Raw genomic sequence first — 72,089 nt, 5'->3', positions numbered from 1 at the left:
GGTCTCTGGACGCAAAACGAAGATTGATTGATTGATATATTTTCATGCAACTTAAACAACACATACAACAGAGCAGTTCCGGGAGAGTGATGTCTTCTATAACCTGACAAATTGTTTTCATCTAAGTGTTTCATAAGCTCCTTAGAAACCATTCTCTCGATTAATTTTGACAAGATCGACAGATTTAAAACCAGTCTATAATTATTAAGATTAAAGTTGTCTAATTTTTCTTTTTTCAAAAGAGGAGAAATTGTAGCATGCTTTAACGTAGACGAAAATTCACTAGTACGTAAACATAAATTTATCAAGTCCGTCAAATATTTTGAAAACACTCCTACATATTTTTTGAAAAACTGTGAAGGAACACATCCAATGGACATGTTTTAGATGGAGTTTTAACGATTTCGCTTTTGTCATAAACAAGAAAAATTGAAAACAAGTTGCTGCAGCAGACACCAGATGAATGATTAAACTTCTCATCAAACACCATCGATTCTCGTACCTGTCATAAAAATGTAGCAAAATCGTTCGCTTCAAAATTGGTAAATGAATTTGAAGTTCTTTCCTTGCACAATAGTTTATTTAATACAGTCCAGATTTTTTTAGAATTTGTATTATTTTCAAAAATGATTTTTTTTCAAAACAAATTTTTTTTATGGGCGAATTTTTCCACATCTCCCTATCATGGCGGTTATCGTCTTTCTGTACTTCCTTTCCATTTTTCTGCTGTATGCCTTAGACTTTGAACAACCCCTTTCAAACCACGGCGTCAACAAATCATCTCTACTTTCAATTACGTGTTTTGGAGCTATTATGTCTGCAATTTTTTCAGTTCATTCACAAAAATCTTTACTGTGTTTTTACCATTCACAAAAACCGAGAAGTGACGATCAAGTCTAAAACACCACCTAACTAATGCGTTAGTTCGTTAATTCTGTTAACCAACTGACAAAATTAAAAACATCATTTAATGAGGCTGTGTTTGGATCATCTCTCCTCTCCATATGAACATTAAAATCTCCCGCCGCCACAATTTTATCACTTAACAGCGATGAAACTTCTAAAACGTTCATTAGTTCTAAAGAGAACGACGGTGAAGGTAGAACCGATCCAGGTCTATAAATTGATAACAAAATAAAATCAGAATTGTTTATTGTCAATTTAATCGCAACGGCTTTAAAAGTTATCACGACAAGTAATTCAACAGTTTCATAAATGAATTCTTTCTTTAAATAAATTATGATTCCGCCATGATATGGATCGTGAGATTTAGCGTAATCTACAATGTTAAAACCAGGGAATATTGCACATCGAACAGCAAATTCATTTGACGACCCATGCAATGTTTCAATTAATGACATTATAGATATTATGTTGAGGAGTCCCTGGACAATTTTTAAATCATTGTAATTTTCATTGGTCAATTTTTAAGCAGTAACGTTCTCATCAGTTAATTTCTAAACTTCACAATATGCCATCTTCCCACTAGACATCAAACTATCCAATACTATAAATATTGGACACGTGGATGATTCGTTTTTCTTTCCAAGTCTTTTAACATGTTTTATATAGAAATCTTTTATATCATCAGACAATTTCAATAAAATGTTTTAACACGAATTTTATCACCATCACCTTCTTGTAAATTGAAAATTATTATATCTTTTTTCTTGTCTTTTATATCAATTGACTCGGTTAATTTTTAACTTCTAGATTGACACACTCGGTGTTTTTCTTAACCTCTTGTCCAACAACAGGGCAAAGGAAGATTTCAAATCACTTTTGAATGTGTTGATCACGGCAGGCAACCTGCTATCAAGCCTATCTAATTTTGCGCTGTTCAACATCTCTCATCAATTTCAGTTCATTTTTCAGCAAACCGTTCATTTCATTAACTTTGTCGACTTTTAAATTGATCTCATCGTTGTTGTCGCTAATTATTTAAGAGAGAGTTTTAACATTGCTTAACTACTTCAAAAAAAATATCACAGAACCATTTAAAGCTATCGAAACTAAGTGTCTCTTCAAAAGCCTCATCACTTAAACCAACGCATTTTATGTGAAAACTTATCTTCACACTGAAAACATTGATGCATTGCAAATTTTGTTTACCTGATTTAACAAATTTTGTTTTCGCACATTTTAAAGCCATAACAATTTAATATTAATTTAAAGACATAACAATTTAATATTCTTGTACGTCGTCCAGGTGAGCTTGAAACATAAAACAACTATCACAACCAGAAATAACTTTAATAACACAGATTATATGTGCAAGCATATTACGTAACAACGCAACTTTTCAACAAATTTTCAAATAAACTATAAATAACGAAAATTAAGAAATATTTGAAACTTAAATTATATTAAACGTAATCCCGAAAATAAACTAAAACAATTTATCAACTCTCGAAACAAAAAAAATAACATAAAACAACAACTAAATTAAACTTTCAATCTCTTGTTCAAATTAAGATATTTTAACAGATATTATGGCAAAAATAAATTTTCCGCTAATAAGGTCTAATAACCGAATTGTGCAATTTCCATTAAAACCATTATAAAACCATCACTTTTTTGGGTTCTAGAACAATACATTTTAAATATTATTAGCGGAAAATTTATTTTTGCCATAATATCTGTTAAAATAGCCAAATTTGAACAAAGAATTGAATAATCCCGATAAAAAATAGTTAGTTAGATAGATATAAATCGCTTACTGTTTTTTTAATAGCTTGTTAATCATTATAGAAAATTAATATTTTTTTAATTTTGGTTTTTAGTATTCGGCCTTCAGCTGAATAGTAGATCAACTGTTCAGTGTATAGCCAAATTCACTATACGGTGTATCTAGTAAAAATGTTTCTTTTTTCGTCAACTATGAAACTGGCATTTTTGCACAGCTGCAACTCATAGGCAATCATTTTGAGGGGTCAGTCAGATATTAGACTCCGGAAAGTGTTAAGAAATTGAAAATTTTTTATTCTCAAATTTTTTTAAGATCGTGTTTTTTAGAAGATATATTAGAATAGCGATATTAAACATCTTTAATAATAATTATGTTTTAAAACATAAATATAAAGTAATTTTACTAAGAAAAATAATTATATTGACTGATTTCAAGTGTTTTTTTTATTTTAAAATCATGAAGCAAAGGTTGAAAATTTTTTAGGAGTTATCAGACTCGAACACCCTGAAAAAACAACGCTCTTTTTAGCCTAGTTGTAAAGTTATAAAAAATTTAAACTTCATAAAAGTTCAATAAATTCAAAACAAAACAAAGTTCAAAAGGCGACTACTTTAAGTGTTATACTAGTCAAATTGTAAACTTATTGTTATTAATGCAACCCCCGATCTCGGGGAAAATGTCGTCTAAACGTGTGTTGTTGTTGTTGTATTAATGCAAGTCAGTAATCAATTGTTTAATATGAAGCCTATTTAATTTTATTAGAGCTGGACTAGTGATGAGCGTTAAATAACATATCGTCTAGTCCAGCATGCTGCCGACACTGCTGCTGCGTGTAGTAACTTTTTTAGTTTGAACTCATTGGCAATCATTGCTTGCATTTTTGCAGTTATCAAAACATGAACTTTATGATCTGTAAGGCCTCAAAAATAAAGTTCAAGACGATAATAAAGTTCACATCCACGAACAATTAGCAGTGCACAATAATGCAGACAATTTTTATAACCATCTTACAACAATTTTCATAACTATCTTTCAGCATATGTTAAAACATGGGCTTTATTCAGAAAAACAGTAACATCGACTGATTTAAATTTTTTTTTATCTTTCATTCAATATTGGTAAATAATTAGCGTTATAACGCAAAAGTTAAAGATTTTTTTCTGGAAGTCGGAGCGTGGAGTCGGAAATTTGTACCCGGAGTAGAAAATCTTTTTTCCGACTCCGACACCCTGATAAATCCACCGCTAATATGCACTAGAGAAAGTTAAGGTTTGTTTAATCACCTTGGCAATCTAAAAAAAGTACAAACAAGGTATAAGGTATGAATACCAAGGCTTGCATAAACAACAATTTTAAATGTGTTGGAGTCTGTTGAAAATTTTTTGAAAAATATGATCTTAAACAATTTTCAAAAGAAAAAAAATGTTTTTTTTTTTTTTTTGTAAATTCATAACATTTTTCGGAATCAGATAAAAAATATTCGACTCCACTAAAATTCTGACTGGGGCACTTTTGGTAAAAATTATAAATATGGAGATAGAAACACACGTAGGAAAACTAATGGTAAATTGTACAGCATGCTTTTGTATTGACACTTTACAAACTTAGAATTATAATTGTAGCAGGCCGTGCCATCTAATGAACAAACAATTAAAATAGAGAATGCTTTAATAAATATGGCATTTGTAAAAATATAAGATATGCAAGGTTGTAAATTAAATTTCTCCCAAAACACTTACTGAATAACACTTCTATTATAGGTTCACATCGATCTGATCTGATGTTGTTCCGCACTAAACAAGTTGGATTAGTCATTCGTCTTTTAGGCACTGACAGCTGGAAGGCAACCTCCCTGTCGTAAAGTAAATCATAACTGCTATAACAATAAGTATCAATTCTGACTACTTAATTTAAAATTTTTCTACTCAAACTTCGAGTAAAAATTTTCTGATTCAACTTTCAACTCTGGTTTCAGATTTTCTTATATATATGACTTCATATTTCAAAAAAGTTCAGATGTTTAACAGATTTTGTATTGACAATCACCTGCTGTAACATTTCTGCAGCACCCATGCCTTAAATTTGAGCTAATTAAAAATTGATAGGAGTGATCGCTGTATCTGTAATCTTGTAAATGCAGAAACACTATAGTTACTGTGCTTATGAAAAATGTATACAGAATCTCTCTTGGCAAAGACTGAATGGAAAGAATGATTTTCGTTTTAAAAACCAAATCCTATTTCTTATAATGAATCATTAATTTTTAATGATTATTCAAACAAAGATAATGCAACTGCTTTGTTGTGTTTGAAGATAATGAAACATTACATAAAAAAAATCATAATTTTTTTTAAATGTCATAAAAAAATCAATAACAAATATAATGTTAATGTTTTACATGAAAAACAAAATTTATTTTTTCATAAAAACGGATTTATTAATTTTTAACGTTTTTTCAAAGGCTCTTCATGCTGGGGTGCACTGGCTATGAGGGCGTCCCCAGTTGGTAGATAGGGGAAAGTCCTGGACAGGGATACCTTCTAGAATTGCATCGAATAATACGGAATAAGATGCCGCGAACCAACTGTACCAGAAGAAAGAAGGAAGAAAGAAGACAACGGGGAAAGACAACGGCTCCAACAGCGAATGATCTTTGATTCTAAATCCACTGCCTTGTGGAACAAGGACCTTTGACCCAAAGGCTTACAACAGTGCTCTCTTGGACACGAGATAAACTGCAACCGCGCTGCCTTGTGTGCTTCCAGCAAAAAGGCTAGGCCCACTACTTTTAACTGGTGGTTGTCGTTAGGAATTGGGCAATTCCAGATATAAAAATTTTTTGACCCAAACATCTTCCATGTCATCACAAAAAAAGAAAAGATCCCCTATTCCCCTGGAAGACCTTGAATGGTCAAGGGGTGGCAATATCCAGGAAGTACGCAACAGTGGAGGGATGTTGCGGAAAATCGGGCGTTCCCTCCTGGAATATCAGACTTGGCACTTTAAATACTGGATCGCTTACTGGACACTCCATGGAGATCGTCGACATGCTGGAAAGGCGAAGGGTTGATATCTGTTCTCTGCAGGAAACAAGATGAAAATCAAATGGTGTCTCATTGGGAGTTACAAGTTGTTCTGGAATGGCCAAAAGACAGCCCAAAATGGAGTGGGAATCTTTATACGGGAATCACTGGCAAAAAATGTACTGGAGGTAGTTCGAATCAGCTCACGCCTAATGCTGATTAAACTCAGAATGAGAAAACATGTTCTGACTGTTTTCTCTGCATATGCACCACAGACCGGTGAATCTGAAGATGCCAAAAATGACTTCTGGAACACACTCTCAGATGCCGTCAATAAAACACCATCATCAGATACCATTGATATGTGGCGACCTCAACAGCCATGTTGGAGATAAAACAAATTGGTTCCACGATGTCCATGGAGGCTTTGGCTACGGGTTTCAAAACGAAGACGGTATACGGATTTTGAAATTTGCTGAAAGCCATGAACTCTCCCTGTTGAACACTTATTTCAAAAAGAGAGCAGAACATTTGATCACATATAAAAGCGGGATGTCATGCACACAAATCGACTTTATTGTCGTCAGACAACAACACTGAAGACTATTCAGGAATACAAAAGTTATTTCAGGCGAAGCATCCATCCCTCAACATCGATTGCTGGTAGCCGATATGGTCATGGAACGTTCACGCCCTGTGACTAATCGAATGCCTACTAGAATAAAGACATGAAAACTGAAGAACCCCATGTTCAGGAAGAAATTTGAGGAGTTGGTATTGGCACAGCTGGATTGTTTGGAGAAGGTAGATATAACCTGGAAATCTTTTCAGGACACCCTAGTGAATGATGCAACAGCTGTATGAGGAAAATCTGGACCAAAACGCCAGCACAACCGCAAAACTTGGTGGTGGAACGAGACAGTGCAAAATTCTATTGCCATTAAGAAAGCAGCTTTCAAACAATGGCAGAAGACGAAGTCTGATGAAGATCGGGGGACATACCGATCAAAGAACACAGAAGCGAAAAGTCAGGTTGCGATAGCTCGTGCAATTCAATGCAAGGTATGGCTGTCTGGAAGTAAATTCGGTCACTCTACCGAATAGAAAATCAGATCAAAAGAATGAAAAAAGATATAGTTGGTGCCACATGCATAAAGAATAATAAAGGCACCATAATAACCTTGCAGAATGAAGTGAAGGATTCGATCAGTTATTGAATGAAACAAACCCCATTGGGGTAGACTTTGATGCACTTCAGGTGGAAAGACCGATTCAGGTTTTCCCACACTTATGGGAAATCACACCTCTTATGTTGTAAATGGCCTACGAATTGGTATGCTTCTATTTATCTTGTCTGTAGCCATGAGCGAAGAAATTGTGGCTTCTCATTTTTGTCACCCTCCCAAGAGGTCGCTCAAAAAAATCCTGAACGCAGACAATACAGGAGGACTTGAAGGCACTTACTCTCAAGGAGACAGACGCAATGGATAGATCGGCTTGGAGACAGAAACTGATGAATGGAATAAAAAAGTCCGACCAATAACGGATGAAGACTATAAACGAAGATTGATTGATTGATTTTCAAAGGCTCATAGAAACTGCCTTGTTGGTGCACAACGATGACACGTTTACATAAATAATATTGTTTTTTTCACCCTTGTCTGACTAATTATTTATCAAAAATAAAAATGATGAAGAAAACTGTTTTCTTTTATTTGAAAAACTAAAACCAAATGCTTTTTTCAATAAAACAGGTTCATTAATTTTGGCAAAAGTATACATTTCTGACTATGTGTGTAATTAACTTTGTGAGAAGCATGGAAGAAAGGGTATAAATGAAGTGAAATGAGAAATTAAATTAATAGGGAAAATATGCACTTTGAAAGTTTCAGATTAATAAAACTTGAAATATGCCAGGGTGAGGGTTAAGGTTAGAATTAAAGTTGGTAAAAGAAAAATACCTTTAACATTTAAATTGTTGGTCTGTTTGTTTAATTGTTCACCTTGCCTAGTTTCGCATTGCTAATCAACAGTAACGGCACACTAAATTGACATTTGTTATATTTAGTTATAAACTATAATAACCCAAACCCTGATTGTTATGCAAAAAAGCATAATTTTATGCCTAACAATGTTAAAATAGCTCATCAAAGTATATTACCATGTCACCAATTTAATTGAAGATACATAACAGTGACTTTCAAGCCTACCAACATAATGCATTTAAAGTATATTTTCCTGTCGACCATGCATATGATTACAGCAGTTACAGCATTGAAAATATGAATTTGTCTTTTAAAACAAATTTTCATTATAATTAACTAAATATAAATATACTATTCTATATCAATTTATTTCATTTTAAATGTCATAAATTAAGTGTTTATTATTCCTGGTATATGAGATTAACATTTTAATTTTTATTGTTATTATCATCAAAGTTTTAAGACAGTCTATACTCTCACTTCCAGGCTTATCTCAAAAAATTAATTGCATGGAAAGTATACTTTTGCTCTAATTTTTAACATTTTTTTTTAAAGTCAAACAAAGGTTTGGTTAATTAACATCTGACCGGTTTTGCATGTTAATTGATGCGTTGATTTTTAATGTGGTTGAATGTCTGTCTGATCACTTTCTATCAGTAGAATAAAAAACACATAAAATTTAAATTAATTAGAATAAACAACAGGTACTTTTGTAATAAATAACTCACCTTATTGATTGGACATTTTTAAAAAATGGATTGTACGAAAGTTTAACTGACTTCACGGAGCTAAAATTTATTAATTTGGCGGCGGCTGCCAACAATCTTCCATTAAAAATAGAATCCAACAAAGCCGCTCTTTGGGATGCGGTGATAGACATTTTGTCCGGCACAACAAAAATCCAAACACGATATAAACAAGCCAGTGATAAGTTACGACGAATCTTGTGATTTCAACACCAGGAAAAGTTTGACATAGATATTAACATATTGTTAGAGATAGTGATAAAAAGTGAGAAAGTTGAGACGTTAAAAAAATGCAATTTTGAAAATAACTGAGGATAATAATATAAAACGCAAACTCTATATTCTATATAGTTTTAGGGTTTTAATCATGGATATATATATAATGAATATGGCAAGTCTTATATGTATATATATATATATATTTATATATCGGTTAAAATGAAATTTTTGCAAAAAATTTTGATCCATAGAACTAAAAACGTCAATGAAAAATTAATTTTAAAAAACATTTACCTTTTTTTTCTATGTTTAGAATATCGTCTAGTTTTTGATTATCGTCATAGCTTCCATAGTTGAAATATTACCAAATAATAATTTCGCTTCAAAAGACTAGCAACATAAGTTGGTAATGTTTGATTGCTAACGTTGCTGGTGTTTCAGTTGCGTTGGGCTTTTTCGATACTAATTTCCAAAATTACAAGTTGCACTGTTATCACTCATTCTGCTCTGCAATGTATATTCTGATAATCAATCACAATCATTCATTCATTCATATTAATTTGTCTTTACGTTTTATTTTATTATTGTTATAAACGTGATATGTAAATTCATGAGAATGTATACCAAATGTATGACTGCTCATAATTACTGTAATAACAATAGCTGACAATCATACATTTGAGTACCTTTTTTTGAATATATAATCGTCTGAAGCTGAACCAAATTTCATAAACTTTCATGTTGTCTCTTGAATTTGCATTGTATATATAAAAAATGTGAAAATGTCTGCTTTCAATTTTAATAATTTCTAGTTATTGATAAAAGCTAGAGTAAATTAATGACTCATCTGTTTATATATTGTATGTCATGGATATGAAATGGACTGTTTTTAGCAAACTGTGTTAATTTTACATTTAATCAGTGATAAATTAAGTAATATTTAAATAAATTTTTTTTAATGTATTTTAAATACTTTACTTTTAGCAATTAAAATAAGGATAGTTTTATATTCAAGTGCAAATTATCTACGTAAGTCAATGGCAACTAATTTGACAACAAAGATACAAATGTTTAAAAATAATTTATTAAAAATTCTAAATGAAATGAAATAACTTTTTTCCATAGAAACTTCCAATTGATATAACATTATCTAAAGTTTATCGCAAAAAAGTTATATTTTGTATGAAAAAATGAATTAGATAAAAAAATGAATTATTAAAACTGACAAATAATGTAAGGAAAGGGTTAAAACTGATAAGTTAACATTCTGGAATGAAAAAAGTTGATATTATGATGACTTGAAACTAGTTAATAAATTGCTGCAGTAAAATTATGATGTAGATTAGGGATCAGATATTTACAAATGCAGATAAAAATGCAATAATAAACTTTTGCAGAAAAAATACTGAATATTATAAAAAGATTTAAAAAAATGCATGTTTAAATTGGAATCAAAAATTTGATAACATTAAATGATTGGATATAAAGGCATACATGTTAGGAAAAAAAGGTCTTAAAAATTATTTTGTTAGTTGATGAATATATAAAAAGGTATAATGAACATTTTTCAATAATGGGGTTTGATTTATATTTACAATATTAAAAATTTTTTGTCGTCAGCATAATTTCAAAAACTAATTATGAAAGGAATAAAAAATTGAAGGCCAATTGTTTAATGTTTTGAATGAAAAAACAAATTCCAAAACAATGAAGAATTGAAATAATTGTTGATGCATTATTGTAACAATTGTATGAATCAAATGTGAAAACTCAATTAGAAATGAAATATGAATGAAGTATGTTAAACTATGTTAAAATATGTTGAAAATAATTATTTCATAGATAAAAAAAATAAATGAAATATAAAATAATGAAGATGTTAGAGTGACAGGTTTTATGAAAACATAATGACCAAATAAAAAATACAGATTTTACCAACAGATAGCAAAAGAATGTTTAATATATATTTGAAACAAATATAATTACTAAGTAAATCAAACAATTCAAAATTTACAAATGGTTGATAAATCTTTTCATTGATAAATGACTTTATTGTCCCTTGAAATGTATTAACTTATGAAATTTAAAACAGATTTTTATTTGATTTGTGGTTTTTGCGAATTGAAATGAACGTACATTTATATATGTTTTCGCAATAAGTCTAAGTAAACAAAAATAATGATTATTTAATTCATTAAATGTATCTGTTATATATTTTTTGAGATTTAATAAATCTTCATTGGCCAACCTTTTAAAACAATTTGAAACTACTGATTCAGTATTCATTTTATGTTGCTCGGTTTCCATTTTTAATTGCCTCTCTGTTACATGACAAATCTGTTTAATAAATTTTAGGAATAGTTTATTGGTAGCTGTCTGTTATTGGCAATACTGTTAATGATTGTTAATGCATTGTTCCTATTGTTATTCAATTGTAATATATGTTTTCTTGTATACTGTTTTATGATAATGATATAAAAAAAGCATAAAGCAAAAATTTTTATAAATCAATTATTTTAATAACCTTGACACAACGGGAAGGAAAAACCAAACCACCGTCGTCGTTGGAAAAGCATCTTTTTGAAGAAAAATTTTCAAACCAATTTTATGAAAACTTCCTGGTGTAAAATGTTTGCTACAAATTAAAATCTTTTTTTTCATCGTAATTGTCAATGTATTTTTTAATGAGGTTTTCCCATTGCATTCTCTTAATATCATTTTTTGGCAGACTGAATTTAAATTTAACTTAATTAATATCAGCACAAATTATTTATACAACTTTGAGTTAACATTATATTATATTATTATATATAATTGTTTGCTGATTATTATAATTATATTAGTGTTATACTTTACAGCTATATTATAGTGTATAGTATAATCTAAATTAATTTAACCTGTGTAAATGTATAGTAACATTTTCATCTAAATAAGATGAGTGTCATTTTGTAATGAAACACACAAGCATTTTGATTTGGTTGAGAATCTGTGCCTGTCAAATCAAATACTAAGCAAATATTTTCTAATTAAAAATGTATTATTGTTTTTAATATTATTTTGACAAGTTAAGAATTAAGATTCTCTAATAGTTTAATCTTAATGTCATGTCATGCGTACTTAACTACTTATTTATGTGTCTATATATGTAATTGTAATGCATGTAGGAATGTAAAATGTATAAAACAAAATGTATAAATGCAGAAAATTATACTAAAACCTTTTCTTTTTCAAATGTACTAAATATAGTATATAATATATAAAATGAAATACGAAATCGAATTAAAACAGCAAATGAGACAAAAACTTCGCAAGCGATAATTTCAGATCAGACGATTAATTAAAGACGCTGACGAAAACAACGACGATGCTTGATCCATAGAACAAAAAATTAATTTTTGTGATAAATTAATTTTTATGCCATATCCATATCCATGGTTTTAATGTTCAGATTCGAAATTGTTTAATAACTAAATTTTTTATAGTGCAGCTGAAAAGGGTTTAGTAATCAATTATATATATATATATATATATATATATATATACATTCATATATATATATATATAATTATTACGAAAATTTATATACAGCGCAGCGCTGTATATAAATATTTCAACAAATATTTGTTGCTGCTGTAATATTTGTAAGCGCTGTATATAAATATTTCAATAAATAAAAAGCGCTGTCAGCGCTTTTTATTTGTTGAAACTCAGAAGCGCTACCGATTCATAGACAAATAAGACGAACGTTCATTGTGCAATCAAATAAGCTTCAAGCTGACTTCGAAATTATAAATATGGTAGGTTAAGATCACGTAAGTAAGGAGGCAAACCATTCCAAACACCCAGGCCAAAAACCGCAAAGTTGAGGGAACCCGTCGCTAACTTTTTAGTCGGATAAAAAATAAATTGCGCTCGGTTGATTAGAAGAAATACTTTGAAAAATGAGATTTGCATGATTCCAATTTATCAACGAGATAGGAAGATGTTGCATTATTGACACATTTAAACATCAAAACTGATGACTTGAAAAAATCACGTTTCTCAACCCTCAACCAGTGCAACCTATTCAAAATAGGCGTAACATGATCAAACCTCGAACCACCCAAAACCAGCTTGGCCGCACGATTCTGTATATATCAAATCAAATCAAATTTTATTCAATCAATCCAAATTAATAATAATTAGGGAACCAAAGCTAAAAGAAAACAAAATTCTTGTGTCGCAGGCCACCGTTCACAAATGATTCATTCTGGCACGATTTTTAAGTAAATTTATAATTCATGACAAAATTAACATAATGCACAATTTACATAATGCACAATTTATTTATATATATATATATATATTTATTTATTAAATATATATATATATATATTTTGGAAGGAAACAATTGATGCAATATTTGATAAAATCTACCGAATTTTTAGCTTTTGAAAGTTTACGATAGCTAAAAATTAGTAGATTTCATCGAATATTCATCAATTATGGTCTCCTTACAAACACACACACCACACACACACTCACAAATATATATATATATATATATATATATATATATATATATAGCCCTTGCTGATATTTTCTCTAGTTTTGATCTAGTCAATAGAATTAATCAGTCTACCCATGTGCCAGGTGGTACCCTGAATTTGATTGTCACATCGGTTGGTTTTTTGTTAGAAGATATACTGTTGTACTCATCTGGTATCTATTCAGATCATGGTTTAGTAACTGGTCAATTTTTAATCAATCCGACTCCAGTCATTTTCAAGAAATCGTGGATCAGATTCTGGAAACGAGTAGATGAAAAACGTCTGACTGAGCTTTTGAAGTGCTCACCTATCTCAAACATTATGGTCAAGATGATGATGTCGAATTGGGTTTTAAAATATTCAATGAAGAGCTTTTAAAAATTGCTGACGATGCTGCTCCACTTCATGAAGTTCGATGGAAACATGTCCCGACTGCCCCATGGTTTGACAGTGACTGCAAAAAGGCTAAGCAAATGTGTCGAAAAAAAGAAAGAAGGTTCAGAACTACTGGTTGTTATAATGATAAAGTTGATTGGGTACTGGCAATGAAATAAAAGAATGTTTGTTACTCAGTGAAACGAAGGAGTTTTTGGTTCGCGAAAACATGTCACTTTAAAAATAATTTCAAATACTTATTGCAAACGATTAATAAATTATTAGGAAAAGAAACAAGTGTTGAAAATGAAGTTGGTTCAATGCAAAGCGCCGATGATTTTAAAAAATTTTTTGCTGACAAGTTGAAAGTGACCGAAAAGTCAACCGAATGTTTTAATTTTCCAGTTATTTCTACTAATACTAATATTATGTTTCCACTCGAATCGTTTCCAGTGTTGACTGAAGAACAGATATCTAAAGTTGTTAATTCGTCACCTACGAAGTCATGCTCACTCGACCCATTACCGACGCATGTATTCAAAGAATATGCTGACTGTTTTATTGTTTACTTAACTGACTTAATCAACATGTGCTTAACGAAGGGTGTAATGTCACAGGTTTGCAAGCATGCAATTGTCACGCCAATTTTAAAAAAGACAGGATTAGATAAATCAGATCTGATAAACTATAGGCCGGTGTCAAATTTGTCTTTCGTTTCTAAAATTATAGAACGTTCCGTTGAGTTAGTTTTAAATAATCATATAAATAAAAATGGTATTTGGCCTTTGCATCAATCTGGATACAGAAGGTTTTATTCGACCGAAACAGCTCTATCGGATATATTCTCTCATGTTTGTTCAGCAGTTAATGTACAAAAAGTAACTTTGTTGACATTCCTAGACATAAGTTCGGCGTTCGATACTGTGAATCATAAAATCCTGCTGGACAGACTGAAATATTGTTATGGTTTAAATAAGATTGCGTTAACGTGGTTCGAATCATTTCTTACTGGTCGGACTCAGCAGATTTCTTACTCAGGTGGTTTCTCGGAACCAATGAAACTTACGTCAGGGGTGCCTCAAGGATCTGTTCTTGGACCGATTCTTTTTAATTTGTACGTTGCAGAGATAATGGATTTACTGAATAAAAATGGTTATTATTGCCATGGGTACGCAAATGACATGCAGATTTGTGTTTCATGTTTCCCAGATGAGATGCCTACCGTATTAGAAAAACTGACAAAAACTATATTCGATGTCGGCTCGTGGCTGAGTCAAGGTAGGCTAAATTTGAATCAGACTAAGACTTAGTTCATGTTGGCTGGTACATGACAAAAAACGTTGCCACAGTTTACAAACATCTTTGGGTAAATCTAATTTATTTAACGATTTACTTTCTAATATATTTTTATGTCCACCGATATAACCAATGGTTTTGATTATTTTTTCATTTTTGCTGTTTCTCTCACCATGCGGTAAACGACTAACTAAAGTACCATTTTGTAGCCCTGCATGTTTTATCAACGAGTGTGGTTTTATTGTTGTCATAGTTTAGAGAGTAAAAGTTCAAAGTTGAAACCCCGCTGCCGATGCCTCCGCCGTACTTATCAATAACAGCCAAACGTGTACCGCCGTCTAAAATTGCCATTCCGTAAGGCGTTATGTTGTCAACAGTTTCTTGCAAACATTCGCCAGAAAAAATTGCTAACCTTCTGGATATTTCATCGGATAAAATGAAAAAACATTCATCGAAAGAATTTTTAGAGATTTTAAAAGTAGGTGTCTGATAGTTGGACAGATCACTGTTTATTGTGAAATAGGAGGCAGTTTTTATTTTTGGCTTTAACTTTACTGCAGTTTCTTTTTCAAATAGCTGTCCAAATAAACGATTAGACATTGTAAGTTCTGTTAGCTTTGAAGTTTTTGAATCCATTCTTTAAATACAAAAACTAAGTTTTGTCGTAAAATTTATATTTTAATAAATGTAAATTTAATATTTCACAACATCATAAACAAACAAAACAAACATACTTGTTTTTACTGCTATCTTGACTAATTGTAATGACGCATAACATAAGCTTACTGTTTATTATACTGCATTGTTAGGCTTTTTCTACTCAAATTCATGGGCAGTAGCATGAAAATGAACGAAATAAAAGCAGATATTATGAAACAGTCAATATAAAAAATCTATAGGTTGTCTTGGAATATCTTAGCAAGTTGTATTTTTGTTGTTATTAAGAGGTCTTGCAATTTCTGTTTAAATTATTTTTTTTATTTTTTTAGATTTCGAATAATATTTTCTATCATTATAGATCTGTGAGAAAATATTTTTTTAAGTCAAAAACTAACTCATTATTTTACATCTAACCAGAAATTTCTATTTTTAATTTAAAGGTTTTTAAGGCTTGACGATATTTGTTTTAAGCGAGTTTTTAGTGATAATTTTATAAAAGTACAATCAGCACTTGTTTCAATTTAATTGTTTTAATTGTTTCAATAATATTTTATCTCGCAAATGCTGTCATTTATATTACTAAGAATCTTGCTAGGGTTGTTGTTATTCATTTTTTCAAAACAAAATTTATTGCAAAAAATGAAATAAAGACTGATGATGTTGTAGATTGTGATGCCGTGTACGATGAGGTAATTAATTTTAGGAAGAGCAATTTTGCATTGCATTCATAACATTAGTTCCGAAATTGTTGATGATGCATGCTGATAAAGATGGCGTCGGTAGCATAAAAAAGTCTTTCTTCAATATTAATGACAGTTATAACGAAGGAAAACTGTAGTGACGATAAAATTTTGTGTTTGTAAGAAGAATGCACTATTTTTACGGTGCTGAATGTTTTACGAAAAATTATAAATTAGTTTTATTCTGAAATTTTGCGCTAGTTGGGCAATTCAGGCAACAAATTTGATGTTTGATTTATATGGACTGCCTTTTGTAACTCATCAGTCAAGTGGGCACATCCAACATGTCAGCAGTAACAATACTCCTGCCAAAAATTTTTATATATATATATATATATATATTGTGTAAAATAATATATATATGTATATATATATATAAATAAATACGTATATATATACAAACACCCTATCTAAACTGCAACAAGTGCTGAAGATTATTGAAAAATCGAAATAGGTCTTATACACTCGAGAATGAATTGGAAAACTGTACATTATTCTAACGTTAATAAAATAAATACCTAATGACAACAAAAATTTGGTTATAAATATTGAGAAATGTAATAAAATCTATCCAACGCTATATATATATATATATATATATATATTATTGAGAAAAATTTATTAAATGCCAATTAAACAATTTCATAAGCGTTCTCTCAAAAACAAAACAAAATGTTATATGTGACTGTTCATGAAACGATAATCAAGGTAACAATTTCACAGAAAATAAAGTCTTTAGTTCTTTTTTAAATAAATCCAGTGAAATTCCCAATCTTCTTAACATAGGTGGAAGGTTATTCCAAACAGAGGGACCAGCCACTGCAATGTCCCTAGAACCAATTTGCAAACGCGTGACAGGCACTCTAAGCAGATTCAAATCATCCGACCTGAGATGGGAAGATGATGCTGTTTGTTTTTTAGTAAATTTATTTTTCATGTATTCAGGTGACATGTCGTTTATAGACTTGAACATGAGAACTGCAATTTTAAAGACTATCCTTTTGTTTATTGTCAACCAGTTTAGTTCTTTCAAAATCGGTGTCACGTGATCATACTTCAAACCACCAGTAACGAGTTTTGCAGCTCTGTTCTGCACCGACTGAAGGACGGCAACTGATGATTCCGGCAATTTGTAGAACAAACTGTTGCAGTAGTCCAAATGAGATGTGATGAAGGCGTGGACCAACGTTTCCAAAGTAGGTCTATTCAACAAATGTTTAATTTTATACATGCTTCTAAGGTGGATAAGACAAATCTTTTTAATGTGATCTTTCATTGATAACTTGTTGTCAAGCAAAACACCCAGGTTGGAAGCAGTATCAGCTAATGATATATCAACATCTCCTATTTTAACAGAACTAAAATCAATTTTCAGCAATTGCTGCCGCGTTCCAACCGGAAGTAATTGAGTTTTGCATTCATTTAGTTTTAACGAGTTTGATGACATCTAACGGCCTACCTCTGATAAACATCCGATAAATCCCTCAAATTCAGTTTTGAATGAACAAACAAGGAAAACTAGTAACCAGCATCTGAATATCATCCGCAAATGCATGGCAGAGATATCCGTAGGAACTGATTATTTTGGTAATTTCCGACGTGTACAGAAAAAAAAGAACGGGTCCCAAAACTGAGCCTTGACGTTATGATGGAAACCTCTGATACTAAGTCATTAAATGAAACCTGTTGTGTCTGATTTGATAAGTATGATTCAAATCATTTATATACATTATTCATTACCCCGTAATTTTAACGCAGCTTTGCCAAAAGAACATCATGGTTGACACATTCAAACGCTGCCGACATATCCAAAAACGATAGTAACGATACTCTCTGAGCTCTGCAGCGGCGAATAAACTTGATAAGACATTCAATAAGGCAGTTTCAGTTGAATGAAACTTCCTATATCCTGAATGATTGAGAGACATTAAATTGTTTTCTGTTAGATAATTTAGCATATACTTGAGAACAACGTGTTCCATGATCTTTGAGATAAACAGAAAGTTTGATATCGGTCTGTAGCTAGCAACATCGTTAACATCCCAATTGGCTTTTTTTTTAAATCGGGACAACTGTAGCATGTTTGAACCCAGCAGGAAATTCACCCGACTTCAGGCAGAGATTGAAAAAACTTGTAAAAAAGCAGATAAACCAGTGTATATATTTCTTAAAAATATGCGTCGAAATAATATCTAGTGAACTTGTTTTTGAAGGAGAATTTGTTTTTGAAGGAGAAAAAGTAAAAGGATAAAAAAAATTCATTAAGATGCCTTTAAGTTCGGTTTCTGTTATTTCTGAAAAATCTGACAATGAAACAAGATTTGTAACATGACTGTGATGTGCTGACGGAACCAAAACGTTGGTAGACATTAAAATCTTGTTGATCTTGTCTGTGAAGAATTGCGTGAATTGAGCTTTGAGGTTGATATTATCATCAGATTTATTACTTTTGTTGTTTCTACACAAAACTCTGTTCAGGATCTGCCAGTGATTTTCAGAGTTGTTGTTAGCTTTAACCAAATTTTTCCAGTAACTTGAACGTTTTTTAGAATAAAGTTTATTTTTTTCTGACAACGAAACCAACCAGTCGTTTCGATGATCAGTCGTCGAGTGATTTCTGTGTGACCTTTCCATCCGCCTGCAAGTTAGTTTAGCCCGTCGACAATCATCATCAAACCAAGGTGACATACCCTCTCCTCTGTCATAAATCAAACGCCAAGGCACAAGTTTGTCGACAATATTTTTTAACTCATCGTTAAACTTTTTTAGTTCAATCTCGACATCGTTACTTTGGCAGGGCCTAGAGACTGGAGAATCCAAAACATCCCTAGCCAGTTGATTTCTGTCCAAACTTTTCTATGACCTGACATGTCTCACAGTTATTTTCCGAAATGTCTGAATCAATGTTTCAACTGTTATTAAACTGTGATCAAACATCACACCGCTTGGAAATATTTTTATGTTGGTAACAGGAAAGTCACAAGAACTGATTACCAAATCGCACTACCACCTAACGCATGTGTTGGTTCGTTAATGTGGTTGACTAACTAGAAGGTTTCAAGTACCTCACCCTATCGGATAAAATATGGATCATTAGTTCTTTTGTGATGTACATTAAAATCTCTCATGAGCAGAACGTTAGAACTCAGGACTGTAATCTGCTCTAAAACCAAAACCAGTTCTTGATAAAATGAAACAGACAATTGTGCTGAGCCAGGTTGATATATAGCAATCAAAATGAATGTGCTTCCGTTGACCCAAAATCTGACAGCAACTGCTTCAAGTGTAGTAAGTTGTGGAAGAATTACTTTTTTGTACTTGAATTCTTTACGAAAGTAAACTATCAAACCACCGTGACCTGGATCATGCTGCCTAACAAAATCAACAAATTGATATCCAGCAGGCATGGCTAGATTGATAGAAATATTCCCAGCCAACCCGTGCCATGTTTCCGTTAAAACCAGTATATCTAATCCATCACAAAGTAACCCATGAACATCATCTACTCTCTTTGAAACTGACCTGACATTTAACAGTCTAATCGTAACATTGTATTTAGCATTAGATCCTTTATTTGCTAGGTGATGAAATTTATTTTTAACTAATCCAAACAAATCATAGCACGAACCCACTCTACCGTTTATTAATTTGTCTCTTTTTTGCCAAAAATTTCACTATTTTCCACCTTCCTACCTCCCCTCGCACTCTGTATAAAAAACCCTTTTCACAGTTGGTTTCTCTCGCCTTTGCATCATCCAAAATTTTTTTCAGCTCCTTGCGCTGATCAACAGTCAAATCATGACTCAATTTGACGTGTGCAAAATCGTCGTTCAAAGATCTGAGTTTGTAGAAATTGGTAAAAAAATATTCCTTGCTTTTTACACCATCAAACTTGATGAGGATTGGCCTGACAACTCCTTCATCTCTCTTTTCCAACCTAAAAACTTTCAGTATATTTTTTTCGTTGGCAGTGTCATCAGTCAATTTTGAAATCATTTTTATGACCCTATCGTTGTCATCAAGGCCTTCTCCCAGCCTGAACAGCATCGCATTAGCTTCTCTTTCTTTTGCATCGGCAACATCATTTAGTGTTTTTTGGACATTTTTAAGATCTTAATTAATGATCTTAGCACTCTGTTTCACTTCAGTGCTCTCATCATGATCTCATCATTTCAGACTTGAGGCCGCTGATCTTTTGATTTAACTTTTTTCCCGATGTGCATTCAATAGAGTCCAACTGCGATCTTATAGCAACGTGGTTAGCCCTGATAGCATTAACTTTTTCATCAAGTGATTTACCGATTTCATCAATCGATTTCTTCAACAGCTCCAAATCAGTTTCTTCCAATTTGGTCTTAATTGAAGTATTAACATCGTTGAGTTTGTCCAACCTTTCACTAAACGTAAACTTTATGTCATCAATAGATTTAGACAACAGTTTCATGTCACAAACGTTTTTTACACATTTATCACAGAACCATTTAATGTTACCGTTTAAACGTACAACTGAATAAACCTCGCCAGACGTTGAATCAACATTAGCCGTGCACTCACATTGAAAACATTGAAGCTGTTTCAACGTAAGTACAACGTCTTACTTGGATTTTGACGTGTATTCATAATAAACAAATAAACAGGTGGAACAAAACTGTATTTTCAAATCAATGTACCTGCAATTATCACGTGACTAAATAAACTTTATGAAATTTTGATTCAAATGCCAAAAAACGCAAATTTATGTATTGAATTAAATTGAAACAGTATCTAGAATTTAATTGCAATAATATATCCAATTTTCAGAAACAAAATCAACACTAAAACTTTGAAAATCGAGAATCTTTAGCAAAGCGAAAACAATACAATACAATAGCCACGCAACCATATGATATATATATATATATATATGTATATATATATATATATATAAATATATACATACATGTGATAAATTTCATCGATTTATTAGTGTTTATCAACTTATACTCGAATTTTTCAATTTGTCTTAGTAAATTTTTATCAACAAAATTTTCGTTGTTAAAAATTTTCATTGGAATATCATGTTTCTTTTTTGAATTTATTTGTATATATTTTTAATAATATTAAATTATAATAATACTAATTATTATTATTAATAAATAATGCACTGACGATAACAGTTTAACGTCGAAATAGATCTATCTGCAATAATTTTGATGAAATGTTTGTTAATAAAAATAAAGCTTCAATTTTAAACAGACTCAATTTGTTGATAAAAATTTACTAAGACAAATTGAAAAGTTTGAACATAAGTTGATAAACACTAATAAATCGGTGAAATTTATTATATATTGTCAAGAATTCGGTCTTCTAGCATATGTACACGCACACACACACACACACACACACACACACACACACACACACACACACACACACACACACGCACACACACACACGCACGCACATACACACACACAAACACACACACACGCATATATATATATATATATATATATATATATATATATATAATATTTACTTCAATAACCCACCAAATCAAATTATATATATATATATATATATATATATATATATATATATATATATATTTACTTCAATAACCCACCAAATCAAATTCTTGACGGCAGCACATGAATAATTAATCAAAGTGCTAACACAACACTATACAAATTAAAAATTGCAGAAGCTCTTCTAATAGACATCAACAATAAACCACAAATAAACATCCAACAATGAATGATTACATCTTTAACAACTCGACGCCTTATTACTTACTCCAATAATAATGGGAAAGAAGAGAGTGACCGTGTAGGGATCAAACATTCATTTATTAACTATCTTATGTATTAATTATTATTAAAGATTATTGCAATTTTCAATTTTACCTAATCTATGTTAATTTTTATGTCTTTGCTTCTTTCTCGACTTCTTCCCTTTTTTTCCTGAGAGCTTGTAAACGAAACGGTTCGAGATTCACCTGAGAATAAAGATAATATTTTATTACGCCTGAATTGTGTTTGTTTTATTTATTTTAACTCACAACAAGGTGTCTTGTTAGTAGCATAAGTTCGTACTAACAAACAGGGGCGGATCCAGGTCATCTAGTAAGGGGGAGGGCGATTTTTATCCATCATGACAACCCACAACTGCCTGCAAGGCGGGCAAGCCCACAAATAAAAAAAACGTTTAAATTATTTTTCAATTTGCCCTTTAAATAACAATCTATGTGACTAAGACATTACGGCATATACGTCGCGATCGTATCAGTATCGGTACAAGTGTGCACGCACGCGGTAGCACGCACCCCCGTATCATGTCAGTAAACTTAAATCTACTCTGTTCTATTAAAAAGAGTGATGTAGTAATCATATTATTTACTACGGATCCCATTATTGTAGTGTTAAGTAATCCTTTAAAATATGCACTTTTTAATTTTTTAATTTTATATCACTATTCACTTTTAAACAGTCTAACTTTCGTTTTCAAGCGCCATGATTGTGTATTGTGTTGTGTTACTTAAAAACGACAAAGTAGTAAATACAAGTTACTTTTAAATCAAAACATTCATTAATTATAAATTTTATAATCATATCATATTTAAAATTATAATCATATATTTTATAATATTATAAAATATTAGGAACAATTACAACAAACCATTATCATCTGAAGAAAATGAAGAGATTTTTTATTTTTTTACAAATTTTTTACAACCACAGAGTACTTTGGATTCATTTTTTGTGACGTTGAAGAGAAAAAAGTCTGTTGAAGCATCTACAACTAATTCTACTGTCACTACTGAAGTTGGTGGAACAACTGAACTTCCACTTCCAACCACATCAGCAGAAGCTTCAACAAGTAATAGTATTTCTACTGAACATGTTGAACATGAGATAACAGAAACAAGTAATAATATGGACAGCAACAGCCGGAATATGAATGTCAATTCAGTAGTCATAGCTCATGATAGTCTTTTTTCTGAAAATGAACAGATTTCAACTGAGACTGGAACAGCTGAAATTGCTAAGGCATTTTCTAGTAAGATTTTAAATGCTGGGTTTATCAATGATATTGGAAAATTTGTTGGAACATTTATGGATGATTTGACAAAAAAAAGTCTGTTAGAATCGCCATGGAAGCCACCAGCTGACTACAAATGCCACATTCATTTTACAAAAACAAAAATAAACAAGAAAAGCGATATCTTAATCATTCTCATCTGGAAAAATATGAATGGCTAGTTTATTCAGATAATAAAAAAGGACTGTACTGCAAATATTGCTCATTATTTTCATACCACCTGACTGCAGGATCCCTCTCACAAACAAATGGAACTTCAGAAGCTTATTAAACAACCATTACAAATGTTTGCTAAACTGTTTGGCAAAGATGGAGGTTTAACAATGCATGACAAAGCAACATACCACAAGAAAGCTGTTGAAGCAGGGAGGTGTTTTTTAAAAAACTATAATGAACCAGCAATAAATATTGTAAACAGAGTAAATGCTCAACGGCTTCAGCAGGTTTTAGAGAATCGTCAGAGATTGATACCTATTGTGGAAACAATTATATTTTTAGGAAGGCAGAATATTCCATTCAGAGGACACAGAGATGATGGCAGTATATTAGACAAAGATGATGAAGATTCTGATGTGATTAAAAATGAAGGTAATTTCCGAGAATTGCTAAAATTTAGAGTAAGCGGTGGAGATTCAAATTTAGAAAATCATTTAAAAACGGCAAGAGCATCAGCAACCTATATTAGCAAAACCACACAAAATGCGTTAATTAAATGCTGTGGGGAGGAAATATGTGAACAAATTTTGAGTCGCGTTAGAGAATCAAAAGTATCATGCTATTATGATTGACGAAACAACCGATGCATCACATAAGTCGCAAATGACCATAATATTACGTTACTTGCTGCCTGATGTATCAGTTCGAGAAGATTTTGCAGGATTTGTTGATCTACATGACAACAATTATCAATCTGATATTACTGCGTCAATTGACACTGAACCTATTCTTGACGGCAAAATTATTGGTCAATCGGTTATAAACATGTTTGCAAACAAGTTCCACCTTTCTCTAGAAAACTGTGTTGGTGTGGGAACAGATGGTTGAAGTGTTATGTCTTTGTTACAAAAAGGAGCAGTAGATGAAATTCAAAAGGTTGCAGTGAATGCAGTCTGGTGTCCTTGTTATAACCATGCTTTAAATTTATCAAAAAGTTCGAATGTACAAGCAATAAGAAATTGTTTGGGTGTTATTAGTGAAGTAGTTGCTTTTTTCAATGCTTCTGCAAAACGAAATTTTATAATAAAGAACATGATAAATTCACAACTGGTTTCACTCTGCGAAACACGATGGGTTGAGAGACATGATGCATTGCTGATGTTTAGTATTGAACTTCCACAAATAATTGATGCGCTAAAGAATATATCTAAATGGAATGACAGAACAACTTCATCAAAAGCAACAACTTTATTAACAGCAATTAGAGAAAGTGATTTTATTGTATGTATTCTCTCTAACAAAGGGCCTCAGTGAATTGTTTCAAAAAAAAAAGATTAAATTTACATGATGCAGAAAATTGCATTAAAGACCTGTTAAATGTTTTACAAAAAAGAGAGAAAACTGCGAAGAAATGTTTTTGGAAATTTTTAGGGCAACAAAGGGCCTCAGTGAATTGTTTCAAAAAAAAAAGATTAAATTTACATGATGCAGAAAATTGCATTAAAGACCTGTTAAATGTTTTACAAAAAAGAGAGAAAACTGCGAAGAAATGTTTTTGGAAATTTTTAGGGCAACAAAGGGCCTCAGTGAATTGTTTCAAAAAAAAAGATTAAATTTACATGATGCAGATAATTGCATTAAAGACCTGTTAAATGTTTTACAAAAAAGAGAGAAAACTGCGAAGAAATGTTTTTGGAAATTTTTAGGGCAACAAAGGGCCTCAGTGAATTGTTTCAAAAAAAAAAGATTAAATTTACATGATGCAGAAAATTGCATTAAAGACCTGTTAAATGTTTTACAAAAAAGAGAGAAAACTGCGAAGAAATGTTTTTGAAAATTTTTAGAGCAGCAGAAAAAAATAATTAAAAAAGATGGCGCTTTTACCTACAAAAGATTTGTGCATCGACAAACATGCCGTGAAAATGTACCTTCTGATTCATTGGAAGAATATTACAAGCGATCAGTTTACATCCTTCTTCTTGATGCACTGATATTGGATATGAATACTCGTTTTTCTAAAAAAAATTTGCAGTGTCTCCAAATCTATTCTTTGATGCCAGAAAATATTATTAAACTAAATCATAAAGCTGTTGTCGAATCTATTTCAGCAATCAGTAATTTCTATGGAACCATTTTTGGACTTAGTACCCAACTTGAATTTATATCGGAAGTTGAATTGTGGCAGAGCAAATGCTTTAGAATGAACAAGGACGGAGGAGGAGTCAAATCACTCGCTAGTCTAATAAAATAAATAAACCCATTTTTTAAAACACTTATATGATTAAAAAAAGGAAAATAATTTTTTTATATTTATGTATGTACTCATATGTATATATTGACTATGTTTGATCCAAATCATTACATTTATTATTTTATGACATTAAAAGTTGAAAGTTTTTGATGACATTGCATGCTTTCTTATAAACAGTAATAAAGAGTTGACAAAAATAAACTAGAAATTTTTCTTTTTTTTCAGTAGGGGGGGTGATCGCCCCCATCGCCCCTTTATGGATCCGCCACTGCTAACAAATTGGTGACCCCGACGTGATCTGAACGCAAATCCGACGTGATTTGAACGAAAATCCCACGTGATTTTGAACAAAAATCCGACGTAAAAAGAAATACAAAGATTCACGTGGTTAGATCAAAACGAAAACAAAATGTTCCAACCAAATGATCATCCAATCGCCATATTACCTCTTTTCAAGAAAACAGCGTCAACAGATTGGTTCGAGAATTCCGAAATGCAATTTCAATTGCAAAACGTGATATGTAAAACAACAAGATTTTATTACGTAATAATTTCCCAGCCGTTGGATATAGTCTCAAGTTTGTCGTTAAAAGTGCAAAGAGGAACAGATTACGACGCTCTAAAAGCAGAGTTATTATCAACGTTTAAACAAACCAAACCAGAGCAATTCCAAGAAAAAGAACCTTTTAAAATAAATTTGAATCTGATGAATGTAAACAAAATTGAAGAGAGGCAGCCACCAGAAGAGTCCAATGAAATAAAAGTTGTCCTGAGCAAGAACAAAGATAATTCGACATTCGGCTTCAGTAATTATTAGGCTGGATAATTCAGAAAAACAAATATTGATTATTATTAGCGGAAAATTTATTTTGGTCATCATAATTCATAGCTGCTAAAACATCTGTATTTGAACAAAAAATTGAATTTTATTTCGTTAAAATATTAGTAAAACGCCTACAGTTTTTTCATCAGCTTGTTTTTTATTCGAAAATATATGTTTTTGATTGGGCGTTTTTTGGTATTCGACTTTCGGCTGCGGCCGAATAGTGGATCTACTATTCGGCCTTCGTCCAAATTCACTATTTGGTGCATGATTAATGGTACATGATGATTAAAGATGATTAATTTTCAAAATGTCATAACAGAATTTAACAGATGATTGTGAAAATATTCGAATCACAACAACTCTGTGACAGTAATAAAAGTATCTCTAGCAACAAAGGATTTATTAAAAGTAATAATAAGAATAAATTTCTGTTCCTATGCGTACACATTAATATCAAACAAACAAATAAACATTTTTTAATTCGTTTAGAAAAAAGTATGCAGTTATAGCTATATTTATCCATGATTTCTATAAATTCATTCGTTCATTCCCTCCTTTCATTCTTCAATCGTTCATTCATTCATTCATCAAATCAGTGAATCATATTTGAACTGTAACATCATTTTAGCCACATATTCTTCGAAAGATCATACAATTTTCTATTGAATGCCTAGACTTTACAACATTTTATTTTATTTTTGAGCGATAAAAATGTTTTTTTAAATAACTTTTTTGGCAATTTTAAGAGTTTTTTTCCCAAAAAATCATTTTCACAGATTTGATCAAAACACGAAACACCATCTTCTTTCTATACGGTGTGACATCGGTCAATAATTTGAGCTGCGAGAGAATTAGTTGTTATCTTCGTCATCGTTATCATAATCTAGCGCAAGAATAGCAAACTTTTTTCCAAGATGATTGACGGCATAACTTTGAGGTGTGCATTATTTAGATTTCTCAACAACACAGATCATCTGCTCCCAGCGGACCCAAAACGTACATCTTCACCTTCTGTCGTCCTTTAAAAACTAAATTTAAAAAAAAAACTGAAATTATTATAAAATATTGTTTAACGGCAAAAACAACAATTTGTTAAACAGACAACAAAAGAAAATGAGCTGCTGAAATTGAATACGATGAAATTTTAAAACACGAAGGCACGGAGTCACAATCGGAAATCTGATATATTGAATGAAGGGATGTGAACGTGTTTGAAGGTTCATTTATATGAAGAATTTTTTTGTTCAAAAATAAACATGCTGTTGATGTATTATCTAATTTTTTCACATAAAGTAAATAAATGTTAGTAGTTTGTTTTGCCACTTTAAAGGTGGTGAATGGAACAAGAATCTAAAAATATGTTTTCGATATATCGCTATAATGAGAACAGATTAAAAAAAATAGCAAACAATATTTTGTTAATGAGGTGTTGAATATAATTCGAACCAGGACGTCATCGATGTTGATCAGGAAGTTGAAATTCTTGGTACCTATCTAGGTCATGCGGATTAAAAGAGCTATTGATATCTGAGAATTCCCGTTACGAAGCACGTCGGGACATCTACAACATCACTCTCAATGTTTTAATCATAATTTATTTCCATTTAATAATGCAGTTTAACTATTTTCGGAACAGGTAAGCTAATTGTTTTATGAAGAAGTGTTGTATTTATTAGTAATTATTACTATTAAAGTACTATTTAAATACTGTTTCTTACTTTAAAATACTTATGTGGTTATTACAAACATTTTTGGTAGGTAGATGGGAAGTCAACGGGCCTTGCTGTCCCGGGTGACTGCCATATTCGGTAGGCAACAGGAATTCAGTGACGCGTTAAACAACTTCACTAGAATATTAGGACTATGGAAAAACACATTTGTGAAAATTTCGACAATTTTGTAAAAATATTTTTTGGTTGTAAAAAAATTAATTTAATTAGTGTAATATGAAAAATAAAATTAAAATATTAAATATTTTTCAACAATTAAATTGTTCTTTTTTATTTTCTTAGTGAAAGATACAAAAAATTATTTTATATTGCGCTAATAAAACGCACTAATATAAAGACGTATTAAAAACCGCTAACTATAGCGTCAATATATATATATATATATATATATATATATATATATATATATATAATTATATATATATATATAAAATATATACTCAATAATATTCAAATAGATAAAAATATAATGTTGCGACAAATTTGGTATTCGGCTGCTCAAAATAACGGGTCCTAGATAGTTGTCTCAGTTTGTCTTATTGGTTAATCCGACCCTTGTCGTGTTTTAATTAAATAGCTAAAAAGTAGCCAAACGTTCCCTCAATTAACAAACAAAATAAATTATTTTTTTCTAAACAAACTCATAAAACAACTGAAGTTAGTAATTTGGCTTGAATAGAAATTTTGAAATCAATTTGTCGACTAAATTTATAATTCTCTGAGTTAACTTTGCAGTACTTTCAAAACAAACAAGCATGTAATGTCAAATTGTGATTAAGTGGTTTCGATGCGTTGATATATTATATACAACACATGCATACAGAAAGACAACAGGGTTCTACATAGAGCTGTCAGACGGGTGAGATTATGAGGATCGGCAGATTGTTAGCTGAACAGAAAATTAATGAGTGATCGACACAATTAAAGGCAGTGCAAGCAACGAACCATTCTGAACATCTGTGGAGGAATACAAATTAGAATAAACATCCAATAAAGTCGTCTCAATTGAAGAGAACTAAATTGGTAAATTGAAAAAAGATTATTAGTGTTTATGTGTGTTTCTAAAAAATTGCGATCAACAACTTTAGGCAAAAATGCAACATTTGACACTGGCCGATAACTTAAAAGTTCATATTTGTTCAATGTACTTTTTTTCAGAATAAGTTTTACCACAGCGTTTTGAAAGCTAATGAATAAGAGTCGGAAAGAAGGCACAGGTTGATAAAAAAGGTGAAAAATGGCAAAAACTTCTTAATAATCTGTGTAGGTGAACAATCAAGGGAGCATGATTTAGTAAGTGCGTCAAGTATAAATTTTTAATATAATCACTAAAACAAGTTGAAAAGCTAGAAAATGATAAAATTTTATGTAAATTGCAAGGGGTAAGAAATGGTCCAAAAGGGCTGCATGTCGCATTACGAACCGATGCAATTTTTTTGTTGAAAAATCGAGAAAAGTCTGAAGCTTTAAAGTGATTTGTTAATATTAGATCAAAGAAGTCTATGTCAATTATTGCATGAAGCAACGAGATTTTTCCAATAATCATTTTTTACATAGCGAAAAAGTACTCTTTTCATTAAGAGCATGCCGCCAGGGTCGGCTTTATACAGCCTTTCGTCAGTGCTATAACTTGAAATACAGTTAAAAATATTGTGACTATAGAAACAAAAAAAACTAAAAAAACACTTTGTTTAACTAAAATTTGACAGACTATTTTAATTTTATTAGTTTATGTTTAAATATTTCATTAATTTATTTTAATTTTAATATGTTATTTTTAAATTAATAGCAATAACGTGAATATTGTAAAACATTTTGTTAATTTAATTAATAAACTAAATAATAAATTACAATATATCATTAGAGAAGTAGAGAAATTATAATTTAAATTAATAAATAACATTATAGCGATAGAACTTAATGAAAATTGTATACGTAATGGCCTTATACACATATGTATATATATATATATGTATATGTACTGTACATATATATATATATATAGCAGTGGTCGGTTGCTGCAGCGAAGATGTGCGTTATAAGCGTGAAGTAGCCTAGCATCCGTCTGAAGAATTTCAAATGATCTTATTTTAACGGGACACTAATTTTTTTGTTTTTGCTTCTCATATTTCATAACCTATAAAAGTTAATTTTACGATTTTATAATGTACGTTGAAGATAATTAAAAAAATAATTTCTTTATATTTAACATCTAAAATCACGTATAATACGAAAAATTCCTAATTCAATATTCAAGTTTTATTTTTGAAACTTCGTGTTGTTTGAAAATATTTAATGTTATTACATTTTTATGTTTTTAAAGAATATTATTCTATTAGTTTATTATTGTCTGCTTGCGATCTTAATTGTTTCAACATTCACAAATTTCTTGCATGGTGCCAAACAAGATGAACATGATATTTGGGAAGAAGCACAACATGCAATCCTTCCTGCCAATTGCAACCCAGATGACAGTAGATGGCAGAGTGTGCGAGTCCAATATCAATGTGTTGGCCTGCTTTATGCTACATTTTCGTATATATTCTTAAACATTCTTAATGGCTGTTAAGTGTTTTTATATATTCTTAAACATTCTTTCGTATTTTTGTTAGCATAAGTATTAAGGCTTAATGTAAATATCAGTAATTTCAAATAGTTGGCGTGAATGTAAAATGTTTATCGAGAAAGGACGGTTGTAGTTTTTAGTATGATGTTAAATCTCGTTGTAGCAGCTTCTGGATCGAAAGCAATTGTAAATATCTTAAACAGCGGTGTAAATGTTTCATCAGTATTGATTACGCTATAAAAATAAAAAAACATCACTACTATCATCATTACCGTTAAAATAATCATCATCATCATCAACATCAACACCATCATCATTATCATCATCAAAAATTGATGTACGTCAGATAGATACAGCATCATCAAGAACAACAACAACAACAACAACAACAACAACAACAACAACAACAACAACAACAACAACAACAACAACAGAAACAACAACAACAACTACTACTACTACTACAACAACAACAACAACTACAACTACAACAACAACGTCAACTTCAACAACAATACTATCAAGTCAACAATGAAATTGTGGTCATAATTGACTGCGACATTTTTATTCTGTCTATACCAACATCATCAGTCACGAATCAACATCACCATACACAACATCACCATCATCAGTCTCAAATCAACACCACCATCCACAGCACCACCATCATTTACACCTATATAATTCGTAACGACATCATTATCGTTATCATCATCGCGCACAACAACATCATCAAAACAATGAACATTGACAAAAACAACAACAACAACAATAATTTTAACAACATAAGCAACCAAACAACAACAACAAATCCAACAACAAATGTAAAAACAACAACAGCATTTTTTATAAAAACAAGAACATCAAAAACGACATTGAAGTAATCAATGAAGAGAACAACATCATTATCGTTAACAATATCGTAAAAAAACAATAAAATCATCATCAACAACAACAACAACAAACAACACTAACAAAAATAACATTAACACTGCCAGTCCAACTTGTTCATCCGGTCATTGGTGTAACTGGGAGAATTTCAAAAGACATGATGTGATGGTGTCCGCATTTAGTGATACAATTTTGGATGAACGTTTTTGTTCCAACAACATGATGTTGTACTGTAATATAATAACATGATAATGTTATTACGATCGTGATAATAATCATAGAGCCTAACTTTTTAATGTTGCACATTCAGATTTTAGATTAGTTTATATTGTTGGATTCTATCTGCTGGATATTAATTCCGTTGTTTGTCAGTGCTTCGACCCTGAAGATGACGATTGCGATGTTGATGGTTAAGATTATGTTGGTGGTGACTAGAATCATGGTGATGATTATTAAAAGAATTTGTTGCCTGGTCTGCCGAAATAAACTGGATGGCAATTCGAGATGTCTCTACTTCAGCCTCCTTACACTCACGCATCTGTCTCAATCCGGTTAGTTCAATGTGTTGGCTCTATAGATGATGTTGTATTGTGCTGTTGTTGTGCCGTTGTTGTGCTGTTGTTGTGGTGTTGTGGTGGTGTTGTTGTGGTGTTGTTGTGGTGTTGTTGTGTTGTTGTTAAGATGTTGTGTTTTTCTTGTCATATTGTAATGCTTTTGTATTGTGCAGTTGTTGTGCCGTTGTTGTGTTGTTTTTGTTGTTGTGTTGTTGTTGTGGTGATGTTGTGATGTTGTGTTTTTGTTGTCATATTGTAATGCTGTTGTATTGTGTTGTTTGCCATGGTTAAATCATATAATGCACATATCAAGTAAAATTTCTAAAATTACTGGCATCATTCGTAAATTGAGATTCAAGCTTAGTTTTGATGTCACTAAAAAATTATATTACAGTTTAATTTATCCGTATTTAACATATGGCGTAACGTTATGGGGTAATAGTTGCACGACCCATCTTAATTCTTTGAGATTGGCCTATAATAGTTTTGTTAGATGTCTTTTTTTCTTGAAAAAGTATGACCATGTCTCAAGTTTTTACCAACAATTAAACAAATATATAATTTTGGTCTGTTAAAATTTATGTTTAAATTATATAAAAATTTATTGCCTCCTAATTTGTCCATTCATTTTAAAGCTCTTGATAAAAAGTTACGTGTTTTAAGACAAATGAATGATTATGTTCAACCTTACCCTAGATTAGTAATTTATAAGTTATCGGTTTTCTCCTCCGGGGTTTCAATTTGGAATAGATTGCCTTCAGAGTTCAAATTATTAAATAGCATTTCTGATTTTTCTAATAAAATATTATTATACGTTTCCAAATAATCTTTGTTATTTCAAATTTATTATGTTGATATAATATGATTAAACGTTTTTGAGTTTATTGCTGTTGGTTTTTGAATGTATGTCTTGAATGTATGTTGACATTTATTCTTGGACTTAGTTTGAATTCAATTTGTTGTTTGTTTAGGCAAAATCATATGATTGAACATTTTAATTATATTGCTGTTATTTTTTGAATGCATGTCATGAATATATGTTAGTATTTATTTATTGGCCTTAGTTTGAATTATATATTTGTTGTATGATCTTACACATTTTAGATAACACTACAAGGATTAAATTTTAGTTTCATTTCATTATCATTTTGTTTTACGAACGTTTAATTTATGTGCAGTGTGCTATGCTTTTGTGTCAAACGGTTGAACGAACAAATTATATAATCGTATATGCGCTTGATAGTTTTTTAAATTGTTTCTGTTTTTCTTGTATGGTCTCCAAGCCATTTTTTTTGTGGTTAATAAAACTTGTAAAATAAAAAATAAAAAAAATGTTGTGTTGTTTTACAGTTGTGTTGATGTCGTGTAATTGTATTGTGTTACAACTTCTTAATGTAATTCTCTTTTAATGTCATTTATCATGTTGTCATATTGCTAGGAATGTGCTGATGCCACTAAACCTGTCCATTTCAGTATGTTTTTGATTAAATGTCGTGAAAAATTGGGCTGTATTTTTCTTTTTGATGTTTGTATGTTGAAGTGTGCTCGTGTGCTTGTTTTGTTGGATCCACCATATTTCACGTCAACCAAGTCGGTTTTGATTTAGTGCTACTAAAGTTGTTTTGTGAAAATTTCCCGACGATATGCAACACACACACACACACACACACACACACACACACACACACACACACACACACACACACACACACACACACACACACACACACACACACACACACACATACACACACACACACAACACACACACACATACACACACACAACACACACACACATACACACACACATCAAAACCTATACAAACATACCTACACATACACACACACACATCACCATCTATACACACATACATACACCTACACACACATCACGTATTACACAAGACACTCATACACATCACATCAAAAATTTTTCCATTCCAAATCAAACACATACCACATCTGTGTAATAAACTAAACAGCAAACAAAACCAACTTAACAGATACAACAAATAAAACAAACACGACAAACAACCACAAACACAACATACACGTTAAACATAACAACGACGAACACAAGTTTGTATATTTGTATGTTGATTGTTGCATCAACCATCCAGACAGTAGCGATGTGCTGACGTGCTTTGCATTGCAGAACCATCACATCTCTCTTTCTCTTTCTCTCTCTCTTTCTTTCTCTCTTTCTCTCTCTTTGCACTCCTTTTGATACTTTCTAAATATTTAACATGCATTAGCTCAACTTTATGAAATTAGTTGATGATATGTTATTGCTGTTGTTGATGCTATCATCGGCCACGTGTTTGGTGATGTCTTGTTGTGTTCTTGTACTTTTGTCATGTTAGTGAGAGTTGATGTGGTTGAATTTGTTATTCTTCATAGTATTTTTGCACTTTTTATCGCTGTTATGATTCATTGTTAACACTGTTGTTGTCATTGCTGATGTCATTGTTGATGTCATTGTTGATGTCACTGTAGTTGTCGTAGTTGTTGTCACGGTTGATGTCACTGTAGTTATCATTGTTGATGTTATTGTCGAGGTCTTTGTTGTTGTTGTTGTTGTTGTGTGGAGGAGATATTTGAATTTTTCATGTCGGATAATTGTGAATAATAAAAAGTAGCGGGCCTCCAGTCTCTCGTTCTTTCCTATTCTCACGCAGAATCCTCTCCCGTTAAATCGGCGTTTATATTTCATGCAAAAATGCGGCATTACAACAAACTGGAATTTAATGGTAATTTTAAATGAAATAGAAACGCGCCCAAATAAACAAAGACCCACACGTGAACACGTGCGTCTAAACAAACGCATACGAACACACAAACTGTAAAATGACGAAATATGCACAAGTATTTTATTTAATTACAAAAATTTGGAGAACGTGGTGAACGATCAACTACATTAAAAAGCCATTAAGCCTCAGTAACAATACAGCATCATAGTTACGACCCAACGTCATAATTTGGAAGTTAGGATAAAATGTCAGGGTTACGTTTTTTAATGAGTTTATTTTTCATTATTTTGATTTAATAATGTAATAAAAGGGGAAAAGATTAAACAAACACAGAAATGAAAATAGAAAACGGATGTCACGAAAATAACGCCAAGCGAATGTGGTGCATATTTCAGAGCGGAGCACATCAAGGTGAACGGGAAGAAATATATAATGCAATAATTCAAGTTGAATGGCTGGCATTTCCTGCTCGGCACAACTTGTTAGAAACTGGGAAACATTTGCATCAATCATCGGCATCTGAAATGTATTTTAAATAATATATTCTCTTGTGCTCCATGTATGTATCGCGTTCGGTTGCACTGGCCGCTTGCCTATCCTATCTACAACATACAACTTAAATTGTTTCTTCTTATTTAATGCTATTTCTTTATGCTAGCATCAATCAATCGTTCCAAGTGACCTTGTCATGTTGCCTTTGTGGTTGATGGTTGTTTTTGTTGTTGTTGAATGGTTTCGATGATGTTGTTGATGTTGTAGTTGATTCTTTCCAACGCTTCAGTTATTATTGCTTTTTTTGTTGATCTGTTAGAATGTTGTTGTGGTAGTCGTTAATATGTTATTGTTGAGCTGTAAGCATGTTGATTGAATCAAAAAGTTTGTTTTGTTGCGGTTGATTGAATTGTTTGTTGGTTGTTTGATTTGTTAGTAGATCGATGGATCGTGTTGTTGCGTGCATTGTTTGCTATTTACGTTTGCGTTAGACCTGTAATATTGTTGGTTATAAATTTGATGTTGTCCTATTCGTTTTGCAGAATAATGTCTAAAACACTTCTATAGCAATACTGGTGAATATTTGGTATTTATGCATTTGTTGTTGTTGTTGTTGTTGTTGTGTAACTGTTGAAAAAGTTGTATCATTTGGTTGAAATATTTTGCTTGTATTAATATTTCAAACACTTACAGTTTATTTATGAAGAAAAGAAAACAAAAAAATAGTCTAACTATTATTCATTTTTTCTTTATTCAATTTTTAATAAATTCCATTTTCAAAAAAATAACTTGAAAATTAAATACCTTTATAAAGAAGATGGGCATTTTCATTTGAATGGTATTTATTAAAATTACTGACGATGCGAGCAACAAAACACGATGAAATGAACCGTGCAACTAATTTGACGGCAGCTTAAATAAAAGAACTTACCATTCTATTATGTGCTTCATAGCAAGAGCAATAATAAAATAATTATTTTTAGTTTGCTATTACACCAATCAGCCAGCCAACTGTCGACTGATGAACTTTAAAATGCTGGAACGAACTACTTAGAATAAACAGATATGATCATCGCTGTTATTATTTTTATAATATTATTAATAATTTTTCGAAATGAGTCAGGGCACTTGCTGTAATTTGAGTTAATGCATTTTTTATATTTCTTATATTGCCTCAACACACGGCCAGTTGATGTGGACTTAACAGTGCGTGCCTATGCAAGAGGACGCCAACAAATCATTGAAAGAGAGGCAGAAATATTTCGCCCATTTCATTTTCTGATGCTATTGATCGATTTCTTACTAAACTGAAGAAACTAAGCATCTCTTTAATGTTTGTTATTCTGCTGCAAAAGGTTTACACTTATATATAAATATTGAATTAAGACTTTCAAAAATGCAATTACTGATGAAAATCACAGCATGTTCCGCGTTAGTTAGTTTCCTGTTTAATTTTTTTTGATTTTTCTAACGATTGATCGTAAATCATTGTCAAGTTTCTTGAGTTCAAAATCAAAATTTTTCTTTATTTTAATCATGATAGAACATTTAAGCATGATGAAACAAAAAAGCTTTTTTCGGTATTCCTATACTATCATCGGTGTTCGAATTGATACGTTGTGTATGAGGCTGGCCAAATGCTCAAGTACAGTGGTACTTCCTATTAACGACTTTGAAAAAGTCAGAAAAATCATATCCTTAAAGGGAAGGATCTTAAATGAATGCAAAAGCATATTCACAACCAAATAAAAAATGGTACACAAAATGTAAATAATATTTTTTATTTGTAAATATATACTGCGTTGTATTATATTCATACAATATATAGTTTGGAAAAATCATGTTATATTGCTAAACTCAAAAATTTAATTTATTTTGGAAAAAATGAAGTAAATAGAGGTTGAACAACTGTTGACTTCTTTTTAAGATGTTCCGTTTGAATTTGACCATGAAAATTTTTTAAAAGTCCTGGAATAGCCTTGAAATCCATAAGTCAGTGCAAAATGAATCAACTGTTGAGTACTTTTAGCAACAGCAGTAAAAGAAATCACTGGTTCAATTATTTCATCAGCTCCATCTTTTTGTGGTTCTTCTTCAGGCTACGACTGAATATCCAAGTTATTTTCCTCTGTTTCAGCACAGGTTGGAACTTCGTCATCTACAGCAGCAAAACTCATCTAATGTCATGCCGTTGAGGAACTTGACTTTATTAGCAGAGTTCTCTTTTTCCATTTCAATTTGTGCTACATCAACTGAAAATTATTGTTTACATATTCAACATTTTTTGCCTAAGAAGTTGAAATGTGGTTTAAAAAAAATTATCGTTTTCCAATAAAATCTAGAAACAAAAGCTAAAAAAAAGAATAAAAATAAACATAAAACCAGAAAATGATTACCTTCAATGAAATTAGTCGTTGGGATCTTCAATCCACACTTCAAAAAACACTTGGAAATTTTTTCAAAAGACGTAACATTTTACGTTGTAATGATAATTTTTTATGTTTTTTAAGATTGTTGGTCAGGTTTTGGATCGGGAGGGACACTTAATGTGAAAAAAATCGTTCAGAAACAAAACAGTCGGGAATGAGAAAGAGTTGTAAATGGGGAGGTCGTTGGGGAGGAGTGTCACTGCTTATAAATAATGTGTCTTTACTTTTTTGAATCTTTGTTTGTTTAATATGAATACTGAACGGTCATTTATTAGTTATTGCGATCTTCAATCTATAAAAACCTAAAAAACCTAAGAAAAAAATTAAAAAATCTAAGTTTTTAAAAGCTCTGATACATACACACATATAGACATAACACGCATATAAAAATTGTACATGCATGCATACATACATACCCATATATACATTTTCATTCATTCATTCAATGATCCTCTGTAATCCCTTAAGGGACCGTTGAGGCCGATGGTATTCTTCTATCTCTCCAAAATCCTTTTCTTTCCCTCGCCATCTTCGTTGAGCCCAATGTTCCAACCCCCGTCCATTCCGTGATATCATCCATCCACTTCCTCACAGGTCTTCCAACTTTTTTCTTCCAGTCCCTCTTTCTCATCAGTACTTTTTTCAGGGTATCATATATACATAGATACTCTCATATACACATAAATACACTCATATGTACATAGATACACCCATATACACATAGATACACACATATACACATAGATACACTCATATACACATAGATACACTCATATACACATAGATACACTCATATACACATAAATACACAAATATACACATAGATACACTCATATACACATAGATACACTCATATACAATACACATATGCGTAGTCACGTACGCAAATGCGCACACGCAACATTCTTACATCAGCCTGCAGTAGTCAGCAAACAATCATTTATCAGATGTACTTAGCTCTTCTCCGTCTCATCATAACTTTAGTTTCGGCTACGTTTATGTTTACGTTGAGTCCTTTATTTATTGATATATTTTAAAAGTTGTTACAAAATTTACTTGAAATTTTTCAATTCATTAAAATGCTCATCCTTAACTTTGTTTTGTTTGTTTTCTTTCTTTTCTCATATATTTCCATATCTTGTTCTCTTGCACTGGCTACTTATAAAATATAGAATAATTTTTAAAATTTGCACGTTTATGTATAAGTCTCAATCTAAATTATTTCCTAAGTATTTATCAAATACATTAATTGAACCTAAACGCCCCGGTCTACGATCGTCTTCTTCTTCTCACTTTTTCTTAACTCGTGTTAAACACTCTTTTGCCAAATCTGCTTTTGCTTTTTCTGGTCCTTTTCTCTGGAACTCTCTATCTACTTATCTGACTACTTCTCAATCACTTGCAAAGTTCAGAGCGGATCTCAAGACCCATCTGTTTTCAAAATTCATTGAGGAACATCGCGGAAATAGCGCTTTATAAGCTAATTGATTGATTGCAATAAAAATACAAACAAAACTCTAAAAACCCTATTATGATTAAAATTTCATCATAATAAGAATATCATTATTGCACTTTCCACAAATGGAAAGTAATTGTTTTGTAATTAACATTATAAACCTTGTAAGTTAACAATGCCAGATAAAAGATAACAACATAAATTTCAATCATTAAACGACAAGTTACATTAAAAAACTTCATAGATTGAACATTTCAAATTTTACATATGTCTGTCAACCCATTGTCACTGAAACTTTGAATGAACGAAACCAAAGTGATTACAACGACAAAACAGTCTGAAGTTTTATCACTAGACCACCATCAACAACTCGGCGTTATTAATGTTTCCATTTGATGGAGAACCTCTCTTTGTCACATTAACAAACAGAACATGTTGCAGGAAAAAGTTTAGAAGAAAATATATAAATGAATGAGTGTAAGAATATCGTTTCTTTCTACTAGCAGCCAGTCAGCACAACAATGAACAAATTAGAAACATAAGCAAGATTTATATATTGGTCATTCATTGACTGTCTATTACCTTCAGTTGCTCGTTACATTTCATTGGAAGCTGGATCACGTGACTGGATGTGTTGCATGTCTAATACAACATGCGGAATGTAATGTATTACAATGTAACGAGCTGAATGTAATGTGTTACAATGTAACAAGCTGAATGTAATGTGTTACAATGTAACAAGCTGAATGTAATGTGTTACAATGTAGCAGACTGAATAACAAGATTTATTACTATTTGAATTATTGAATTATTTGAACACGTAACATTCTGAATGCGACACGTTCCAATGCAAACAGTTACGATCCACGATGTTGTAACAGCCACAACAGGTCACTTGAGAAAATAAAGTGTACGAATCTATGTAGTATATGAAGTAAGGTTTCTATTTATAAAAATTTACAAAGGCAAACGTGTAATACATCTCCGCGCTGCAGATAAGCAGATGAATGAAATTAACTTGCACGGCGTCTCGAAGAGCGGGCAACATGTGGACGTCTGCAGTGCGCTTGTCTTCTTGGCGCTGAATAATTTGCTCTGACAAATAAGTAATGAACTGCACCTGCCTGTTTGGTGTAACAAAGACATAAAAATAGATGTAAACATTAACATAGACATAAAAATAGATGTAAACATTAGCATAGACATAAAACTAATTATAACTATCGATACAGCTCTACAAAATAAGAATGAATAACGAAAGCCTTTGTACGAAAGCAAAATAAAAAAAAAATAACCAAATGTGAAAAACTAAAATAAACACAAAATAATAGAAAGATTTTTTTTTATAAAAAACGAACAAAATTAATGAAGATACGATTAAATGAAAATGGCCAATTCAAGTCATTGCATGAAAATTTAACAAAAACAATTGGAGCAAGACCATATTTCCACCACCAATCAAACATTTCATTCAAGGACGTGCAAGCCTTCGCTGTTGGAAAGCAAATTATCTGTCCTCAGTATCATTACATGGGCTCAATAACGTTATTTCATGCAACATAATGGAAATGTTTATTAATAATGATGGATCCAACTAAATTTGTTGTCAGTCCAGACAAGAATTATTTGACAGCAGCTGAAATTCAAATGTGGATCATGATTAAACATGTGAGTTTCTATCAGAATGATAATTACTAAAAGAAATATTTCAAAAATAACAAAGCTGTTTGTAGCATTTCCAACGATGTATAGAATGGAGAGTAATATAAAGAAGAGTGCAAGGGACGAAGAAATGAAGATGCTGCATACTCAGTCACTGTTCACTACACGTTCCTGCACAGATGCGTAGTTATTGAGACTTTGCAGTTCACAATTAACAAAACTTAAACAATCACTCCTTTGTTTTTAATAATAAGTTTTTAACGTAATTAAAAATTTTTTATGAAAAAAAACAATAATGTTTTTAGTGTTCTGTCAGAAATTACGAAATTTATTGACAATTTTTTTAGTCTATAAAAATGTTATATAAAAAATGAGCTCCCCTTGTTCTACTTTAAAAATATTCAAACCACGCTTGCCAACTCATTCTTGCTGCCTGGAATGATCCTCAGGGAGTTCTCACGTGCTTCGGCAGGCTCACAAAAAAATTAATGGCTTTTGGGGGTTTAGTTTATCTATTTGTGTCAGATGTTTGAAAAATGTTTAAAAATTTGGTGTAACTAATGAAGGCAAAGGAATATGTTTTTTGTTTCGATGCAATTTAAACTCTTGAAATAATTTCTATAAAGTTTTCATTAACCAAACTACTGTTATTAATATGTTAATAAGAGTAATATTAGTGAACTGGTATGCAGAGAACCTTATGTTGAAATAATATTCAGCAGAAAGCACTTTCATGGCTTAGTTTGCACCTCCATGCATAACAAGCAGCTACTTCTTTTTCTCTCTCGCTGATTTTGCGCAAAATTATAAAAAAGACAATGTGAAAAAAATGTTAATAGAAAAAAAAATGAAAAATTTGTCCTAATGAACAGTCAAAAATTGTTAAGCAAATGTTTAAAATAATAACGAAAACCATTTTTCGAGTGACGAGATGAAAAGCTAATAACGAGCTGAAAAGAGGGACATGTCTAAAAAATAAGCAATGCTATAAACGTTCATTAACTGATAAGTTTTTAAATCTATTACCATAAAACATTCTTAATGGGTTAACTAACATTAATGAAATAAATGGAAATCTCAAATATTATAGTGTAGTTCACTATCTGGAATGAATATAAATATAATTAGTTATTATATATAATAAGTTACATGTTTTCATTTTTATTGTTTTTTAACGTTTTGAGAGGTTTGCACATTTTTGGCATCAAGTTACAACCTGTATCAAATGCGTCCTCCAGCCGTGTTGCGCTGCTGCTGCCTCAAAGTTCATTACCGTGCTGCGTGTATGTGGTGCCTCTGTATTTGTTTGCTTGTATGTGCATTGTTAAATTTTTGATATGTATATATATATATATTTTAGTATATTTGTGTGTGTAGGTTTGTGTGTGCATGTGTAATAAATATAAAAATGCCCGAGTTAAAAAAATCCCTATCTTATAAATGTATTTACGTGATTGAATTACATATGAAAAATGTAATTGTATGTAGGTATGTTTTCACGTGATTGTATATATTTATGGAATGTTATATTGTACGTACACACATAAAAACGCCACGTTGGTATGTGCGTCTTGTCGCTGGAAAATAAAAAATTGAATGCTTATTTCCCTACTCATTAAAAACCGTTCGAAATTACACGTGGCACAAAATTACTTTCATAGCTGCTGTCTTCAAAGAAACAAAACAAATTTTACATTTTTATTCAAACTCAAATTAAGACTCAAATTTAATTGAGTGGAAATAAATTTGAGTGCGTACTTTTTATTGTTAGCAAATTTTGTAACAACTCTTTTAAATGATACACAAGAATCAGCACGGTGCCGCAAACAATAAATTTTAGACAGGGTAGGTAAAGAATTTACTAGCGTTTTAATCAGTTTGGCCACCAATTTTTAAACAGCCGAAAAAATAAAATAACCAAAAAAATTATTAGAATAAAGTAGCATTACCTGGATAGAACGAACGCGACACATTCGAGTGCTTTTAAATCCATACGTGCGCAAATTTCAACATGTTTCTGTCTTAATTTAAAAATTCTAATGTTGAATAATTTCAAACGAATCTTGTATTTTTCTATCCAATCTTCAGCTCATGTCAACTAGGTCAACAAATTCTCTAATATTGTATTACAATTACAAATAAATGAAAAAACAACATCAAAAATTACAGTCCTAACTGTATTTGGTCAAAAATTGGTTAATTAATGAACTTATTATCACTAAAAAAAACCTTTTTTCTGTTTTTTATTTTATGACTAATTTGATAAAGCCAAAATGCTAAATAATTAATTTATTAACAAATAAATCTGTTTTATAAAACGAACTTTTGTATTTATTTTATTGATGCTTCATCATCTAGGCAGCCTGCAGACTGGTTCCTGATCGTTGAAGAGAAAATATTTTAGATGCACCTTAAATTCAACTTTGCAAATGTTTTTGAAACTTTTTAATTTAAACAAAAAAACATTTTAAGATACGATCGGATGATTATAGTCAAAATTGACCAAATGACCATTCACCGCAGAATCGAGTTTTATTTTTTTGCAGCTTTTGCTAAACAATCTATAAAAAATGACGCGATTACTTCTTTAATTAGAAGATCAGATTCAAGTATAACACCACAAGCTATAAGCTATAACTGTGTTATTAAGTTAATTTTTGATTTTGCTAGCGTTTAGCTTGAGCCTGTTTGCCGTCATTTGCTTTTCTTCGAATTAAAAGGAGTCGTAACAGCTGATGACAGTTCATGTTAAAAGTTCTGAGTATAAATATAAAATGAAACAACTATATATTTGATTCGCGTTATTTGAAAAAAAAAAACATTTTATGAAATAACACCTATTATCGAAAAAAGAAATCTGAACATTTGCTTTTTGTGGAGGTGTTTTCATGTGGGGGACATGTTTTAAGATGCATTGCTAGTGCTGATTAATTATTAAAGTGGCTCATTTCCTTGGGAAGCTCCTGCTCAACAAAACGATTTGCACCTAAAATTTTATTTACAATTCAATCTATTTTTATTTAGTGTACTATAACTTTGTGTTACTATCGTTGTTTGTTGATTATTTATTCATTCATACTGAAACATTATCTTTTTGTTAATTTTTGCTGACATGAGTAGTAAGATTTGTGGATTTTATTTGAGTTGATATGCTGAATTATTGCGTAACATGACTATTTCGCCAAGAAAATGAATGTTATTTCAAAGAAAGTTTCTGGCGTCTTTCCTGTTAATTTGAGACTGGTTGTGGTAGCTGTTTTATGGAAAAAAATTGGTCTTGATATTAACGAAGGGAAAATTTAAAGATCGGTTCTTATGGTGCGGTTCTGAAAGCTACAATGCTGTGGTTAGACTGATTTGTGATTTGCGTAAAAAAGATCATGTAACTGGTGAATTTATAAACATTTACTGATTGCCGGTGAAATAACGAATCTTCATCAAGATTGCGGTCCTGGCATTCTAATATTTTGTCAACAATTTTTTTTTAGTAGTAGTACTTAGTAAAGTTATGTCACGTTAAAGTTATGCAGGACGATAAATTAGTTTAGATTTACGCTGGGTGGCCAGATTGTTTGGCTCTGAACTTAATCCCTCAAACGCAAACACGTTTTATAATGTACGATAATTTTGTTAACACAACAAAATTAACAAATCAGAATGATATAACTATTTAACTATAGTCAGTTTGCATCGAAGAAACCTTGAACTTATTTTTTGAATTTTTTCGAATTGTCTCAAAGGACGCTTGCGATTTTCTTGAAACTTTTTGAATTTAACAACACCCGCAATAAGCTCAGTTAACTTTATGGTTAATTAAAATTTTACACCCTTGATCTTTTTATGAAAAAAATGACCTGCAATGTTAGGTCAAAATGACGAACTACAACTTCGAAACACAACAACCTTCACCTTTTTGCGAAGATCGCGACTTGCTACGCTGGGTAAAATTGACGAGTGGAATGATTGGAATGAGATGCGCAATGAGGAAACTGCAACTTCTAAACCAAACTCCCTCAATATCTTTTCCAAACAGAGGCAGGATGTACGAAGAAGGCACAAATGTACGAATGTAAAAAGGTTTAGTATGAGCATGAAGAGTGCAAATGCGATAAAAACCAAATGCAATTTCACCTAATTGAAAATTTTTATTATTAAATATCTAAATAAAATCAATTTTTAATTAATAAATTAAAAATTTTGAATTACATTTAAAATAAATTATATCAAAATTTTGTTTGGGTAGAAATATTAATGTATGTACTTGGACAGCATTTTGATGTGTCATTTGTCTAAAAAAAAGTTATAAATTTTTTTTGTAAATTTTAAAAATAATTTTTTTCGTGTAAAAAATAGAGCTGCTACTCACCACCACTAACAAGAAGTTGTTATTGTTGTTGTTATAGTTGATGTTGTTGTTGGTGGCGGTGAGAAGCAGCTTTTGTTTATGTTGGTCAAACCAGAACAAAGACATTAACTTTTAATGCAGTACCAAAGACATTAACCGTGCGGCTCGTTAATGCAGTGTTTGTAGTCATTTTATAGATTTGCTGGCACATTTGCTTTATGTCAAAAATTATTATATAACACCTTTATGATAATAATTATATAGCACTTTATGAATGTTATCAATTTATAGTGGACTTAATGCTGCATAAAAACGTCATCGTATTTGATGCATACGCAGTTGATGTAGTCACATTGACGCGCAGCAAATGAAGTGAGTGCATCCGGTGCTTGCCCGCCCGTACATGTTTTATTCATTTGATAATTAATGTGAAGTGGCGCACTGCTATGTTGAAGATGGTCTACCTTATAACGAGGTGGCCATGAAAAGAGCCACACGCGCTGATGCTTCAGCCTCCTTCAAACGTACGACATATTTTTCCATCGCGGGGCTGTCATTTCGTCATACGCGGTGCGCACGGCCACACGTCATGCTTGTCAAAATCTGCATCTGCTCTTAATATATTGTTATGTGAATCAGTTTTTTCAATTCTAAGCACAGGTCGACTGTTTCTCGTCATAAATTCATTTCGTTAATTTACAGTTTAGGATGTTTTATAATGGTGCCTGTGTATTATACATTCGTTGTTGTATAATATATACTGATGCTGTATGTTACATATTTGTTGTATGTTATATATTGGTTGTTGTATAATATATAATATATCGGTGAATGTATGTTAATTTGTTATACATATAAATACATATATGCAGTGGTTGTTATATGTTATAAAACGAGGACGACGAACAAGATGCTCCCACTACACCACACCACGCAACACCACGCCACACCACAACACACCACGCCACACCACATCACACCACACCACACTAGTAGCTGGGGTTGTTTGTTTAGAGTTAGGCGAAGATGAAGCATTTCGTGGCCCCTACCTCATCACAATTTCGTCTCTTTTAATTTTTTCTGTGCTCAAAAACTATTTTTTAAAAAAGTTTCAATTTGTTACATAGAACAAACTTAATCGTGAAATTCTCTACGGATGTATGATAAACCACATCAAAAATTTTTAAAGTTTTTTAAAGTTTTTTTAAAATTTTTAATTTTTAAAGTTAGAAAAAAGAAAAAGAAACGTAAGAAGATAGCATGTTAAGTCATCTCTATTCCGTGGTCCATGTTTGATCTACAATGAATAGATGTCAAGGTAGAGAATACGCCTCTTTCAACGTTAATTAATAAAATTCTGATAATGAGTCTTTAATCTGTTTTTTGCAATTTGAATTTTAGTGAAAGCTTTTTTAAAATACACCCGCTTGTGTGCAAGGAGGGGTAAAAATGAATTCATACAATACACAATGTTAATAAAAATTGTTGTACTTTCCTGGTCCAACAAGATAATGAATAATAGAAAACGCACGTTTTTAACATTTACAGCCCACATTAATCATTGAAACAATGGACTACTGTTTCATGTCCTTCACTTTCCAAAGATTCTGATTCTTTGTCCTCCTCCTGATTGTCAAGGTCGTCCTCAAGGTCATTCTCAATGTCGAGGCAGTCATCATTTTGGTCGTTCGTCATATTCTTTGAAGATAAAGTTCTTAAACTGACCAACGAATTGTCTTAGCTTGTTGATCGTTTTAAAACTTTGATAAACTTTTGTAAGTCTTGCAACAGTAGCTACTTAATTCATTCGATGTTATTTTTTTTATTTCCAGAAAATGTTTATGCTCAGTGTTGGAACAGACACTAAGTAGACAGATTTTTGTTTGATTTTAATCGCTGCTGAATGCTGGTTTGAATGCAACCAGTTAGCACCTGAAAATGAATGATTTTATATCGTTGAATTGAATTTATTTCTAAACATCTCTCCGTTGGTTTTCCTTATGCATAATTTTTTTTCCAGATATCTATTTTAGACGGTTAAGTTTGATATTTAAAAAAATTGAAACATATTAGTTTTGAAAAAAAATGAAAATATGAGAAATCATTGCAACTTAAAATGATACTAAACCTGTAAAACACTTTAAATTGCTATTAAAATTAATTCCTACTTTTTGTTATATTCTTTTTTTTATTATAATCTTTCGCATTTTCAAAATGATGATTGGTTTACGAGAATTTTAATCGATATGCCACGAAATAACAACATTTTCTCTTAAAATTTTCACTTGTTTTCCCAAGTTGTGGCGATCTCAATCTTTGTCCAATTGAAGGTGTCTAGATCGAAGATGTTGGAAATATGATGTAGTTGGTAGCTCTTCATGGCCCTGTTCTAAGCAGTATTTTTTTTATAAACTGGCCCCAGGACTTCATGTTTAAAAATATTAAAATCTAATCTTCCGAAAAATCAAATTCAATGTGGCAATATTGCAAAATTGTGGTGATAATGATGATTATTGTGTGTGTGCATGTCTGACAGATAATTTTTTCCACATGATCATAATTTAAGTCGTGTGTGTGTGTGTGTGTGTGTGTGTGTGTGTGTGTGTGTGTGTGGTAGCAGTAGAGAGGGTTTTAAGCGTACGCTGTGCGGGCATGCATGTAACGAACTCACAATAAACTTTTATTTTTTCATTGGTTTAGGAGATGATTGAACGCTTATTTCTAACTTTTGTCTTTTATACTGTTTCGTTTAAAAAAATTCATTGATGCAGCCCGTTTTGAAACTAATGAGGCACTACGGCTCTCGGCGATCGCTCACCATTCGACCTAGCCACCCCCCCACTGAACCACACACCCATTCACTATTCACTCTTTACATCAAAATTATATCGCATCCCATTACAAATTTACATTCATCCCAAATTCAAGCATCAAACTGAATACGTTCGTGGAGTAAATAAATGAATAAATAATGAAAGAAATACATCCATAAATACACAAATGATTTCTTGAACAACACACACACACACACACACACGTATATATATATATATATATATATATATATATATATATATATATATATATATATATATATTATTGGTCCTTTAAAAAGATCTCAGATAAAAAGATATAAGAAAACTTGTAATAGCGCTTTTTATGGAATCACTCAAAGACGCTATCCGACACCAAGCAACAAAATGACAGCTTGAATGATAACAACAAAACAAATAAACATATAAATAAAAGAAACAACACATAATAACCATCCACCAACCAAACTACCGGCAAACAGATACTAAAGTTACCAATCGACTTAAAACCTCGAAGTAGAGAAAAAGACATGTAAACATATAATTGATCCTATACCATGCATACAAAACAGCACAATCTCGCACTTATACAAACTTTTTCAGTCAAACTCCTGTTACCAAATACAATTCATCAATATGCAATACACATTATAATGAAAACCTACAGATAGAATCAATTTGACCCATGTCATTCAGAAGCATTACAACCACACCAAACTATTAAAATCTATTCATGAACATCGGCCAACATCAGACATACCCAAAACATACCCAAATCTTGCAACACATGCCATTTTCATTAACGACAACTCTTACATTTGAATACATACACCAATACTCACACGCATAACCAACGCATTTGTATACAATAGTTACTTACAATTCAATAATAACAATGTATAAATATCCGTTTTCATACATCCACCCATATTCACCTCACCAACAACCACAATAACACGAGATTCATAATTCGTTAGATTTAAACTATCTTCATTAAAACCAAAGTACCGATTATCACAATTTCCAAAACAAATCCTGCCCGAGAACCTTGATTTGACTATTTTAACAATGTAATTTATCATCCCCTTAATATCATCATATTCATCAAACATTCTGCAGACGACAAAAAGAGAAAATATTTAACGCTGCTTTTTTTTATTTAAATAATTCTCAAGTTTCCTGGTTTGCCCTTCACATTGTAAACAAAATCCTGTTTGTCAGCTGCATCTTCCTCCTTCGCAACTTGCATCAACTTTTTAAACTCACTCCTTGGATCCTTTGCCAGGTCATGGTCAATGCCTATTCTCTTCAAATCATCATCTAGATTTTTCAAATTATGCAGACTTTCCATTACTAAGTTCTTTAAAACCTTTGATTTCAATGTAGCCAACGACGGCCTGTCTCTTACTCAATCTGTAACGTTTAACAACATCTGGCTTATCAACTCTTTCATCAATCACTGTGCTGAAAATTTTTAAATATTTTTCCTCATCTTCCTTTTTACTACCATTAAAATTAAGTTTGTTATCTTCCTTTAATTTAAAAATGATGAAGTTGAAAGATCGTTCTTTTTAGTGCTTGTATTCCACCATTCATACTCATTCTTTCACCATTTAATCTCTCAGCTTTCTTTACTTTAACTTCTTTCACGGCATCTGCATATGACCTCTTCAGGTTATCTTGAAATAAATTTATTTTACCTTCCAAATCATCTCCCGTGATTTTTTTCAAGCACTGTTTGAATATTTTTAATTTGACCACTAATGACGTTGTTACCGTCCTGTATATTCTTTCTGTTTTTATTTTTTCATGCAGTGTCGATATTTTTATTTCCAGATTCATAGTCAGAATTTTTTTCTCATGATTATTCTTTACCTCCATTACCTGGTTACAAATGACTTCATTATTCTCCTGAATCCTTTTAATATTCTCTGACCTAACATTTAATTGATTGCCCGGTTTGAAAAGATCCATATGTCCAAGACGGGTGCCACAACGCCAAAAAACTGCTAGATTGCTGAAGCTTGATCAGAAATATGAGCCTATTTCTAATGAATCACGGAACTACAAAATGTGCAGTACAGTATATCACTAGAGGTTACATTATTTCCACAATCCAAACGTTTATATCTTGGTGCCATTATTCAAAGTAACGGACTTAGTTTATCATCGAAGTATACACAAGCACATGTTAATGTAATTGAAAGTGTTTTAATCTGCAAACTAACAAAATTTTTTTCAGCACTGTTATACAATATTATATTTAATTTGTGCCACTGTAATTCATTATAAAGATATTTTAGCATTTTATAAAACATTATTCTTTGTTTTACAATTGTTAACAAATTTTTTTTTTACATTTAATAATGGCGTGTGTTTTATCATTAATTTATTTTGAAAGGTAAAGCACATTCAAAGCATCCACATAAAATGTAACTAACTAAATCTTTTTATTTACTTGTCAGCCGTCAACGTAAAAATAACTTTTCTGCTTACTAGTGCTTACATTCCATTTTAACAAAGTTGTTGAGGCACATAGCGTTACCTTTCAGTAACGTTGGTTAACATCCCATCCAAATGTTCCGTATTAATTCTCCTAATTATTGTTGATACTTCAATTACTGCACCATAACCTCTTTCAAATCTAAACCTCTCTCCTACTATTATAACTACATTTATTTTTTCAAATTACAGAAAAAAATAAACATATAAATAAATAATATATATATATATATATATATATATATATATATATATATATATATATATATATATGATACATAGGGGTATATATAATATTATACATTACTGATGAAGTATCAATTGATTGCAGAACACTCCGAACAATAATAATGTCTTCATAGGCCATCCTTTTCTTCCTCCTAGACGGTTGACGGTTTGACATGCCTTCCATTGTTGTCGTTGAACAGTCCATCCTTCTTACGACATGCTTCGCTCAGTCAATGAAGTTTCAATAATGATTCAATCGAATTATATTTTTGTTCAAGCGAAATCTGAACGAGGGGTTACAAGACATTCCAACTTTCATTATTTGGAAATATTTTTTATATCAATCGCAACAATTTTTTTAAGTTTGTTAAAAAGAAGGTCTCCATCTTAATCTTACAAATCTTCATTTCTTCATTCTTCATGTTTCAAATTATTAGAGTACACTGAGGATGACGATTCAGTCGGGAGAGCTTATTCACGTATGAACAAACATAAAGCTAAAACATTGTCATTAAACTGGAAAACACATATTTGATCGTTAGCATTTGGTGTTAATGTCTACTAGTCTAAAAGTAATTAAGATATAATTAAGATAGTCACATCAATCAAATGTCCAAGCAATATAAACACGATTCTCATCGCTTCAAATCATTTTGTACTTATACAAAACATATTTTCGTACACAACGCAGACATACAAACAGGCAAATAAATACATAGAACGTGTAAACATAGACTAGGTGAGTACGGATGGTGAGGCAGTGCTGCTAAGTTGAGGGGGTGCAGCAGAACAAACAGGGACTTCCTCTTGAAAAATATTAACAAACAGAACTTTGTCTCATTCATATACCAACGCACACAAAACTATTGCAACTATTCCACGAATCAAAACATGCAATGTTAAACAAACAAAAGTGTTATCACAATTTTTTTATATTTCATGTCAATTTAAAATTATATAGTACGTTACAATCATATTCACTTAAGCATTTGCCAAAGATCAGTATATTTTTTATATTTCATGTCAATTTAAAATTATTTAGTACGTTACAATTATATTCACTTAAGCCTTTGCCAAAGATCAATATATTTTTAGATTGCAATTATTTTGATAATTTACTCAGTTATTCTGCAACCTTATCAACTAAACACAGACGGTGTAAATAGAAACAAGGAAAGTAGCGCGTCAGACATTCGAACCCAGTCACTCCGACATCAGGGGCAGGCGACATAACCGTTATACCATCTCACCTCCTATGAAAGCATAATAACAGCATTAACGTACAGATACATACTGCAGAGACATTTTTTTATTCACCGTCTAAAGAAAGCGAGAAAATTAAAAATGGCAAAAAGCGAAAATTAAAAAGTGCATACATGAAAGTTCATAAATTAAAAATTATTTGATTCAGCAAAGGCTGGCTGACAGCAAAGTTCTAAGGAACTTGTATGGCTACCCAGAAACATGACAATAAAAATTATACAATACAAAATAATAATGCAGGCGTACAAACAAAAATCCATCTATTTAAAAAAATTATGATAACATATTTTATAATATTTTGTAAACTTTAACGCTCGTAACTACCAACACGAATATTATAACTTTAAAATCTCTATATTTCCGGCACCAGTGTTGTAGCTTCCAACGATAGTCAAGTCATCGTTTCCGTAGGTTGAAGATTTCAGATAAATGAACACAACTGCTTCAAACGCAAATTTTGTCAAACGTTTATTCGAATGTCAACAGTAATAGAAATCAATCAATTTAATCAATCAATTAGTTTGTAAAGCGCTATTTCCGCGATGTTCGCTGGTAAAACTATGTCAGAATTTTGGTCAGCTGTTTCTTGTATAGCTGTTTTGATTGTCTCTTTATTGGACGATGTTCTTCTTTTGGCTGCTCGTAATTTCACAGGATCCGAAAAATCAAACTCCTTATGATCGTTACCTTCGTTTATTAGAGCGGCTCTTAGGTGGTTTATCAGAACTGCCTTCGCTCCTTTCGGGTCGAGGTTTTTTTGTCGTAATTTCATTCACAGATAAGTTGTATTGAGTTCATTTAGTGCCGGCATTCTTTATTGCAGAAAATTTCGATCTATCAAAAATTTTACTTCTGACACCAATCTTGTAACACCTTAACGCTCGTCACTACCAACACCATTGTTATAACTTCAAAGATCTTTATATTTCTGACACCAGTGTTGTACATTCCAAAGTTCGTCAAGTTATCGTTATTCCGTAGGTTCAAGATTTCCGATAGATGAACACAACTGCTTCAAACGCAAACTCTGTTGAACCTTTATTTTAATGCCAACAGTAATAGAAACATATCCAAGTAACTACATAAATTACATTTACGACTTCGCTTCAAACCTCGCATTGACTTCACTACTCCTGCTTAATAGTATAGTATAATATGAAAAGATTCTATGGTTTACTATCGGTTGACAAATAACAAAGATAACAAATATAACAAGATAACAATAATTGATTATATAGCGTAATTTTGCCATTCCCGCGATTATAACAATATATTACGAACATTATTTTCAGCTTTGTTAACTTTCCGTTAATTTTATTTAGTTTGTTTTTGTTCGAAAAAAATATAATAAGCAAGAAAACCAGATTTACTAGGAAATTTGTAATGCCGGCTGAATTAATGCAAATATGAGAACTGAAAATAATATTTAAGTTTATATAAATTTTTATTTGTTAAAAAACAAAATCCATGCATGCACTTATAAACGAAAAATATTAAACAAACGATCACACCCATGGACAAATCCTCAAACACGCAAACATGCACACACACAGACAAGCACACACATGCACAGACACAAACAAAAATTCACAGTGCACCACACATCTCAGAGTTAATGAACAGAAATATGGAAAACCTTTTTGCTCCGTCAGTTCTGTGCCAACTACTCAAACAGAAAATCAACTACAAGTGACATCAACAAACTGTAGCATCATCAGCAACACAAGTGGAACACAGCTACATCATTGACAGCAGCGCAAGCACAACACAAATAATTGCAACGCCAACAACATCAACAACCACCCCAATATCACCAACCACGGCAACATTATCAAAAACAACAACAGCAACAACTACAACAAACTCAGCCTATTTTTAACGATGAGTACTGTATATATAATTGAGCAAGGAAGCTTGCAAACATCATCAACAGTGCAACCAAGTTATTCAAACCTAAAAAGGCTCATCGGAAGAAAAATATCCCATAAATGAAAAAAAATTCAGGTAACCATTGATGAAAAAAATCGGATTTGTCCAGATCATGTGATAGATAGATAGAGACAGATGAGTAGAAACGAACGGCAGAGTCATAGACGTCATCAAACATCAAACAGACCAAAATTTGGATATGAAATAAAAATTGCAAGACGAAATATAAAAAATAGGAAAAGGACATGGAAACAATTAAAATCACATTACACTAAATCTGCTTCAAACGAATGCATTACGTACTAAGACAAACATGCATTACAGAGAAAACAGAAAACAAATGCTTTCATGTAAGAGTATGCAGAGATTATAGAAGACATAGTGACAAACAGTTTTGTTCGATGAAGACTGAAATATAAAAAGTATATAAATGATAAACCGACTGCCAGAGGAGGCGCACAAAATTGTACTAAATCTGTTCAATAATTGCTGGGGTAAGAAGTCAATGTCTACAGGAACGGCGTCAAGCAACCATAAAACCTCTACTTAAAAAAGGTAAAAAATCAGAAGATGCATCAAGCTATAGACCTATTAACGTGACATCACATTTGGAAAAGTTGCTCAAACGAATGATTTAAAATAGAATAGTTTCGGATTGGAGCATCATGGAGTACTTGATTAGTTAAAGTCTGAATTAAGAAAAAAGACACAGCAGATCAAGACCTCAGACTGTCGCGAGAGATCAGGGATGGCTTTTACTCAATTCCTAGCCAAAGATTTCTAGTAATTCAGCTTGATTTGTCAAAGGCCTATGATACAGTTTTGCGAAGCAACTTATTAAATAAAATCTTTATGACAGGAATATCACTGTTTGTTTTTTAAATTAAAACTTTGTTTCAACACCGAAAGGCAAATGTACGATTTGGAACTAAAATTTCACAGGTTGATGAAAGCTGGACCACCGCAAAAAGCAGTTTTGTCATTAATTCTATTCCTCATTTATATCAACGACCTACTCACAAAATCGTAACATAACACGTTAGTATGTGCTTTTCCCGATGATTCGGCTATAGAAAAACAGAGCAGAGGTGAGAACAGTGGCCCAGACAGAAATTAATTGGGTTGTAAAATGAAGTTCTATGAATAAAATGAAACTGAACTTAGACAAATATACTGGATCTTTTTTTCCACAGTAGCGACTGAAGCAGACTGGTTTTGGCTTCCAAAATTCAACAACAAGCCAGTCAAATTAAAAAAAAACACCCCACGTTTTGAGGTGTTAAGTATGACCGGCTGCTAAATTTTAGAAATAATTCAAAACAAATCGTCCAGTAATGGAGAAGAGAAATACGGTACTAAGAACGCTTAGTGGAACAACTTGGAGATGGTAGAAAAATTCGCTACAAACAATTAAAATCGTTTTGCAGCACAGTGTGGCAGAATATGCCTGTGCTTTACGGATTATTTCTATAAATGGCGTCGACACACATTCAAAAACTTAAAACAGCTCAAATGAAGACAGCTTGATTGATTTCAAAAGTGTTACGTAGCTCGTCCAAAAAATGCTGTGCTGTGAGAATTAAACGTTTCACCTCTATATGACAGATAAAAAAAATGTATACATACAAGGACAGCAGTAAACTGGTTTAACTTTGGTCAAGAGGATGTATGTAAAAACTTGGGAGATCAGACAATAAATTATGCCTTAAAAAACTGATTTTCGTCAGTCTTGCTACAGTCCAGTACTACACAAAAATAAAATAACTACCTGTCAAAATGAACAAATAAAAGTTGGTGTGTATCAACTGCCATGGAATCATACAAATTCAAACATCAAATTATTTAAAAAAGATAATGATCGCAAGGTATTTGTGTAAGAAACCATAAATAAACCTTTAAAATCAGACATGCATATTTACGGAGATGGTTAAGTTGACCCCGATACAAAAATTGATGGAGTAGGCAGGCATTGCAGTTTTTAACAAATAATTTTGGATAAAAAGCCACGAGAATAGTGCAGCAGTTATGAAGCAGAACTGACTGGCATGATGAAACGGGAAAATATCTGAAAAAAATAAAAAGTGAAAATCAGTCACGATCCTTACAGAGAGTAAAACTGTTACCAACATGTTGAAGAAATAAGACATTCATGATCATGAGGTAAAAAAAATTGTTAAAGATATGAACAAACTGACCAGGAATGAAAAATGATTACGCTTACTTGGTGCAAATCAGGATAAACAGCATCGGTTTAACTACCGAGCACATTGAAGCGAACGTTGTTTCAAACATATACCCCTTTATAATTTTCTGTTTTCAATGTTCAAAATGTGCAAATAATTAAATTCATTTAAACAAAAATAACGACATCTAGTAGCATATTGCGTATTAGGTTTAAAACACTTTTTTCTCACTAATAAAAGCTAAGTACAAATAACTAGGTCTTCAAGAAACCAAGGAACCAAATTGCTACAATACAAAACAAGGCACGAAAGCACCTGTACGAAATGTTTCCAATTGCTTCTAGCACAACAAACAGCACAGCATGCGTAGCAAAAAAACAAGGCAATCAAATAGGCAAACATGTAAGATCATTTGACACAAATCCACTAATAGGAACTTTCAAAAATGATCAAAAACTGCAAACCACACAAACAGAGTTGGAAAAAGAGGGCAAAATGTAAAAAGAAAGAAAGAATTTAAAAAAAATGATGGAGGAGTGAGGTGAGATGAGTAACATCACTACTGGTGGCTGTGATTGCTGGAGCCGTTGTATGGAGTGTGGCTAATGTATTTGATCTATACCTCTAAGTACAATTGTTAATAAAAAAAATAATTTATTTATGTTCCAATTCAATGAATTAAACAATTTTTTTTAACAAGTTAAAAATTTAATAATAAAATTAATAAAACTCTTGAAAGCTTATTGATAAAATTATATCAATAACAAAAATTTTGTTGTGAATATTCGTACGGTGCGTTTGTGTGGGCATGTGCTATGTGCATCAACATTGCTATCAGTTACAGGATTTTTCTCTTTAATGACCAACCAGCCAGCCAACCAACCAATTAACCAAACACATAACTAACCAAACAACCATCCAACCAACCAACCACCAATCAACCAACCAACCAGCCAGCCAGCAAGCCAGCCAACCAACCAACCAGCAACTGAATAATAACATGTACTTTACATAATATAAATGATATTATATTATATCTCTCTCTGTGTGTGTGTGTGTGTGTGTGTGTGTGTCTGTGTGTATTATACATACATTATGAAACATCCACGCAAAAAAATCAAATCATTTCTCATTCATGACATCAGCGGCATCAATATGATCTTTATCATTGTTATTGTCGTTGTCATCATTAATCATCCTTCTCATCATTATCATCCTCATCTTCGTTCTTATCTATTATCATTATCGTCGTCAACATCATCATCATCATCACCACCACCATCACCATCATCATGGTCATCATCACTACCACCACATCATCATCACCATCCTCAAGTAAAAAAAATAATTGTAAAAAAACCTGGTTTATAACCAATGATCTGATTAATGAAAACAAATCCTATAAATTAATTATTAATTTGAATGGAGATATGATTTATTCTAATGAGGTGATTGCTAATTCATTAACCAATATTTCACTAGTTTGGGAGACGTTACCAATGTTGATCCTAGTGGTATGGATGTCATGCAGTATATGGACATTCCTGTATCATCGTCCTCTTTGTTTTGTGAAACCAATGAACTCAAGTTTTAAATATTGTTTGTAATTTGAAAAATTCTCAGTCATCCGGCCATGATGGAATATCTAATTTTGTAATTAAAAAAATTATTTCATCAATAGTTAAACCATTAACATTAATCTACCTTTAACATCTGGAATAATTCCAAATTGTTTGAAAATCACAAAAATCATCCCGATACACAAAAAGGGCCCTACAAACTTGATTAATAGCTATCGTCCAATATCTTTAGTTTCGTCCTTTTCCAAATTGATTGAAACAAATTGTGCACTTTAATCTGATCTCATTTTTGAATAAACATAAAATTTTGTCAAATTGTCAGTATGGATTCAAAAAGGATTGTTCAACTGAACTTGCAATCCTTGAATTAACTTTATATGTATCAAAAAATATTGACTCAAAAATGCATACCATTGGAAATTTCATCGACGTCGGTAAAGCCTTTGATTCTTTAAACCATAATTTATTATTATCTAAATTGTCTCATTGTAGTATAAGAGGGACTATGTTGGGGTGGTGTAAGAGTTATCTTGAAAATCGTTTTCAACACGTCACTATTAATTTAGTTAATTCCCCCTTAATGCCTATCAAATTTGGTGTACCCCAGGGGTCTATATTGGGTCTATTATTTTTTAATTTATTTATAAACAACCTTGTTAATTATCCATTACCCGTCAAATATATAATGAATGCTGATGATACCACAATTTTAGCTTCGTCTGAAACCTTTGAGGCTGTTGAAGAAACTCTTAATTTTGAGTTGTCTCGAGTTTGCCTATGGATGTTTAACAATTGCTTGCAAATTAACATTTCAAAAACGTATGCCATGTTTTTCAGTCCAAAAATTCTTACTAATGTTCTAAACTTCTCTTTGTTCTACAATAATAGACAAATAACGAGAACTGACAACATAAATTTCCTGGGAGTCACTCTCACAAGTAATTTGTCTTGGAAAGATCATATAAATAAAGTTTCTACAATAATTTCTGAGATTTTGGGAATTCTTTATAAATTAAATTTTACTTTACCAAACTTTATAACATTTAAGCTTTTTTATACCCTCGTTTATCCATATCTAATTTATTGCATTAAAGTCCGGGAACGAAATGTTAAATCTCATATTGTGTTACTCGATAAATATTTATATTATTTTTTTGGAATTTATTATAACCTGAGAAAATTTGACCATGTTTCGTATTGCTTTTCTAAATCTAGACTTTTGACTGTATCAAAACTTTATTTATTTAGAATTTTATTATTTTTATTTAAATTAATTGTTTTAAAAAGATATCTTCATTTTAAGTCATATTTGGTTGAATCGTCTTCATATTATCTGAGAACCACTCGTCAAACGCCGCTATATCATAGTCATGTCACGAACGGCGTTCTTTTCATCCAATATATTCATTTTTGGTCTAAAAATATAGAATCTTTTACCGTCAGAATTTTATTTTTGGTTAGGGTGACCATACAAGCTCTTTTGAACTTCTGATTTGTCTAAATAAAATTTGTCTAAATAAAAAAATCAAAAAAATCATCATCATCATCCTCATCTTAAACGTTGATGACGTCAATGATTGATTTTAACTCGTTCCCGTTATTTATAACGCATTCGTTATCCTCCCCATCATTATCATTACCCACATCATCATTGTTATCATTATCGTAATTATTATGTAAACTCGTCATCAGCTTTGATATCACATCATCATCATCATCATTACCTTCGAAACCACTCTCATGATGATCATCAGCACTGCTATGTGATTGTTACTGTTGTTATGTATAATTACCTTCACGGCAATTATCATCATCACCATCATCATCATCATCACCGTCGACATCACTTCCGACCGTCTCATCATCATTAGCGCGCCATCTCATTGCACACAAGGCATTCCACCATGCGTACAACTTGAGATCCAGCACATCACGTGCTCACGATTTGTCACGTGACAATAATGTATGTCTGTCATTTCTATTTTAAACTGCAACAACTTCATCTTCCTCATCACTCCACCTATTTTATTTATTTTATATTTATTCACTCATTCTTTTTATCGTTTGGAATGGGTTATAAACTGCACACACACACACACACACGCACACACACAAACACACACAGTCTAATCCTGTGTTAACATCGACGTGAGCAGAACCGACCAGCTCACACTCCTGAACGTTACGTTTGTGCTGTTTTCTTTTGTCGGCCAGAGCCAAAACACGAGATTGCTTTAACTTATTGGCCGCTGATCTGCATTTTCATCTCCACTGGATGCACTGCTAGGCATCAAACGACAAGACCCGCACACGCAGGAGGAAGGCTTCAATAGCGGTAATATCCCATCTCTTTAGCACTACAAGCGTTGGACACTTCCGTTTGGGGGGAGAAATCCTGGAGATGCAGTTGATGTGAAGGTGGTCGAACTTTCATATGTGACGTCGCAAGTGGTCCATCTCTTCCATCCATACAACAATGTGGACAGAACCATCGCTTTGCATACAGCGATCTTAGAACTCAAAATAACATCGTGATCGCTCCACAGCTGTCTGACCAGCTTGCCAAATGAATCTTCTGACATTGTTACAGAGATGACATCTAAGGTAGCCAAACCTACCTACAGCTTCAATGCGAATGCCACCTGGCATCAAATCGATTGTTATCTCAAACAAAACAGGATAGGCCTGGAATAAGGCTTCAGTTTTTTACAGGCCACTGTTAATTCAATTCTTTTGACTGCATAGTAAAACAGATTGAAAAGCAGTTAAAATCTCTGTGAAAATGTGTAATTAACGTAACGTAAGTACTAAACCGTGGCTGTAAATGATTTAGATTTAGCCTGTAGGCGTCTAAAGTTGAACAGATCACCGTCTGGGCAGTAGAAAATCGATATGCGCCCGCAGCAGATCTGAAAAAGACTTTCAAAATGAGTGCAAAGAAAATGTTGAACAGCAGGGAAGCCAACACACAATTCTGTTTAGCGCTATTAGAAACGTCAAAACTTCAGGAGTGCTAACCATTTTCAGCAGCGCTAGCCTGCACGCCCTCATTCCATGGAAGGAGCGAATTAAGGCGATGATGATTTTGTGTGTGAATTTATTTGTGGGTGTGTATGTGTTTGTGAATGTCGGTTTGTTTGTGGATGTGTGTGTTTCTTTGCGGATGAACTTGTTTGTGAATGAAAGTTTATTTGTAGATTCGAGTTTGTTTGTGTGTTTTTGGAAAAATGTTTTAGAATTGTCGAAAAGTTTGTAGCCCTGCTTGCCAACCCTCTAATGATGCTGTAACGTGAACACTAAGTCCTAAAAGGTTCAACGTTGAAGAGTTATTTAGGTATGAATCTTTCAGCATGACAACAACCTGATCCGCACGAAACTTGCTAAGAACGATTTTGCTGAATAGAAACAGAATACAACGTAAACAATAATAAAGTGTTGACAACAATTGGTTAATGTTTTCCATTGGATTGAGTGGAGTATGATAATGATTTTGATACTGTTGATAAGAAAGATAATGCATTAAAACTTACTTACGGTTTGTTTAGTGGTTCGTCTGAAACCTTTTTGAACTTTAATACATAAATTGGTTTTTATACATTATTTTTACGGTATTTTAAAATTTTTTGCGCTTAAAATTTTCAAAAATTTGTTTTTATAAGATAATTTTAATACATTCCTTTTATTAAAATTCTAGGAGACACAATCTGCAGAAAGACATTTTCACGAAATGCTAAATGCTTCATTGATGAAACAATTTTTTTCTAATTTTTATTAAAATGTCACGTAGAGAATATTTTGTAAAGCGGGTTTAATTTCTGTCCTAATGAAAGTTTATTCAGTCAAATAATGCTGTTTAAACGTGGTAAGGACCTTTCAGTTTTCTATGCTCGCATGATAAAATTAACTTAAATTAAAATTCTTTCAAATGCTTCAACCAACGCGATCTCAAACAAGACTTGAAATCCAGTTGCTTTGCAGACAACCATTTTTTTGAAAGCTTTTTCTTTGGAATTAAATTTTAATTATAAGGAACTGCAGTCGTTTTGAAACTCGTTGTCTGTGCGTTGTGAAGATGGTTAGTGTGTGTGGCCAGTTTCGTTCAACTGCTGTTGCCGACGTCAGGTGTGACTCGTCGTCATCTGTGGCGGTCGGTATTTTGTCGTTGCTTGTTTTGTTGCTGGACTGTAATACCATGCAGCTTCATGTCTTAACGTCCATTAATGCCATGCATGAATAATTGTATCCTTTCGCACAAAAACTCACCTCAATTTATTGAATTTTTTTAAATGGAGTTACAAGCATTCGTGTAAAACCATGACCATATTATGAACATGGTCCGCATTATCATTAGATAGTAGTCATTCGGAACATGTTTGTTCATTCTGGACTTGTTTATTGTTCACTAGGCTAATAAAATGCAATTAAAATGTTTCTATTCAACATGGGTTAATTTTTTTGTAAGAATCATTTCAGTCACTCGGTCAATGAGGTGATAGCTTCATGGAGCAAAGCAAGTAATCTAATTGAACGCACGAATAGAAAATGTTGAACGGGTGTGCCCCTCTCCTTATAAATTTTCAAAATGTTTATTGCGCCGTTGATAAAGACTTATAGAAACGTTCATAAAAGTTTGGTTAATAGTTTACTGGAAGATTCTTAAAAAAACAGTTGGAAATAAATTATCATATAAACTGGTCATACTTCGTGCGTGCGTGCAGAAATCTGTTTATTTGTTCATATGCTAGGAAAATTCTCCACTCAATTGTTTGTAAAAATTCATCCATGTCGTTCGCAGACGTATCAAGCAGAGGGACGCAGACAGGACGTGTTCTCAGGTATGAAGTTGTATGAAATGTTTGAAAGAAATGATTCACCGTGGACGTTGTGAATCGATGTTGAGACCTGGGGGAGAAGGCATTCTTCAACGTTTCAGATGCTCGCAGTTTCTCTTCTCCTAACAATTATTTTACCAATCTTCTGCTCTAGCTGTTGTTTTTGATGTTGTTGATGTTGTTGTTAATGATGATGTTGTTATTGTTGTCAGTGATAATGTTGTTGTTGTTGTTGTAGATGATGTTGTTGATAGTGATAATGTTATTGTTGAAGTTGTTTTGTTGCTAATATTGTTTACGTTGAGATGAACTACGTTGATGTTGTTGAAGTTGATTACATTAAAATTGTTCGCTATATGATGACGTAATGCCTTTAAAATGCTGCTGCCAATTTTATTGTTGTTGTTGTTATTGTAATTAACTCATTTAACAATAATATGAAATGTAGAAATGCTAATAAGTAACATGCTGATAAATGCCTCTAAATTTTTTTTAGCTGACTCCACGTAAAAAATTTGTCTGTTTGTTCACATGTATCAAGGCGTAAAATGCGGCCTGCAAGTTAATTTTTGGCGAGACTTTGCTGACCATCCACCTTCTCATTTGGACGCCCCTGGTCGCCCTGCTCATGATGCTATGAAAATAAAAATCATTCAAGATTGTTGGTGTTGCTTGTGTTAGTTTTGCTTATGTCTGCATTGCTGCTATGTATTTGTGTGTGGTTGTTTGTATCATCTGTTTGTTTGTATTGTTTGTATCTTCTGTTTGTAAGCGTATGTCGTTGTGTTGTTTGCATCATCTATTTGTTTGTCTTGTTTGTATGATCTGTTTGTATGTGTGCATGGTTGTTTATGTTGGTAGTTGATTTGCAAATAATGTGTTTTTTAGTTTTATAATGTACTTTTTTAGCGTCCAAAGAACTAGGTTGCTTATACTTCATTATGTAATTTGTGTTCACAAAGTAAGAACTGTTTATGTTTATAGCAGCGTATTTTCATGATGCAGTGTATATTTAGATGGTTGATATTTAGGGTTTTACGCTGTTTATGTCATCCATGTTGAAGTCCATGATTATATGTTGTTAATGTTTGTTGGTATCCATAGTCTTACGTTGTTTATGTTTGCCGATATTTATAGTCTCATGCTGTTTATGTTAACATTTGTTGATGTTTATGTTTATGGTTCTTTGCGTTTTAGAGAACCGTTACACTATTATTAACTTTGGCTATAAAGTTTGAGGATGTGCACGCTAAATATCCACTATATGGATAATGCTAGCAGTTCATATCGGAATAGTTTATACGAGCACAGAGATAAATATTTTTATGTGGCTCTTGTGACGGTTGCAGTAGGAGCATTTGCGCTAGCCAGCTTGGTGTGTTTTATGTTCAGCTCCCACTATTTATCTTTCTTTACATGTTTTATCTCTTCGTGCCAACTCTGCTACCAAGTTAAGAAACGGTTTGCTATTTGCAGTGTACACCAGAAATGACGTGATTAAAATGCATCTCTTTGATGTTTCCAAACAAAGCTCAAATTTATGGGTGATGTGATAACGAATTCGTTTTAACTTTTGCTGTTAGTGTAGCCCTGATGGTTACGTGTGGTGTGGTGGTTGTGGTTGCCAATACTTTTGTTTAAGACGTTGGTTTCTATCTAAATTTAATATTTATGTTTTGCCTCTGCTTATTTAATGCCTGTAAAAGTAAAAATTTATGGTCGATGCTGTTTTTGTGTTGTCTGTTAATGTTGTTGTAGAAGGTGTTGTTAATGTTATTGATGATGTTGTTATTGTTTTTGATGATGTTGTTGGTGTTGTTGTTAATGTTTTATTAATATATTTTTTGTTGTTTTTGATGTTTATGATGATGTTGTTTTTAATGTTGTTGGTGAAGATGTTGTTGATGTATGTTATTGCGTTGTTGTTAATATTTGTTAATGTTGGTGTTGGTGATGTTTGTTTATGTTGATGTCTTTGGTGTTTGTTGGTCAGTGTTGTTGATGTTTGTTGATGTTGTTATTCAACGCTGTTTTTTGGATTGTTTTTTGCAATTTATGGTACAATTTATTCATAATTTGATTGCTTTTGTTTTTGCTAAAAATGTCCTTTAAGATGATGAAAATCATAAAACAAGTAAAAATAATCTTGAAGATGCTACTTGAGAAAACAATTGCGCCTCGGACGAAGATGCTAAAATGATGAAACACTGATGTGATAGTGATAATAACGAAATGGTTTTGATGATATGATGATATGTTGGTCGACGAGGGGGAGAGATGGTTTAGTGCTCGGTTACTGCGTGATAGGAATCAGGCTCGAATGCAAGAAATTTCCTCTCCGTACCCGTTAATGCTTGCACTGCACGTGTGCTTTTGCATGTGTCTTAGTGGAGTATTAATTTTAGAAATATAATGCGCTGAATAAATTAAAAAAATGTTGATGATGTGATGGTGAATATGAGTGGGTTGTTGATGATAGTGAAGTGGCAATCATCTGATGACAACGAGGAAGAAGTGATGGTTTAGGTTGGTGAGAATGAAAATGGTCGTGGTAAGGTGATGAAAATGAATTATTGATGGAAAAATAAATTATTAAGTAGAATAACAGAAGAGAAAAAGCAGAGAAGGCGTCTGTAATTAGTTTTGTAATGATGCCAACGTGCAAACGGTAACAATGTTGGAGTGAGGACTCATATAAAGACGGTGATGATGATGCTGAGGACTGTAATTATATCAATGATTAAGATGATATGTAAGCTCACGATAAATGTTGAAGATATATGTGTAATGATGATAATTTCGGGAGTAAGATGTTGACCACAGTCATAATAATTACGAATATAACATCACTGACAAAGATGATGATAAATATGATTAAGAATAATGATGCTAATGAGTATAACGATGATGACAAAAATGAAACTTATAACGGAATGACGTAGACTACAATGATAAACAATGACTCATCATTTTTGAATTGACTCTCCAGCGCCTCGCCAGCCATTTTCCTCAACTTTATTCCAAGTTTATTATTTCTTGGTGTGGCTGTGCATCATATAGTCAGTCTGCTTGCTTTTCTGCTTGTCTTTCTGCTTGTCGGTTTCTACGTTTAAATGCATAACTGGATTGTCTTCTCTTTTTCATACTTGTCAATTCTTTTGGTGGATTGTTTGGTGTGTTTTCTTCTGCCATCCTGGCTGCAGTATCGTTTTTTACCAGTCTGATTGCCTATTCCTACTTGCATTTTCATCTGTTTTCCTGCTTAACTGTCTACTGGCTTACTGCCTATTTATTTATCTAATTACATGCCACCTACATATTTACCTCTTTACTGCTTATTTTTCTATCTAACTGGCTGCCTGCCTGCTAACCTGCCTATCTACCTGCCTACCTTCCTGCCTGCCTACCTACCTAGCTACCTACCTACCTACCTACCTACCTACCTACCTACCTACCTACCTACCTACCTGCCTACCTACCTGCTACCTACCTACCTACCTACCTACATACCTACTTACCTACCTACCTACTCGTTGGGAAGACAAGTCTCAAAGCAGTCCGACACCAAATAAGTAGCGTGCATGATGCTTTAATTACCATATATGGAACTGATAAAAAAAACTCCTGATATTGCACACAAAGCACTTACATTAAGAAAACAATTCAAAGAATATACTACTATAGTTTTCTAATCCCTTTAACAGCACGGTACAAAGTAATAATTCAAAAAACGTTGTTAGTAAAGCGATGCAGACCAAGGACATGGATCTGGTACCGTGCACTGAAGTGCTTAAAAATGTATTAAATATTTATAAAATTACAGGACGTTTGGCTTTAAGCAAACAATGGTTGATGCTAAAGAATTAGCTGAAGACTTAAACTTCGAGCCTGTGTTTAAATCAATGAAGAGGGTGCGACGATTGAAACGTCATTTCGATGAAAATACTGCTGACGAACCAATCCAGGATCCGGAGGAGAAACTTGAAGTGGAAGTTTTAACCCCTTGTTAAACACGTGCCTATCATCAATTAAAAAATTTGAACAATTAAATATGCAAATATATGGGTTTTTTATTTAATTTGGATAATTTGCCCATCAAGTATGAACTTTTGAAATCGTGCAAAAAATTGCAAGAAAAATTAATCCTTTGTTCAAAGTCTGATATTGATGGTGCTTTGCTATGTGATGAACTTATAAGTAAATGTTAAAGATATAATAGGTGAAGTGATAGTTGAAAAAGTAGAAAAATGAAACTCTTCATTGTATTGAATTTTATTAAAGAAAATTCTTTACAAGAGTTATATCAAAATACTTGGACTCTTTTAAGTAAAACTTTTAACTCAGCTACTCGTGCCCCTTTCTTTTCTCATATATCTCCATATTTTGTTCCCTTGCACTGACTACCTATAAAATACGGAACAATTTTTAAAATGTGCACATTTATGTACGAGTCTCAATCCAAATTATTTCTCAAGTACTTATCAGACATATTATTTGAACCTAAACGGTTCAATTCTTCAATACCCACTTGTTGATAGCCACGAGCCACCGACCCAGCCCCCAACAAAAAAATGTTGTTCTCGGTAATGTCTCACTTCTCCACATCAACCGAGAACGAAACCAGCCCAAATCACTATCAGACTAGTTGAACTCGCCGAAAAGTAAATAAAACGTTTTTATTACTAATAATATAATTTTAAACTGAAAACTATTTACAGCTTATTCAAAAAACGCTAGCTAACTAACTTATTAACTAAAAAATTACGGCAGTTAAAACCTCGGTGCTCACTCAATACCGCCCAACATAGATCATCCACTTTACTTACTACCTATTAACCTAACTACCTTACCAGTCTGCTGTCCATCAACCTAACCGCCTACCTACCTACCTGCCACACACACGAACATCGGACAACGGTGCATATGCTTTGTTATCTAAGATTGTTGCATTATAATTTTATCAGTAAAATTATTTTTTATTCAGTTTAAAAAAATTAAAAATCAGTTTTTAATCTGCTAAATTATTTAACGCAAAAAAACATCAAAGTTTTTTAAATCATCAAATTCTTAAAAACATTAACTGAAATTGAAAATTTTCTATTTTTCCTTTTTTGCTCAAGTTTTAATTTTAATTATTTATTTAATTCTAAAAATACGGAAACATTTTTATTTTATTATTCATTTTGCAGCATTTAGTATCCTAATTAACAAATGCATTATCCCAAATGAATGTTTTTTTTGCAATTTTTTCTTATTTTTCATAAATGGACTGGCAAATGCGCTTGCTAATACTTCTTTACTTAAAAAGAGATGACGAGGATGATAAACACTGTGTCACATAGCATTAAAGTGACTTAATGCTATGCGACTGATGGTCCATCGGGCTTTTTTATAATTTGAAGTATCTTTTTATCTGATGCCAAGAGAAGCCATAGAGTTACTTGATGAGGCATTATAGACTTTAAATAAATCATTACCTTTTAACAACATTTCGTTGAAAGTTATGCTGAAAAAGTTTTGGAAATTATTGAAGATAAAAAGACGGTAAAATTGTAAATTAAAGAAAAAGTTTTATTTTAAAATGGTTTTCTATATGTGAACTTATCATTAATTATAATAAATTTCATTGGACCTATTACTTTTTCAAACATGTAAGTTTTGGCTGATAATCTGCAAATATCATATCATCATTATTCGACCTGAAGTTGAGATGGACTTGGTAGGTAGGAAGAAACTACATCGTCGTTGTTTGCAATCGGTCATTTCGATACTAGTGGTGATTGTTGAATGTCGATGCTGCATGTTGTGGTGGTGTTGGTGATGTTGCATGTTGTGGTGATGATGTTGCATGTTGTGGTTGTGTCCATGTTGCATCTTCTTGTTTATTTAGTGTCTTGTTCTTCCGCATCTTGCAGATATTAATTCAATTTATGCTGGCAAATAAAAAATGTTCCATTCAGTTGCTCTATAGGAAGAATAGTAAAAAAGTTTCGACTTGTAAATTCATTTTGCTGTTTTCCCAATAATCAATGCAGCACTAAATTTAATAATCGTTCGCCGTAGTTGCCGAAATTGTTTCTAACGTTGTTTTCTGCCTGATTTTTCAGAATAGTTTTTCATATTTTTACCTGGGCGTAACAGTTCGAGGGTGTATTGTATATGTGTGCTGTTTTGTGAAATTTATTTTATTTTTGTTCAAATTTTAAATACAAAAATCTATCGAGAATGAAGTTGCATATTTCCAGCAGGTGATATTGTGGCCTCCACGATGGCCCAACATTTAAATTCAAAACAATTTAGAAATGCGTGGTGCAGGTTTATTATGTGTCTATTAAACCAATGTGTCTATTTTACAAGTTAAGAACATTTCATGTATTAGTGAATTTTAAAAAATTGATTGAAAAATATTATTGTTATTATTTTCTTTTGTCGGGAAATTTTAATTTACCACTAGAAAAAGCATTCCATTGTTGCCAACGTAAAATTATCATTAATATAGCTGGCTGTTCAGCTGTTGTTAAGTTTTCCTCTTTAAGCAATTAAAAATAAATTTATTGGTGTACGCCCTGACATTCAAAAAAATCATTAAAAACTAATGCCCTTTTGTTGAAACTGACTTGTAATTACATCAAATGAACATTCCTAAAAATATTATTTATTTCATGAAGCAGTAACTTAGAGAGCGTTATAAGGTGCTACCGGAGAAACAATATTTCCACCATCAACGACAAAAAAAGTCCTTTCCACAGTGGAAAATGTAAATTCAGAATTTCGACGTTGTCCACTGGATGAAAGCGAAAGTAAAAAATCACTACACAGCAAGAAATTTATTTTCGCGGTGCTTATGAAGGACTTTTCGTGCAGTGCTTATAAAAAGTCGTTCTTTGCGGTGCATGTGATGCGATCTATGTGGCAGGTGAAAAAGATTTGTCCAACTTGCTGTTCGAATGTTGATGCACCTGATAGCGTAACTGCTGATCTCGCGCTAATATCACTTCATCATATATCACCCTCACTTCATTCCTTGTTTTTATTTTCTTTTTCAAATTTAATTTTATTAAAATATTTTGCAGTGAAATCCTATTTCTAAAAAACGTGATGGTTAAGGTGAGTGGCACTTGCTGTTGCAAAGACCATGTTCGAATGCAGAGGTACTCGCCTGTCAAATGCAACGTGTTGATACCTTGCTTTACTTGTGTTTAAAAAATAATAAAAAATGTCATCTGCTACATTAGAGCTGATGACATTTCACATCAGTGCTAAATCTTACTGATGAAAAAATAGTAACTTGACTGAATTTTGAATAAAATTGAATTTCCTCTGTGAGGGTGGCTTGTTTTACTTAATAAGTTTGGCTTATTTCTTTACAGCCAACGCAATTTTTTTATTTATTGAAATCCAAATAGAACGTACAACGGGAAGTTGATGAATAATTTTTCAATTGTCACACACTGATACACTACGGGTAATCTATAGAAACATTTTTATTTAACAGAATTGTTCAAAATTTACAAAAATTTACATGTTTTTCAACAACAGGAAATTTGAAAATAAAAATTATTGTTGAAATTTTGCGATAATATTGGTGAAAAGTATTCATTTAAATAATGTACTGAAACTCAGACATCACAAAAGGTGTTCGCCATCCCGTCATCAGCCTATCAGATATTTTTAATGGATCTTCCCGGCTTGATGCAACATCCCATCGAAAAACGTCAAACAAGATGTGTTGAAAATTTGAGAACGATGTGTGATGAGCATTAAACCAGCAGGCAATTTGGAAATTACTTTATAAAGAATATTAAAGAAGCACAATTGAGAATTATCATTAAAGATGAAATTGAAATATATGCATTGTAAGAATTTTAAACATCGAATTTAATTGACATTTAGTAGCAATTTATTTGAGCAGACGAATCTCTGGAAACTGAATTGAATGAAAATTTATTGTCGGAAGTTTAATGAGTTGTTGAAGCCACGTACAAGAAGGATGTTTTATAACAACTTCACACCAACGTCACTTGAATGCTAACGTGGACCATCCTCTTCGCCGAATTAAAAACTGCTACTTTATAGCATGCCTTGTAAAAAGTTCCAGAAGAAAAACAAATTTGTTTACCTTAAGTTTTGTTGAATTTTCTACTGTTATGTTTTCTACGCTAATAAAAAATGTAATATTTAATGAGATTTGAAAAATAAAACAAATTAAGGAAATTGAACAATTAGCGGTTTTTCAGAGAAAGTTGATTTTATTAAAAACGTGCCATGTGTAGCCTGCGTTTGTGTTAAAAGGAGCAATTTTGAATATTTTTTAATGAATTTTACTTCATGAAATTAAATTTAAAATTCATAAGAAAATGAATGGTTACAAAATTAGCAAAAAATCTTTCTTTCCAATTGTAAGCAATGAAGTGAAATTTGTTTTAATCTTTTTATTACAAATTGAATATATAGAAGAATACTAATTTGAAAAATAAAAATTATAAATAAATTTGTCTGAACGAATGGATGAAATTCATTCGAGTTTTATAGAAAATCATTTTGCGCAACTTTCAAGCGTCAATATATAACCTGTTGAACGTTGAGTATTTCATCAATTGTATGGACATTGGACAAGCAGTTTGAGAACCGACGACACAGAACGCATAAAAGTTAATTTCCGAAAGTTAATTTAAAGTTTTGAAACCTAACAAGGATCAGCAAAGAACTTTCTTGTTGAACTGTTTGCAATTAATTAATTATTAATAAATTATTTTATTACTGATCTTTGTAAACCATTATTATTTAATTTTCCATGCTTAAACGTTTTTTCTCATTATTTATTTTTCGTTATTATTTTATACAATTGCCTTGCTTGCTGTAACAGTTTCTGCGTTTGACAGATTTTTATGTTTTCAAGAATAATAAAAAAGAATAAAAAAATTGAATTTTTTTTTATGCAAGTCTGAGTTCGCGGGTGACTGATAGAAAAACATGGCATTGTGTGACAAGTGGTTCCTTCATAGATTCGTTCAATTTAGGCTTGTTTTAATCTTCAATCTGTGAGTGCAAAGACTCATCTACGAACGAATGAGTTCTCTAAAAGTTTGCTATAATTCGTCCAGTTGCTAAACAAAAATGAAATATTTCGTTAATTTAAACTAATGACATTATTTTTTTCATATATCTATTCTATCCAATCATGGATATATGATATATATATATATATATATATATATATATATATATGATATATATATATATATATATATATGTCCTTTGATGTATATATATATATATATATATATATATATATATATATGTCCTA

At 31.9% G+C, this 72,089-nt stretch overlaps 7 protein-coding genes across 7 annotated transcripts; 2 read left to right on the top strand and 5 right to left on the bottom strand.

Annotated features, from left to right (window-relative positions):
- Positions 1-653: 653 nt before the first annotated feature.
- On the bottom strand, positions 654-1,361 carry HELRODRAFT_167008 (hypothetical protein; the record flags this gene model as incomplete). Its single annotated transcript, XM_009012155.1, has 2 exons — positions 654-817; positions 947-1,361. The coding sequence occupies 2 exons, from the start codon at positions 1,359-1,361 to the stop codon at positions 654-656; spliced, it is 579 nt and encodes a 192-aa protein (XP_009010403.1).
- A 13,687-nt stretch (positions 1,362-15,048) lies between these two features.
- On the bottom strand, positions 15,049-15,462 carry HELRODRAFT_167007 (hypothetical protein; the record flags this gene model as incomplete). Its single annotated transcript, XM_009012154.1, has 1 exon — positions 15,049-15,462. The coding sequence occupies one exon, from the start codon at positions 15,460-15,462 to the stop codon at positions 15,049-15,051; it is 414 nt and encodes a 137-aa protein (XP_009010402.1).
- A 3,627-nt stretch (positions 15,463-19,089) lies between these two features.
- HELRODRAFT_167006 (hypothetical protein) lies at positions 19,090-20,706 on the bottom strand (the record flags this gene model as incomplete). Its single annotated transcript, XM_009012153.1, has 5 exons — positions 19,090-19,157; position 19,333; positions 19,571-19,784; positions 19,948-20,322; positions 20,441-20,706. 5 exons carry the CDS (start codon positions 20,704-20,706, stop codon positions 19,090-19,092), a joined length of 924 nt encoding a protein of 307 aa, XP_009010401.1.
- Positions 20,707-23,176: 2,470 nt separating this feature from the next.
- On the top strand, positions 23,177-25,749 carry HELRODRAFT_167005 (hypothetical protein; the record flags this gene model as incomplete). The annotated part of the gene is made up of 2 exons (XM_009012152.1): positions 23,177-23,378; positions 25,607-25,749. The coding sequence occupies 2 exons, from the start codon at positions 23,177-23,179 to the stop codon at positions 25,747-25,749; spliced, it is 345 nt and encodes a 114-aa protein (XP_009010400.1).
- A 409-nt stretch (positions 25,750-26,158) lies between these two features.
- On the top strand, positions 26,159-26,566 carry HELRODRAFT_167004 (hypothetical protein; the record flags this gene model as incomplete). The annotated part of the gene is made up of 1 exon (XM_009012151.1): positions 26,159-26,566. One exon carries the CDS (start codon positions 26,159-26,161, stop codon positions 26,564-26,566), a length of 408 nt encoding a protein of 135 aa, XP_009010399.1.
- A 16,891-nt stretch (positions 26,567-43,457) lies between these two features.
- Positions 43,458-45,578, bottom strand: HELRODRAFT_167003 (hypothetical protein; the record flags this gene model as incomplete). The annotated part of the gene is made up of 3 exons (XM_009012150.1): positions 43,458-43,484; positions 45,011-45,238; positions 45,474-45,578. 3 exons carry the CDS (start codon positions 45,576-45,578, stop codon positions 43,458-43,460), a joined length of 360 nt encoding a protein of 119 aa, XP_009010398.1.
- Positions 45,579-49,424: 3,846 nt separating this feature from the next.
- Positions 49,425-50,239, bottom strand: HELRODRAFT_167002 (hypothetical protein; the record flags this gene model as incomplete). Its single annotated transcript, XM_009012149.1, has 3 exons — positions 49,425-49,585; positions 49,635-49,797; positions 49,901-50,239. 3 exons carry the CDS (start codon positions 50,237-50,239, stop codon positions 49,425-49,427), a joined length of 663 nt encoding a protein of 220 aa, XP_009010397.1.
- Between the last annotated feature and the right edge of the window lie 21,850 nt (positions 50,240-72,089).

This window comes from Helobdella robusta, assembly GCF_000326865.2.
Source record: "Helobdella robusta unplaced genomic scaffold HELROscaffold_10, whole genome shotgun sequence".
Lineage (NCBI taxonomy): Eukaryota > Metazoa > Annelida > Clitellata > Rhynchobdellida > Glossiphoniidae > Helobdella > Helobdella robusta.
Note: the sequence above shows the minus strand (reverse complement) of the source record. Positions and strands in the feature narration are given on the sequence as shown.